General features: G+C 42.0%; 1 protein-coding gene across 1 annotated transcript; it reads right to left on the reverse strand.

Moving 5' to 3' along the window:
- Positions 1–17,665: 17,665 nt before the first annotated feature.
- On the reverse strand, positions 17,666–42,838 carry HPGD (15-hydroxyprostaglandin dehydrogenase). The gene is made up of 7 exons (XM_035113123.2): positions 42,618–42,838; positions 38,496–38,619; positions 29,559–29,665; positions 22,923–23,019; positions 19,994–20,070; positions 19,149–19,312; positions 17,666–17,913 (listed from the first exon to the last, which is right to left on the reverse strand). Exons 1-7 carry the CDS (start codon positions 42,708–42,710, stop codon positions 17,769–17,771), a joined length of 807 nt encoding a protein of 268 aa, XP_034969014.1. The 5' UTR covers positions 42,711–42,838; the 3' UTR covers positions 17,666–17,768.
- Positions 42,839–72,089: the final 29,251 nt, after the last annotated feature.

A 72,089-nucleotide genomic window follows, 5' to 3' on the forward strand; every position in this document is an offset into this window, starting at 1 on the left:
AATGGTTCCCCCGGCATGCTTAGCAGCAGGGCCGTCTCAAGCAGGTCGGGCGCCCTGGCGCGGAGATCACTCTGGCGCCCCTGTCCTAGTGGGCGGGCGCAGCGCGCAGCACACATCTGCCAGCCTGGCGCCCTGGTGCCCCACGCCACCGAGACTACCCCTAGAGCCAGACCTGCTTAGCAGGGGAACCATTCCAAAAGGCTATCAGTTCTTTGGGAATGGGATTAGAAGTTGAAGCACATTCAGGCCAGGCCAGGCCAGGGGGTACTTATAATGTGGCAAGGTGGCCAAGGGTTAAAATACATTAAAATGTCACACATTAAAAACTTCCCTAAACAGGGCTGCCTTCAGATGTCTTCTAAATGTCAGGTAGTTGTTTATCTCTTTGACCTCTGATGGGAGGGCGTTCCACAGGGCGGGTGCCACTACCGAGAAGGCCCTCTGCCTGGTTCCCTGTAGCTTTGCTTCTTGCAGTGAGGGAACTGCCAGAAGGCCCTCGGCACTGGACCTCAGTGTCTGGGCAAAACGATGGAGGTGGAGATGCTCCTTCAGGTATACAGGACCGAGGCCTAAATAATAATGTTGTTATGTTCTTTTACCTTAAAATAAAGCTGAAAGTCCACTTGACTTCATTTTAAGTTAAATAAAGTGTTGTGTAGTGGTTAGAGTGTCCGACTAGGGTTCAAATCCCCAATTCAGCCATGATGCTCACTGGGTAAACTTGAGCCAGTCACAGCCTCACAACATAACCTACCTCACAGGATTGTTGTGGGGATTAACAAAGAGGGAGAACCATGTATGCTGCCTTGAGCTCTTTGGAGGAAAAGGTGGGACAGAAATGCAATAAAATAGATAGATGATAGAGATAGATGATAGATAGAGAGATAGATACCGGTAGATAGATACCATTGGCTACTTCTTGAAGTGATTACTATCACCTAAAAGTGCCTGACCTTTATACATTCCTTCATGAAAATCACCTTCACAGGGGACAAATGTTTCCCTATAGGTGGTGTAGGGAATTCTGACCAACCCGTAGTCTTATCTTAAGAACAGTTCTCTTTTCCATGGAATTAAAACCGCAGGCATACGCACCAGATAAAGGCACTATTGTTTAGAAATGCATTTGGTGTGGGTGGATATGAAGTGGTTTGAGTAAGCTCTGCTTCTATTTATCTTCTCTTGACTGCATCTGTTGTCTAACTGGTTGGTTTTGATTGAGTTTGTTCAGCGCTATCACTCTATTGGCTGTTCAGCGATTAGAATACCTTTTTCGCAATGGTTGTCGGCTGCATTGAATACTTGATCAGCTTGGAAAAGGGAGTAAAAATGCTTTAATTAATAAATAAAGTAACCCCCTGGTTTAAAGGAATGTTTGTGTGTAGTGGTTTTTTGTTATTCCCTGTCTCCCACAAATGATCAAAATAGCATACAAAGCAATACATATCATAAAACCAGTACCGATATCTAAAGCAACCCCCACATATTGAAATCACCGTAGCTTCAAATGACAATTAAATAGATAAAAGAGGGCATGAAGTCACATCCTGGAAATCAGGCTGAAGCAAAAAGGCTTTGCAAAAGGTTTCCCACTCCTATCCAAATGCTTGCAGTGGCAGGTTTGACAGCAGAGCCTATTCCATAACACTGGCACTATTGTTGGGAATCTGGCAGCCCATCACTTCCTTTGAAACTGGGCCAGAGTCTTCACAGCTACCTTGAATTAAATGGTTTGATAAGAGCAGGGGAACCTTGGTTTCAAATATCCAGACAACCTTGAAACTCACGGAATGACTTTGGGCCAGTCACTATCTGTCAGCCTAACCTACCCAGTGTTGTTGGAAAGATAACATGGGAAGCAGGGCAGGGACCACACACAATATTTGCAACACACCTTGGAAGAAAGGTGAGAGATCAGTGTGATAAATAAAGGATTCAGAATTAACAGATTAAAACCAAGCACTGTGAGCTGCTATCAAAAGCCATCTTCTGTTCCAGCACAATGCTTGCTCAAAAGTTAAGCCAACTGGGTTGAATAGGACTTCCTCACAGGAAGGTACACATAGGATTTTAGCTGGAGTCTGACTTGTAACCAATTAACTACAGTTGTATTGTTTAGTCGTTTAGTCGTGTCCGGTTAAACTCATGTTCGTAGCTTCGAGAACACTGTCCAACCATCTTGTCCTCTGTCGTCCCCTTCTCCTAGTGCCCTCAATCTTTCCCAACATCAGGGTCTTTTCCAAGGATTCTTCTCTTCTCATGAGGTGGCCAAAGTATTGGAGCCTCAGCTTCACGATCTGTCCTTCCAGGGAGCACTCAGGGCTGATTTCCTTAAGAATGGATAGGTTTGATCTTCTAGCAGTCCATGGGACTCTCAAGAGTCTCCTCCAGCACCATAATTCAAAAGCATCAATTCTTCGGCGATCAGCCTTCTTTATGGTCCAGCTCTCACTTCCATACATCACTACTGGGAAAACCATAGCTTTAACTATACGGACCTTTGTCGGCAAGGTGATGTCTCTGCTTTTTAAGATGCTGTCTAGGTTTGTCATTGCTTTTCTCCCAAGAAGCAGGCGTCTTTTAATTTCGTGACTGCTGTCACCATCTGCAGTGATCAAGGAGCCCAAGAAAGTAAAATCTCTCACTGCCTCCATTTCTTCCCCTTCTATTTGCCAGGAGGTGATGGGACCAGTGGCCATGATCTTGGTTTTTTTGATGTTGAGCTTCAGACCATATTTTGCGCTCTCCTCTTTCACCCTCATTAAAAGGTTCTTTAATTCCTCCTCGCTTTCTGCCATCAAGGTTGTGTCATCTGCATATCTGAGGTTGTTGATATTTCTTCCGGCAATCTTAATTCCGGCTTGGGATTCATCTAGTCCAGCCTTTCGCATGATGAATTCTGCATATAAGTTAAATAAGCAGGGAGACAATATACAACCTTGTCGTACTCCTTTCCCAATTTTGAACCAATCAGTTGTTCCATATCCAGTTCTAACTGTAGCTTCTTGTCCCACATAGAGATTTCTCAGGAGACAGATGAGGTGATCAGGCACTCCCATTTCTTTAAGAACTTGCCATAGTTTGCTGTGGTCGACACAGTCAAAGGCTTTTGCATAGTCAATGAAGCAGAAGTAGACGTTTTTCTGGAACTCTCTAGCTTTCTCCATAATCCAGCGCATGTTTGCTATTTGGTCTCTGGTTCCTCTGCCTTTTCGAAATCCAGCTTGCACTTCTGGGAGTTCTCGGTCCACATACTGCCTAAGCCTGCCTTCTAGAATTTTAAGCATAACCATATATACAGTTGTATATATGGTGTCTAAAGTAGGTCTTCAGCATGCAACCACGGCCGTCTTTACCCGGGGGTGCAAGGGGTGTGGGGCACCCGGGTGCTGAATTATGCAGGCGCCCACCGCTGAAGCTGCCTAAGCTGTTAACTATCTACCTGTCATGAAATAGTAAATAATTTTGATCAAGCTAGAAAAACAAAATATATGTATACCTAGGTCTTACCAAAATGTATACCTACTGTTTCACTAAAGGACTTTCGACTTTGTGCACTCTTTTACCAAAAATGCGCCATGCCAACAGCACATTTTAATTCCATCACTTACAGTTCTAATTCATTTAGAGAAATTGTTTTTAAAAATGTTGATTTTCGCTAATTGTTGGCATTTCCTTTGACTAACTACTTAGTACCGGTACTTAGGGCTCTACTACACATGCGTTTCAGCACGCGGTTTTAGTTTTTTGGGGCGCTGGGTGGATCTTTGCACCCCGGTGACACATATGCTAAATATGGCCCTGCATGCAACAGAACCTACACAGTGAAGATGTAGGGAGGGAATGCTGCAAATTAGGAGTTGCCACACAGAATGCTCTCCCCTAGGAAACAGATGAAGGTCAAGCACTATTTGTTTTGAGTCCCATCTTGCTTGCTTAACGTTTAAAAGGAACACTTCTATTGGGCCAAAGCAAGAGCACATGTGCAGTTGTTGCATTAGAACAGGCATGCCCAAACTTCGGCCCTCCAGATGTTTTGGACTACAATTCCCATCATCCCTGACCACTGGTCCTGTTAGCTAGGGATCATGGGAGTTGTAGGCCAAAACATCTGGAGGGCCGCAGGTTGGGCATGCCTGCATTAGAACACTGAGTTCCCAGCAGTCTTGCCCAGGGGTTCATCATGACAAGATAAGGAATTGTGCTTCTTGAATAACAGCTTGCTACTCCACTATCACTTTCCTCTAGTAATGCACAGGTGAGTATTGGGTGTGGTCTACAGTGCAGTCAGCTCATCTGGCCTGGCCTGGAAGAATTAAGTAATCCCCTGAGAGCATGCCTTTGCAATGCAGACACATACCCAAGACCAGGGGTCAGCAAACGTTTTCAGCAGGGGGCTGTCCCTCAGACCTTGTGGGGGGGCCGGACTATAGTATGAAAAAAAATATTAAACGAATTCCTATGCCCCACAAATAACCCAGAGATGCTGTTAGGGCAAAATTCTGGGTGCGAGAATGCTCAGCCACCCAGCTCATCAGGCAAGGGCCTGTGGTCGTTGCGGAGTATAAAAGGAAGGAGTCCAGCCACGATCCGGAGCAAACAGCACGGTTTATTACTGCGCAGCAGGTTCAATGCCAGACTGAACACCGTGAACAGGGCTGCAAGAACTTTTAAAACTTCCCACCACCATCCCATAATGCACATCGAAAGCATCATACATACATCACTTGTGACAGGGTAAAACGTCAGAAAAGGGGAAGGTGCAAGGGGCATTAGCATACAGGTAAACAGGAGGTAAGCAGGATTAGCATAAGGATGTCCCAGGACATTGTTAAGCAAGTACCAGTAAGTATCTGGGAGGGGATCCTTGAGTACCTGGCGGGGGGGGGGGGAACAATGGGTCCAGTTGTGTGTATTGCCTCCGGCTTCGGAGGGTTGGGAATGGCAGGAGATGGTACCTGAATGGATTATGGATATGCAGAGGAGCACCACCCTGGCTACCTGACCTCTTGCTTAAGGGATTATGGCTGTTCCCTGCATCCCTGAGAGCCCTTGGCCAGAGTCGCAAAAAGGAGGTTTCATTTAGAAATAAAGATACACTGTATTCATTCATAAAGAAATATGGTTACATAGAGTCTCAGCCAACAGAGAAAGGGTAGGAAAGGGAGCCTTTATTACTCAGGGCTTGATCTTGAGGGGTTCGTGTTGGTGCGATACTAGAGTGGTGTTGTAGGATCAAATGGGGTCCCCTTGAGGGCATTAGTGCCAATCTTGATTCCCAAATGAAGCCTCGTTTGGGTGCCCCCCCCTATAAAATTCCCTAACAGATGCATTTTAAATAAAAGGACACATTCTACTCATGTAAAAACATGCTGATTCCCAGACCATCCGCGGGCAGGATTTAGAAGAAACAAATAAGCATGATTGGTCTGCAGGAAAAGATGCAGAAGGCTATAGGAGCTGTATACCAACAACAGAAGGCGAGACTGATAATAAACGGAGGAGTGACAGAGTCTTTTTGGATAGAGAAAGGTACTAGACAAGGCTGTCCTCTCTCTCCCCTGCTGTATATTTTAGTGTTAGAAGTGCTATTAAACAAAATTAGAAGCGAAAAAGAGATAAAAGGAATAACGGTTGGAAAAAGAGAATATAAAATTCGTGCCTTCGCGGACGATATAGTAGTAACAGCGCAAGACCCAAAAGAAACTATCCCAAGAGTGTTAAAAACCATAAAAGAATATGGGAAGGTGGCGGGACTGAAGATAAACTACAAAAAAACTACTTTGCTAACTAAAAATTTGGATAAAAAGGAAAGGGAAGAGTTAAATCAATTGACAGGTCTGGAACTAAAAAAGAAGGTTAGGTACCTAGGTATCTGGATAACAGCAAAAAGCCTAAATCTTTATGAGGATAACTACAAAAAAGTGTGGAGTGAGATCAAAAGGGAAATGGAACAGTGGAGTAAACTACGTCTCTCCCTCTGGGGCAGAGTCTCAATAGTGAAAATGAATATACTCCCGAAATTGATATACCTGTTTCAGGCAATACCAATTTTGGGAGGAATAAAATGTTTCGCCGAGTGGAAAAAAGACCTCACCAAATTTGTGTGGAATAACAAAAGACCGAGGATCAAATATCAGTTATTAACAGACAGGAAAGAAAGAGGGGGATTCTCCCTCCCCAACCTAGAGCTGTACCATGCAGCAGCCGGACTGGTCTGGTTAAAAGACTGGATAACCCTGGAGAGGCCAGAGGTCCTAGACCTGGAGGGGGTAGGAAATAGATTTGGATGGCACTCCTACCTGTTACATGAGAAAGTCAAGTCACATAAGGGGTTCTTAAACCATCTAATAAAGAAATCTCTGTACTTGATATGGGTGAAATACAGAGGCATATTAGAACCCAAGATACCCTTGTGGAAATCACCGATAAATGTAATTACAGTTAAAAAAGTAAATATGGAAGAAAAGGTTGTCACATATCACGAGTTATTGGAAAATATACAGAATGAACCAACATTAAAAAGGTATGAGGAAATTAAGAACCATCTTTCGGTCTGGCTGCAATATTTCCAGATTAATCAGGGCCTAATAGAGGATAAAAAACTGGGAATTGCGAAGGAGAGGTCTAAATTTGAAAAAGAGTTAATACATAATGATAAAAAATTAATCTCACGCATGTATGATCTGTTACTGGAATGGGAGCTAAAAGAGGAGCAGACTAAACCTTCCATGATAAAATGGGCCCAGGACCTTGGTCATAACATTCTTATAGAACAATGGGAAAGGCTGTGGAGAAAAGATATAAAATTTACCGCCTGCTATGATTTGCGGGAAAATATTTTTAAGATGATGTACAGGTGGTATCAGACCCCTGAAAAACTCGCCAAGATGTATAAGAACAAGTCACCAAACTGTTGGAGATGTGAGAAGGAAATAGGAACACAAATGCACATGTGGTGGAAATGTGCTGAGATAAGCAAATATTGGAATAACATCTACGAAGAATTAAAGAAAATGTTGAAATGCAAGATTATAAAAAAAACCAGAAATGTTCCTATTAAATATAATACCAGAAGAAATAAAAAGTGCAAATAGAATATCACTTATGTATGGTATTGTAGCTGCGAGGGTCCTAATCGCTAGAAACTGGAAAAATAAGAACACACCCAACATATCAGATTGGCAAACTTTAATGAAGGAGTATTCACAGCTAGCCAGGGTCACTGGGAGAATTAGAGGACAATCAAAACAAAAAATAAAGGAGGAATGGAGGATTTTTGATGATTATATATCAATGAGTAAAGCAACATGATTATGAAAGCAGATTGGAACTGAACCTATTGGAAAATAAAAGGAAAAATAGAGGTGAACCTTTTGTATATAATAAGATGGATTAATGTAAATTGTATAGGACATGATTGGAAGACCGTTGTTTTTTTTTTCTACTTATGTATTTTTTATTCATTTTTTGTGTATGTTTCCCCCCCCCCCCTATATTCAGGTTGTGTAGAGAAGATAACTTGTGTATAGACTAGGACATGGTATGCTAAATACAACCACTTTTTCTTTTTCTTAATTTTCCCTCCCTTTTCTTTTTCTTTTTTCTTCTTCATTGTTTGTTCATTCTTTTGTATGGTTTTAAAGATTGAAATAAATAAAAAACATTAAAAAAAAGAAGGTGATTGGGCCGCATCCGGCCCCCGGGCCTTAGTTTGGGGTCCCCTGCCCAAGACAGATGTATTGGGTCTCAGCAAAGAACTTGGTGTACAAAGTGTTTCCTGCCATTAGAGGCTTTGAAAGCTGTTGCTTTAGAAAAGCACTTGAGAAGCAATGGGACTGAAGCATGGTGATGGAATTGGCATGATGTGAACCATTAATATACATTTAAACCAATTTCAAAGCTACTTGACTACATCAAACAAAGATATAGAATCTTGATGACCTCAAAGTCCAAATGTTATTCGGGACAAGTGCCCATACCATTATATAACTCTGGGACTTTAACCAGTGCCCACTCTCAGCAAAAGAAGCAGGAAGTTCCCCAATGCAATGGGTCTGGCTGAGCATATTTTGGAATTAAGGAAGTGATACACCCTTCCTCTCATTGGACCATTAAGTCCAGAGTCTGAAATATCCTAATTGCAACACTGATGGCAAGCAAAAAAAAGTCTCATTTTTAATATAAAGTGTGGTATGTTTAATTAGGCTAAGAGAGCACCTTCCCCTCTAAAAACTGCACATACAGAGGGCAACAACCAGAGAATACACCTTTGATAGGTTTTCACACAAGTCTTCTGGTATTACAAATCAGCAGAGCACCATCCAGTTTTTTATTATTTTAAGATTTGTATAAACCTTCAAATTGAAATTGACTTCCAAAGGAATGTAGCTATATTAGTCTGTTTTAGCGAAAATGATAATCTTGTAACATCTTGAAAACTAAGATTTATTGTAGCATAATCTTTCCAGGACTGGAGTAATTTCATGTACTTTAGTCCTCAAAAGCTTATGTTACAATAAATTCATTGGTTTAAGTTGCTACAAAACACTGTTGTTTTTGTGGTGTGTGTGTGTGTGTGTGTGTGTGTGTGTGTGTGTGTGTGTGTGTGTGTGTGTATTTTAAAAATCCCATGTAAATTATTGTGTTCTGCCCTCACCACAAATAAAGGAATTCCTTTGCAATTATTAGGAATTATTCATCTGAACTTGATGCCCTCATCTCTTATTAAATTTGATCCCTAGGAAAAGTTGACTTGGCATTACAAACTGACTAGTCATCACTTTTGATATTTCACTTCTCTCTAAATATGTTTTCCTCCGTCAAGGTCATGCTGATCATAGCCTCATATGACTTTCTTACTTGTACAAACTGGGTTACAAGCAGCATAGTTATCCCATAACAGAAAGCATGAGGAGGGGTAATTAGGAAGCTTGAGAAATAAACCTGACAACTGGTTGGTGGGAAGCTATGGGGAATAGAATTTGAGGGTTTCTTCCATAAATTGCAATCCATGGCCTGATGCCATGATTAGTAATTGTAGTAAAATAATAGTGCTAACTTTATTCATTCTAGTAGTCTCACACATTACTCCAATGCACATAGCATCAAATATAAATAAAAGAAAATGAGGAAAAGGATGATTTTCCTAGACTTTGGAACTCCCTCCCTATAGAACAGGGGTCAGCAAACTTTTTCAGCAGGGGGCCGGTCCACTGTCCCTCAGACCTTGTGGGGGGCCAGACTATATTTTGGAGGGGAAAAAATGGAACAAATTCCTATGCCCCACAAATAACCCAGAGATGCATTTTAAATAAAAGGACACATTCTATTCATGTAAAAACATGCTGATTCCCGGACTGTCCGCGGGCCGGATTTAGAAGGCGATTGGGCCGCATCTGGCCCCCGGGCCTTAGTTTGAGGACCCCTGCTATAGAAGCTAGACTGGCTCCCTCCTTGTTGACCTTCTGCCAGCAGGTGAATAGTTTCTTGTTCCAACAGGCTTGGGGAACTGACTGCTTATAATGAAAGGGCTGGTGCCATGCTGTTTTATTGTAAATATTTGTATGTTTTTAATAGAATATTATATATATATATATATATTCTCTCTATATAAATTCTCCCCTCTATATATTCTCTCTCTCTCCTATCAATGTTTGATCTTAATGATTGTCCCCCCCCCCATGTTTTTAGAGGTTCTTATTTTTATATGTAAAAAAAGGCCTTGTCAGGGAAAAAGGTGGTGTATGAATATATACCATAATAATATATAAAAATATATGGTACCTAAGTAGATATTATGAAAATAATTCATATAGCATTCCACATAATTGCCCACTAAGAAACAAATTTGCTTCTACTCCCAGTTTTTGAGCCTATGAGCTGGATATAAAGTTTCCTTCCTCTGATCCAGTTCAAGAAATGCAAAAGTACTGGGATGTCTGAGAAGCCTCTAGGCTGTTGGCACTAATGGTTAATGTTATCAAAATGCTTATTATATTAACATTCAATAAATTCACAGGGGCTTACTCCCAGGTAAGTGAGATAGAAACACATGAAACTATCTGTGCTGGACCATTGGTCTGGAGCTGATGTAGTAAAAAAAAAGAATGACTCTGTGCCCAAATGCCCACACCTTCCGCTCTGGTTGGTGTGAGTGGCAAGGCTTCATATGCATTGGTGGCTCTGCCTGGAACTTTTTAGAGACTGAAACATAACAGAGCCATAGCAGCTCGACCTGAGGCTCCCACATTTCTGAGTTTATTATAGAACAGTGTTGCATAAACTAAGTTTATGACAAACGAGCTTTGGATTCTAGCTCCTTTGGCTGTAATCAGCATATTTTTCCACTCCGACTTCACAGACTTACAACAGCAACAAATACCCCTCAGATTTAAGCCATCATTTCTTTTCTTTCATCTATCCAGATACAACTCCTTGAGTCCACCACCTGCTAAAAAGTGAAGAGAATATTTTAGCTGAATTGCAAAACAGATCTTCCTAAACCCCGAGGGGCAGCCATGCTAGTCGGTTTTAGCAAATGCAACAAGCCATTATTATCACATTTTAAATGTGCAATTTGGATGTGATCCAGGAGATCCCCGATTATCACTGATTGGTGGCGGTGAGAGTGTGAATTCTCCCTTCATGCTGTTTTGGCCTTTGCCCCCTACCCACTGCTATTTGCACTGCAGGGGAAAAATGATCTCTCATAGCATCTCTACTTGCATCCGATAACACAATCTTCCTTCTGTTATTGCCAGTGACTACAGCTGTGATTGCTCATTTTACTTCTCTTGCCTATGTCTGAGCTTTGTATAGATCAGGGTGCCTGAGATGACAAGTCCTTATATCCTATAAATCTGATATGCCTGAGGTCTATATATCTATATGCCTGAGAGGACAAGTCCTTATATCTGTGGATGAAGATCTGCTGATGGTGACACAGGTCCCTGTGGTGATGTAGGTTGTGATTTAGCGTTGTGCCCTTACTTCTGTTGAATTCTCTCCACTTAGAAGCGAATCAACCCTAACACTGTTAAGTTTTCAATGTCTGTTTAAACAGACATTGACAACTCTCCCAAAGCTAATCTGTTTTATGGTTGCAAGTTCTAAGTGTTTTTTGTTTTCTTTCACTTTTTTATTAGTTTTTCTTAAAGATTTTCTTTATGTTACAAAACAAATAAACAGGGGAAAGTACACATAACATCTCCATTTTTGATTCATAAAGTATTTTCCATAGTTTGCTAATACTTGGTATGAGAGAGACACTATTGTCATAGACATCGTGTGTAGTGGTGTGGGGGGAAGAGAGAGGAGAGAGGAAGGGAGAGAGGTGGGGGTATTGTTGGTTTTCTATGTTTAATAACTGTTTTAATGATCTGTATTAAATTTTACACTCTGTTTCTGCACACTGCTCAGGTATTCTCTGAATACTAAACAGGTTATAAACTCTTAGACAAATTAGATAAATAAAGGCCTTTCTCTACACACCCATATGCTAACTGAGGGCAATACTTAAATGCAGTGTGATGAAGTGATTATGCAGTGGCATTCAATACAAGTTTCCTCAGTATAACTTATTCAGTGAGGGTTAGTCTCTTGTATGTGTGCTAGGATTGCAGCCTTAGTCCATGAACACTTGTGCCACAATAAATTCATTAGCCATTAAAGGGCCACAGTATTCTTTTTCCTTGTTTTTATCATTAAAGGTAGAACTGAAATGTTATCCGTCAAGCAAGAAGAGCTTAATTCCAAGCAAACAGCTATCCCTCAGTCTGCCTCTTTGATTCCTCACAGGATAACTGCAGGCAGAAGGAAACTCATGCAATGCAAATTCCTTTCCTTTCCTTTCTTTTCTTTTGAATAGTACAGAGGAAATGAGGACAGGCAGGTAAGCTGAAATGTGGAGCAAGCTCCAACTTGCAACGGAAGGCAAAGTATTAGGAAAGAGATTGAAAAAATAAGACAGCAAGCAAGCGTCATCATCATGTCATTATTGATTTCAGTGGGTCTGTTCTGAGTAAGAGTAACGCCACTGGCTATTACTATTACCCAAAGTAGCATCTATGCAAGGTGATGGTTCAAGAAATCACTACTGAAAGGCTCAAGGGCTGTTGTTTTGGTAATTTTGGTAGCGCTTTGTGAAAGACTGCATAACTGCTCAGCAAGTGGCCACTAATGGGATATTTCTGAAAGGGCTGGGAAGCCTTGGGGAAATGGTGGAGTGATAATCCACTTTCAAGCGATCAGGCTCAATGGAAAATGGTTTGGTTTTCTTTATTGATAGCTCAGGTGGTTTCCACCAATCCAATAATGTGATAGGACAGGCCAATCTCCTGCAAGATAGAATGATTCTGTAGTCATAGTTGTACTTTCAAGAGATGGAAACCGGCCTGGCTGCAATAGACTCCACCTCTCCGTCAGCAATTCAACATAGCTGCCAAGTTATCCCTTTTTTTAAGGGATTTTCCCTTATGCTGAATAGGCTTCCTCGCGAGAAAAGGGAAAACTTGGCAGCTATGAATTCAAGCTCTGTGAAAATACTTCACATGCACACTGGATTGATGATTTGAAGCTGAACAAATCAATATTATGCCAGCAAGCCCAGAACTAAATGCTCTCACACCTTTAAAACTAACCAAAAGGCTTTTTCTTTAAAACAACAACAACAACAACAAGTAGGTAGATTTGCATATCCACTAACGTATTTAGAAAACCTTAAAACCCTGCCAAAAATATAACCAGGCATGTCCTAGTCTGACTTTATGATTCAAGAGACTTGGCAGCTGTTCCATAAACAAAGCTACTGAATCAGGTGGTTAGTTGCATTTCAGAGCTGTTTGCTTAGCTCCTTTACATGCATGATTTTTTGAGAATTGCTAGAGAGTATAGAAAAAGAGAGAGGGGGCAATGACCAGACTATAGACAGTAGAGTAACTTTCAACACACATTGCTGTATTGTTTCTCTGCCCCCCTCCCCCCTCTACCCACTGTCATTGTTGTTGTTTAGTCGTTTAGTCGTGTCCGACTCTTCGTGACCCCATGGACCATAGCACGCCAGGCACTCCTGTCTTGCACTGCCTCCCATAGTTTGGTCAAACTCATGTTCGTAGCTTCGAGAACACTGTCCAACCATCTTGTCCTCTGTCGTCCCCTTCTCCTAGTGCCCTCAATCTTTCCCAACATCAGAGTCTTTTCCAAGGATTCTTCTCTTCTCATGAGGTGGCCAAAGTATTGGAGCCTCAGCTTCACGATCTGTCCTTCCAGGGAGCACTCAGGGCTGATTTCCTTAAGAATTGATAGGTTTGATCTTCTAGCAGTCCATGGGACTCTCAAGAGTCTCCTCCAGCACCATAATTCAAAAGCATCAATTCTTCGGCGATCAGCCTTCTTTATGGTCCAGCTCTCACTTCCATACATCACTACTGGGAAAACCATAGCTTTAACTATACGGACCTTTGTCGGCAAGGTGATGTCTCTGCTTTTTAAGATGTTGTCTAGGTTTGTCATTGCTTTTCTCCCAAGAAGCAGGCGTCTTTTAATTTCGCGACTGCTGTCACCATCTGCAGTGATCAAGGAGCCCAAGAAAGTAAAATCTCTCACTGCCTCCATTTCTTCCCCTTCTATTTGCCAGGAGGTGATGGGACCAGTGGCCATGATCTTGGTTTTTTTGATGTTGAGCTTCAGACCATATTTTGCGCTCTCCTCTTTCACCCTCATTAAAAGGTTCTTTAATTCCTCCTCACTTTCTGCCATCAAGGTTGTGTCATCTGCATATCTGAGGTTGTTGATATTTCTTCCGGCAATCTTAATTCCTGCTTGGGATTCATCTAGTCCAGCCTTTCGCATGATGAATTCTGCATATAAGTTAAATAAGCAGGGAGACAATATACAACCTTGTCGTACTCCTTTCCCAATTTTGAACCAATCAGTTGTTCCATATCCATGGACCCACTGTCATAGCTGCCAAGTTTTCCCTTTTCTCGCAAGGAAGCCTATTCAGCATAAGGGAAAATCCCTTAAAAAAAGGGATAACTTGGCAGCTATGCCCACTGTACACACAAACAAAGCCACTTCTGCTTTCAACTTCCCCCAATGTGCTATTCATTTTGTTAACCTTTGAAAACAGGTTTTCTGAGCCTTCTTTAAGAATTGTCAGAAAAAGGTGAATCTTTCCATTTTTCCAAGCCCAGAGAAATCCAAGCCCAGGGAAGCTTCTCCCTGTTAACTTCCTGCAAGGGTCATGGAGATCCTATTGCCTCTGTTTAATAAATTGAGTCAAAACAAAAACAGACAAAAAACAAAAGCAAAAAACCCCTGCAACATTTCTATCAGTAAGCATGCCCTTTTGTTTTGCTGATGCTGACCATAAACGGTCAGAAAAGTTGGGACATAAATATTCCCACGTCTGCCCATTCTTAATGTAAGCCATGTCAAAGCTATATACAGATAGAAGTATGTTGTTGCATGTTTGTACTTTTATAAATCAAATTCAGTAAATCTGATCTTAAATAACTTTCAGGATATATTCAGTTTACAAGCTATGTGCTTATCTATCGTTTTTTGTGTGGATATGAGATACTGCATTTCTGGGGCTTTGGGAAATCTGTAAGAAAACCTAGTTCTTCTTGGTTAAACTATGTTATACCAGACAGCAACTGCAGACAGCCCTTTCTAATAAATTGGTAGTAGTGGTGAATCTCTCCTGACATGCAACAAAGCACAAAAGAATAGGTTGCTTCGGGACTTGCTTCTGGTGTTCAAACTCTGATTATTAGCTGAAACATGACAACCACTGCCCCATGGCTACCCACATCGCTAAGTACTTAGCAGGAAAAGAAGCAATCATGAATTATTAGGCAAAGATACTTCACACTTTAACATATTTTCCCATACACAAACAGCACTAGGCAATGTTTGCTCTAGTTCCTATGTATTCAGATTATTCTCCAAGGCTGTGGGAAACTATTCACAGTAAGCTCCAGCAATAATCAAATTTCAGAAAAGGAGCCATAGTTTAAAGTAATAATTATACTGAGAATGAATAGCCATAATTTAGCACTGTGTGTTTCATAGGATGACATAAATCGTATTGCAGATTCAGAGAATAAAGAGGCACTATATATTTTCCAAGGAGAAAAATAGCACAGCTTAAGTCAGAGAACAGTACTGATTATGCCAACTAATATGCAAGTTATTTTGGATGTGGTTGCACCAGAAGATCAGCAAATCTGAGAGTGTTGGGTGGAGGCTGTAAAAAAAATTGTGCGTCACTTTGTACGTTGTCATATACGTATACTGCTTTGTTCAGAAAACAAATATATTTATTTTGTGGTCCAAAAGCCACAGATACCGTAGCAGCTTACTCTGAAAATAGCACAGCAAAGCAAAGAGGGTGACTCTGGTCTGAGGTGCTAGTTAGGGTGATGGAACATTCTGAATCCATGCATAATTGCAGATTTAACCAATTTCTCACAGTTCTTTGGATCTAGATCATGTTTATATAAAACAGAATCTTGTTTAGGTAAACCATTTTCAATTTATGTCAATGCAATCTTGTTTTTTTTAATAAAAAAAAATGTGTCATTGACTTTTTGCAAAGGTGCCTTTCTGCCAGTCACAAGTGGTTAGTGAAAGAGCACTGTGTGAGAAGGCCACTTACTTGCTGGCTGCAGGGGAGCAACAGTTGAGATCTGGTAGGGTGATCTTCTGGCTTCAGCACAGCCAGGGGAGGACGTTACTTCCTCCGGCATTGGCTGCACTGACTGCTGGGACTTGCAGTGGTCTAGGGAGCTGGCCAGAGGGAAAACCTCTTCGCTCTGGTCTGCTCCCGGGGTGTAAAAGCTGGCTGAACACAGGCCTCAGCCTCAGTTGATGATGAATTCACCACCTACCCCAAGCTTTATGTGTAGGACTACCTGGGGGTAAGTGGACAGGCCCTGTGTAAGACCTCGCTATGGAAGTCTTTGGTCACCATATTCAGGGCCAGGCAGGAGATAAATTGGGTTCATCTGGGGTTTTTGCTTCCCTCATAGCAATTGTCACAACTTGATGGCAGATAAGGCATTGGGTTGGATCCTTAGTCTAGGTGGATGGGGGGTTGGGAGTCCCCTGGCTGGGTCCAAGGAATCAGGGTATCTCATTAAAGGGATCCAGGGGGAGGTGTTTCTGTCCGGATGCCCAGATGGGGGCTGATGGGACATAGCATCCCCAAAAGGGTGCTCCTGATTCGATATATGTCATAGGATAATCCTTAACCTTGGTTAATTCTGCCAAATAATCAAGCAGCAGACTGGAACGCATCCAATGTCTGTGCCAAAACCTGACATAAGTAATCAATAAAGTTGTGGCCAGTTTAAATCCCAAGCAGTTGTCCTGTGTTTACTGTAACATCACCTTGCCTTGGCCCCACTGCCCACGGCTTCACTGTGCTTGGACCCGCAAAGGTCGTCTCAAATTCAAGTGAAGTCCTCCTGTTTGGTATTTTAGATGAAATACGTAAGGAAAGTTTTAAAACGTTAACATTGCTTGCATATTTGAACATTTTAAGTATTTTGCATCTACTATGTAGCTTTTTGAAATGTAGTAGTCAAAAATACAGCTTTTTAAGAGGAAAAAAGCAGTACAGGGATATTATTTCCTACTGAAAGTGAAAATGAACTGAAGTCATTTCATTAAGTACAGTATTAATAAATTACAATTGCTTCCCTTTGTATAACAAAAATATCTTTTTCACAAACATGTACCTGAGTTAAAAAAAATTAAATGCCCATTACAGAATAACCAAATTGATTTTAAAGTTTATTTTCTTTGCAGTAACTACACAGGCCACATACAACGTTTCTAAACCACCAAATTCAGTAATATGATCCTTAAGTAGTTATTGATATTAACCCTATACAAGCTTTCTTTAAAGAGAGAGTAACTTACAAAATGTCCTTTTTAATTTTAAAATAATAGGTAGTAGCAGCCTTGGCCCTAGCATTGGTCAGGAATTCTAAGATCGTCAGTGCAGCTTTGAAATCAGTGGTTAAAATCAGTGCAGTTCAGAAAGGTTCAGTCTACCATATTGATTCAAAATGGCATCCAATTGTACCCAAACACAGATGAGGACCTGTTACTTGATCTCAGGAAACATCGTGCAATATATCTTAAGATATTTTCAAATGCATAACAAACAGATAAACTGTCCCAAATATATGGTTTAATTCTGTATTTCACACCATGGCTTGAATCCACAGATGACCTGTGTTTTGCTTTGTATCAAATTAACTTTGATAACTACTTCCCCACCCTTTCCACATACGGGTGCTCCTGTTTTCCCCATGATTCACCCCTCAGTATGTCAAATTACCATCCAAGAGTTCACTGTGTGAGCAAAACTCCTGTGATTTTTCTGTTTTCCAGGGCTGCAAATTGATTATTTTCCCTGGAAGCAATTAACATGGGGATGAGTGCTAAACTACATTCCACTAGATTTCTAGAAGTGGCTTTGTGAAAGATCCACACGTTGTGTGAAAGATCCAGTGAAATCTGGAAATTATCAGGGAAGGAAACATCAGGAGAATCGAATGAACTGCCGTCTGGATGCAGCCTCAGATTGTTAAGAACTAAACTTCTAAAGTTAAATATTTAATATCAAAAATCATGTTTGTTTTGTATCTAATCCCTCACACAAGGAATATTGGCGGCAATATTTAGAACTCAGGTGTACCATTAGCATTGCTTTACAACTCAAAACAATTTCATTTCAGGAATGAAAACCGTCACAAATTAGAATTCCCTGTTTCAATGGGTGCTGTGTTGTATTCATGAAAATGAATTCCTCGCGTCGTTGTTATCTTCATAACTTGTCCATTTAATGAATCATCTTCAAGGATTTGTATCAATCCTTTGGCAATTAGTGTTGGTCTAAAAATGAATTTAAGTGATAAGAATCAGATACTCTGCCAGAATAGGTCCTCTGCCTGCTGTTAACTAGGTCTATTCTTTAAATACATTCTGCCTCACAAGCGCATGTGAGCTTACAGAATGATGATGACAGTTCAGTAAAAGAGAACACGGGATGGGAGAGAGGAGAAAGGGTCTAACCCCCACTCCCGGCCCAGACTGTAGTAGTAGTAGTAGTAGTAGTAGTAGTAGTAGTAGTAATAATAATAATAATAATAATTTATTTATACCCCGCCCATCTGGCTGGGCTTCCCCAGCCACTCTGGGCGGCTTCCGACAGAAAATAATAATAATAATCGATTAAACATTAAAAGCCTCCCTAAACAGGGCTGCCTTCAGATGTCTTCTAAAAATCTGGTAGCTGTTTTTCTCTTTGACATCTGATGGGAGGGCGTTCCACAGGGCGGGTGCCACTACCGAGAAGGCCCTCTGCCTGGTTCCCTGCAACTTGGCTTCTCGCCACGAGGGAACCGCCAGAAGGCCCTCGGTACTGGATCTCAGTGTCCAGGCAGAACGATGGGGGTGGAGATGCTCCTTCATGTATACTGGACAGAGGCCATTTAGGGCTTTAAAGGTCAGCACCAACACTGTACTCTTAATAGCTGGCATGTTGTAGAATTTAAGTAAAGTTGAGACCTGTCTGGTATGACGTACTGCTGGTTTTTTGTCTGTTTGTTTTCTTTCTCTAAAACTTTGCTGAAGTGTTTCGATTACAGGAAAACAGGAATATAGCTCTCTCCAATATTATTAAATAATTTCTATTAGGCTGAATCGGGATCTGTCTACCTCAAAAGACCACGGAGTTTGCCTCTAGTGGCGAAGTAAAACAGCTGGAGAACCACAGCACCTGCTGTGGCTGCAGCTTCCTGTGTTGGTTCCTGCTACTTCCTGTGTTGTTTCTGCTGCATTAAGCAGCAGCTCCATGACCTCCCCAGGGTGCAAGCCTGGGCAGTGTGTATGGAGGTCCTGGGCTGCCCAGACGACAAGACCCCCCTCTCGCCCTCGCTGATGTGGCCCAAGGGAAAGCAGAGCTTGGCCGCAGTTGCCAGAAGGAAGCGTACAAGACGCCATCCAACCACTTTAGGAACTCCACACTGGATTTGTGTAGGGTTTACTCCTTAGTCTTTTCTTCTCCCGAAGTTGTCCTGCAAGGCAGTGGGTAATCTGACAAATACCACTGTGCCTACTTTACTTACTCCAATACGCCGTAGACTTCCATCATATCTTTAATCTTGTCGATGTATGCAACATATTGACCCATGTTTTCCTCCTTGTCTATTGATTGAAGAATTGGTGTGTTGACAAAAGCAGGACAGATGGTATTTATTCGTACGCCATAGTTTGCTGCCTCAGAAGCCATCTGTGGGAAAATGGCAGACATGTTAAGCGTTGGTGGTGTTGGGGAAACCATATTGCAGCTGACTTGAGGATGAAAAGAAAATGAAAAGAAAGGCACAGCTCCACTCCTTGCACCTTCTTGCTCACAGGGCCAACACATCATTGGGGTCTAGAGTTTCCAGTTATTAGTACATGGATGGAGATAAAAGAGTGGGGGGGGGGGAGGAAGATAGATTTGGCCCATTGTCTCTCTGCTTTGTGGTCAATTGACCAATCCAGTTGCTAATCACTTATAATAATAATTATCAGAGACTAGGAAACATTTGCAATACATATTTAAGGCAAGCAGGTGTTGTATGATAGTATTTATGTAACACTCAAATAAGCTGACTACTGTCACAAAATATGTTTCTTGGAACTAGAACTAACCCATCCTTTGTGGCCTTAGGTTTTCCCCAATTCAGATGCTTCTCTATTCAGCATAAGGGTATTTCCCTTAAAAAAAGGGAGAACTTGACAGCTATGATTCAGAAATCCTGACAACCAGATTCTGAAGAAGGAAGATTAATTTTTATTTATAAAGCATAGTTACTTTGAATAGCTAAGATAATGCAGTTATATTGTATAGATGAGAGGAGGGAAAATAGCAAGGTAAGTTTGTCATGGGGAAAATTATAAGAGTTCTTCAGCTGCCCATACTCACGGCTATCGAACGTGTAAATCCAATTACCCCATGCTTTGAAGCACTGTACACTGGCTGGAATGCAACAGGCATAAGTCCTTTAACAATGGAAAGAAAAACAGTTACAGTGGAACCTCGGTTTATGAACACCTCAGTTTACGAATTTTTGGTTTACGAATGCCGTGGACCCATCTGGAACGGATTAATTCACTTTCCATTACTTTCAATGGGAAAGTTCGCTTCAGTTTATAAACGCTTCAGTTTATGAACAGACTTCCGGAACCAATTGTGTTCATAAACCGAGGTACCACTGTACAAATATTTATTAAAATGAGCATCACTCCTGATTAATACTGAATGAAACTAAAAAGAACTGAGCCTGCATAAGTAAACATTTCTGTTTTTATATGTTTTTACTGCAGGAGAAGGTGGGAAAGATCGGCTATTATTTTTCATACAACTTATTAATTGCTTTTCCAATTCATGTGATATTCAAAGCAACACACAGAATAGTTTGAAAATGAACACTTCAGAAGTGACTCAAGTGATATTAGGGCAGATATAAGGGCTGCTTTCCATCACAAACACAAGTCATGAATTTTTCACAAAGTGGCTCATTCCACAGTGTCCTCGGCTTGTGGCAAACAATTCACCATGGGGAGGGATCTGAAGGTCTAATTAGAGTCTGATTAAGACAAAAAAATTGAGGCTAATCCACATGCATAAAGTGAGCCTTGTAAGATCCCATGTATCAGCAAAGTTTTTCCATGGGATCCCTCCTGCACCTTGGGATTCCTACAGTGGGCTTGCTCCATGACGATGCTCCATTGATCAACTGGGCAGCTAGCACTTTAACATAAGGTTACTTGGGAGAATTGTGGGGAACTTTAGATGGCATGCAGCCACCCCTGTCTCTGAGGATGGAGGTCCTGTGAAACTTGCCTTCCCTCTTAGCGGTGTAACTGGCGCTGACATTGTTATCATTTTGGCACCAGATCAAGACTTAATTATTTTCTCAGGCATTTTAAGGGTTTTGCTGTTTGACTCTGGCGCTGTTGTTTTGCTTTCAGCAGCCTCTGTTTATTTTTATATAGGATTTTTATTGTTTTAGCATTTTATTGTATGGTTTGTTTAAACTATGAACTAGACTCCACCTTGGTAGGTGAAGGGCAGCTTATAAATATTTCAATAAAATAAAGTAAAATGGATATAATCTGTTTCTAAACATATGTATTTGCATATGCTACAGTTAGTATTTTTGGACATCAGAAAGTAAGACATTAGACTTTAGCTATACTTTGAAGGTATTTACAAATGGTTAAGTTCTGCCAGAGTCCTTCATTAAGTTCATGGATGTTAAGAAAATAAAAATGAGAAGTTTATTGTTCTTATGTGTTTGGCTGGAGCAAGAGCTATTCACTTCTCTGTGCTCTGTTACAGTTTCGGCGGGTTTTGTTTTGTGTTTTGCTGGTATAACTTCCCATGTTTACTTGAACTGGAAATAATAATGTTAATGAACACATACTCATAGCACCCTCTACAAGAGACAGGAAGTTCATAGATAAGACAGATTACAAGTCCTTAACTTCTCATTGTTAGCACTGCTATTATACTGGATATTGAAAAGTACAATTATTATTTAATTTGTTAGTAGCCCAAATCCATGAGTCTGTGGGTGACTTGCAAAAAAAAATTAAAATGTAAAAAGTTTAAAACAGCATCCATAAACAAATGACATTTTAAAATACAGTGATCTACTGTGTTTTGATCTCTCTCCTCTTATTTGGTTGATGGATGACACTAATTCTTTGACTTGGCAAATGCCACAACAGAATATTGGAGAGCCGAAGGCACATTTTCATGTGGAGAAATGCATTATTTATTTAGTTCATAAAATTTATACACTGTTTGATTTTTTTTAAAAAAAAAACCCTCTCAAAGTGATTTAGAAAAAGATAAATCATTAAAATCGAGGAAAAAAATCACAACCATACTTTAAAGGCTTTAGTTTCAAAACTTCCCTGTGCCTTTCTTAACATCCCTGATGCATCAAGTAAAACCTTTCTTCATAGCTGCCAAGTTATCCCTTTTTTTAAGGGATTTTCCCTTATGCTGAATAGGCTTCCTCGCGAGAAAAGGGAAAACTTGGCAGCTATGCCTTTCTTTCACCCCAAGGATTTGGTGGTCCTTTAGTAGTGCTGGTTTTATTTTTTTCTGATGTGACGCTGGTGTCAGTGAACTGGTGCAATGTTTCAGTTGTTGCTTATATCATGAATTCTGCTCATATTGATCCAGAGCAGATTCCAAGGTGTAGTTAGCAGAGAGAAAAAACTTAAACACATTGCAGGATTCCCAAAATATAGACCAGAGGCAATATTTCATCCAGCAGAGCTTTACTGCTACTGAAGGCAAATGAGCATAATGGTCACAAATCCAATACATTCAGGATTGGCACAGTCCACAGCAGACTTAACCTAAACTTACAATACTGTAACTTAGCATACTATATACAGAACACCACACCAGAATGAAAGAGAGATAGAAAGTGAAAACTAGGCTCCTTCTGGCCTATTATTGTAGTCAGTATGACTATATGAATGAAAGAGTATGAGTGAAAGAGATAACAGAACCAGTTTAAACCAGCTGTTCAGCTTCTCTGAAGGAATAACCCAAACATCAGGAACCTTCCACTTGTTTCTGGGCGGAATAGAAACTTACGTGTCAGCTAGAAACTCCCAGCTTGCACCACTTTGTATCACACTGAGAAGCTTCCAGAACCTTCGTGAGTCAATTAGAATAGGAAAGATCTCTACACTTTAAAACAATACTTTTCGTACCAAGAAATGCAAACTGACAGTTTTTAAGAAATTAATATAATCTCACTGGACTTCAGCCTAATGGAAATGCAGAAAGTAGCCTTAAAAAAACCAAAACCATATAATCTTCTTACCTGCTAGTGATGCTACATTAACAATAACTCCTCCATTATGTCCATTTTGAGTTTTCATGTGTTCTAAGCCGATATATGTTCCTCTGATCACTGAAATCTGGTACAGAAAACACAAAGGAGGTACCACACTTAAGTCTCTTCTCATTCTGACATTAGTCTGTTATAATCAGACTTTCAGTAAATATATTCAACAAGTTTAGAATCACTGTGGTTGCTTCTTTTTGTATTCCTCAAACATCTAATTTATCTAGAAATAGATTATTCAGATGCCAATACTTATATCTGCCTCCTTTTTTACAATGTCCCTTATCTTCAGTTCTTACAAGTGGTCTTCTAGATTTCCTAGAAATTCTGATTAACGGGAGATGGACCTAGAGTCCTTCTGGGTGCCTGACAAATTAACTGTAAAACAGCTTCACCCATGTCAAGGTACCATATCTATGAAGTCTGAAATCCTAAAAAAGGGAAGGGGGATTAGATCTGGCCAGAGAACCAGTTCCAAAAGTGACCAACCCTCCATAAGTTGACAGGCTTGGTCATCATGAATTGGCACCTTTGTCAGAATGCAGGATGACAGAAAAAGGCACCAGGTTCTAAAAGTGCCACATTCTGCCTGCAAAGGAAGAATTGGGAGTGTATTTAAATTACATTCCTGAATCTTCATTTGCAGCAGCCATGGCTTGAACTTTTCCACATCTGAGGATGGCTTAGCAAAAAAGCCCTATGGACCTAATTAGGCCTGAAAGCCCAAGAATCTTCAAAACTTATCATTTTCACTTCTGTGGAGAAGACACCTCTCCGCGCTTGCTGTGAGAGTGGAAGGAATTTTTCACCTAACACTGCTGCACACTGTTCTTCCAGCAAGAGGTTGTGCATTGTGTGCAAAGGCTGCAAAAAGCAGAGCTCGCAAGCTTCCCCACCACCCACTTTGCAGTTTTGAAACTCCTTGTCAGCTTCCCCCCTACAGTGAAGGGGCTTCTCCAATACTGTCACGGTTTCACTTTAAGCGAGAACTGTAGAAAGTACAACAGCTTGTTTAAAGGGTTATCTAGCCCAGAGGTTCCCAAACTATAGTTTACAGCCCACTGGTGGTCTGCAGGCTTCATTAAGATGGTCCGTGTAGTCTGAAATGCAAAGGAATCTAGAGAACCCCCTTACTATACAGGCAAAACTAATGGAAGGGTTTCAAATTTCCCAGAATCACATAACTATTGTGAACAACCTTTGCAGAACCAGGGCAGGAGCGGGGAGAAAGTTTGTAAATTTCACCATTACTCTTTACAATCTTTGATTGGTCGGTCAATGACATATATAATTAGTGCTGATTGTCCCATGCCTGGCAGTTGGATGGGGAAACTGTTGTGCGAGGGAGAAGTAAACGCACACATATATACACCTGTATGCATGAACAGGTGTTTGGAAACTCCACTGCCACACAAGACATTTCACAGAATTTCCACTGCTATTCTGCACCATAAGAATGTAAGACCAAGCTAGTAGACCATCTAATCCAACATCCTGTTCTCACAATAGCTATCCAGCTTCCTCCAACAGTGCAGCCAGGTATTGATATCCTCCATGAATTTGTCCAATCCTCTTTCAAAGCCAACCACTGCCTCTTGTGGGACTGAATTCCAATGGGTACTTTATTTTGTCTGTCCTGAAGGTTCGAACAGTCAGCATCAGTGGATGCCCACGAGTTCTAGTGTTATGATACACTTGAGTTAGCTAAGACACGGGTATGCAGTACTGGTTAAAAAGTAATCATAATGTTATGCACAGCATGTCTTCTCTCTGATGTCTGTTCTGGGCACTCATTTGCTTTGAGCATTCTGAAGAACTAGTGACAGGAAGAATAATAAGTGACTCGGATTTCCTTGTTCATCACATCTCGATTGTCTACATGCCCTGCCCCGTGGCCCTCGATCTTGTACTCATCCTGAACAAGTCTTTCAGATGCTCCCCACTTCTTAACCAGGACATAACTGACTTCCCCAATAGCTCTTTTCAGTTGCATAATTATTATTTTTTTCTGGCAGCTTCTAGTCCTGCAAGTATGAATATGACTATCCCATTTACCACCAGGCCTGTCTCACTCATCATGACGCAAGCAAAATTATGAAGAAGAAGAAGAAGAAAGGCATCATGTTAACTTCCTCTTACGTCATCCAGTATTGAAGAGGAAAATCTAGAGATGTGGGTAACCTTCATCAGTTCTAGAACTCAAGTAAATACCCTCTGTCTCAACGTCACTCTCTGGGCTCACCTCCCATTAATGGATTTTTCTTCCATACCCTTTCATTTGTCAAGCATATTGCTACCATCTTTCTTCATTATGAACATCTGCACACTTTTCAACACAAAAGTTTGTTCAAAGCCTTAGTAGCTTTTGCTAATTTTGTATGTAGTAGCATTTAGGCACCAGCTTATTCTATATGTCATTTGCCTGATAGTTCTACAACAAACAGCACACATTTGCCAGGTGGCGCTGTGGGCTAAACCACTGAGCCTAGGGCTTGCTGATCAGAAGGTCGGCGGTTCGAATCCATGTGATGGGGTGAGCTCCTGTTGCTTGGTCCCAGCTCCTGCCAACCTAGCAGTTCGAAAGCACGTCAAAATGCAAGTAGATAAATAGGAACTGCTACAGCGGGAAGGTAAACGGTGTTTCCATGTGCTGCTCTGGTTTGCCAGAAGCGGCTTTGTCATGCTGGCCACATGAGCTGGAAGCTATACGCCGGCTCCCTCGGCCAATAATGCAAGAAGAGCGCGCAACCCCAGAGTTGGTCACGACTGGACCTAATATGGTCAGGGGTCCCTTAACCTTACCTTTACACTAGTAATACCCAGTGATCAATTCACAACTAAGGGTAGATGCATTTAAACTGAAGTATTTTCAACTTTCCTTCATTTCAGTAGAAAATATTTGAGTAAAGTTCCCACTGAAGGTCAAGATCCCCCCCCCCATTAATTTGTAATAGAACCTGGAATTTAAAAATCAGTGGTTTTCTTATTGATTTTTTATATATTTTAATATAGCTTTAATATCAATTAATATCACAATGAAGCTATATAAACCAAGATGGGGTCATGCAGCAGCAAAGTCCATTTAAAAGGCAATATTTTGCTCTCTCTTACCAACTTTATTTTAAATCCTGCATGAGAAAGTTCTATGTCAGGATGATTTTTGTGAGGTGCGACAATATGTCTTGTTAGCCACTTTTTGCCTTTAGTATGTGTGTGTAAGGAGTTTACATAAGGGAACTAATAGATGTATAAAAGGGAACAATTATTGTTTTGGTCTACCAGTTAATTGAATAAAAACGTGCCTGAACAAACCACATGCAATCAAAATTTGCCTTCTTAAAATGCCTTTGGGCATTTCCATTTCTTACTGACAGCAGATTTGGCTTATGCATTGCTTTTTAAAAAATGCATTCAGTTGCATAAAGCAGGCATAGGCAAACTCAGCCCTCCAGATGTTTTGGGACTACAACTCCCATCATCCCTGACCACTGGTCCTGTTAGCTAGGGATGATGGGAGTTGTAGTCCCAAAACATCTGGAGGGCCGAGTTTGCCTATGCCTGGCATAGAGATTCCGCAAAAAACAGGAATACATTAAAAGCTGTGAAAATCACTGCCTTGATCCTGAAAAGAGCAGACATATAATTATCACTGCAAAGTGTAAATCACTTTACTGATTAGCTGTTACTAACTAACTGCTCATATAAGGTTTACTTTGTCTGGGGTGTTAGGGTTGTACCTCTGGTGGGGGGCACATGCTCCTTCTTGGCTTCTAGAAGCTGTCAGCATGTGACAGTGGCCATACCTGGGAAATGGCTTTGACTGGCTGGCTAAACCAGGTGAGGGTAGCTGATGGGTCTCAAACCCTTGGTTAGTTATGGGCTTCTGGCAGATTGAGTGGACTAGACCAATAGTTGGTCCAATGGTCAAGAAGGCTGTTTCAGCACACACTTTAGAGGAATATGAGGGGCAGATGGGGCTCGTTACCCTAGGAAAGTAGCTCATTAAGGATAAGGAATACTCTGATCCATAATCTCTGATGCCTTGCAGCTATGCTGTTTCCTGATAAGGGCTTTGGGAGTAAACCCCAGGGAAAATCTGTACCTGCTGCCTTGCAGGATATCTTTGGGAAAAGAAAAGCTAAGGAGTAGAACCTACACAAATCTGGAATGGAGCCCTAAGGCAGTTGATGGTGCCTTGTACACCTCTTTCTGACAACACCTGCAGCCAAGCTGGTGCCAAACATAGTGCTCTGCTTTCCTTTGGACCACATTAGCAAGGGGGAGGGTCATCTGGGCAGCCCAGGACCTTCATACTGCCCCGGCTTGTGCCCTGGGGAGCTCACTTTGGTGCTGCTTATGCAGTGGTTTGACTTCACCACTGGAGGTGCTGATTCGTGAGACAGATGGCTACCACTACCACCACCAACAATACTGTATACTGAGCTGCCTTATGCTGAGACAAACCACTAGTCCATCTGAACTAGAACTAACTTGACCAGCAACAGCTCTCCAAGGTACCAGACAGAGGTGTTTACTAGACCTTTAAGACTGAATCTGTTTGTGTGTTCTATGTGCCATGAATCTATGACCTTTTCCAATCTTTTGGGCTATTAAGCTACTTCATTATGAGATTTAAGAATAGAATCCTAACCATGCTTACTACGGACTTACTTTTCACACCTTAAATGAGAAATCAGATATATGTAAGACTTTCTAGTGTAAGCCTGTTTCCCTGATAGGACATTCTAAAGCCAATTATATAGGGTGAGTCTTTTAAAAGAGGCCAGGTGGAACATGTGTACTCTGTATCCACGGGGCTTCTCTTAAAGGACTCACCCTATATAAGGTGTGTTCACAAGTTACATTCAATGAATGTAAAATCTGTGTACACAAATAGATGAGCTCCACACTCACAGTTATTCACATGTAACATTTGAATGGGTACACAGTAGTTGAGCTGTACAAGTGTACACTCATTCACACAAACACTTGTACGTGTGTAGAGACAGCTTATACGTGTGTACAGTGCAACATGTGAACAAGCCTGCACTAACACTGTTGCTGTTATGAAATATGCACAAATGAAGCTCTGGATCATTTTGAGCAATCTGCTTTCATATGTTTTGTTTTATTCTGCATTTTCTTGTACTACCCTAGGAGACATTAAAACACCATTCTTTGTTACCTTTCCCCTTCTTTTCAAAAGCTCATTCTGCTCTTAAGGCCGACACCCTCTCCTTTATTTGTTTTAGTTTATTTCTTCATCACTATACCTAGCCACTGAGATGCAATTTAGTTTGTCATACTAAAATAGCAATTTGCAAGGAACGACTACAAGTAAATGAAACTGCAATTTAGCTTGTCTTGTAAAAAATGTAGCTTACTAAAAGACAGAATTTAGCATTGTATTATTGCTTCAGGTGCACTTTTACATAGTTATTGGACCACTAAGCCAAGTGTGAAGTGCCACTGGAATTACGTAAACATGAACACTATGCAGAAGTAAACATGTTCCCTATGATGCGAGCCGAGCCAGGGCTGCCTGCCCCCGCTGCCGCCACCGCCTCTGCTACAGCATCCTCACTGTAACACAGGTTCTATACAGTACGATCATCTCCATAGTATTTCAAATCCCACTGTGTTCAGTGGGACTTAGTCCAGAGTAACTGCGTACAGGGCAACAATCTTAAAACTGTTAGTGGCCATTGATCCTATGTGTTCTCATATGAATAGTGATATAGAAGAGATTAGCTTCCATGTGGCTTGCATTTCCTAGCCTGAAAGGCAAGGAACATCTGACCCCATCACAATTTGATTTTGACATGGTATGAGGAATTCAAATACTCTAGCAGTACCAAAAAATAAGTATATTGTATTGGTAAACTAAAACCATTTTAAAAAACCTTGTAATCTGATAATACAATTGTCATATGTAAATGTCTGCATAAAGAATGAATGAATGACAACACCAGCAATTTCTGGTGCATACTAGATCTCTTCCTATATATTCTCCAACCATGGATTAGAGTATCAAAGATTAATGCATGCCAATAGTCATAGTCTGGTTCAGAGAAAACTGAACATGATGATATGGGATGATATAGCCAGCTTTGGTTTAGGATTGAAGAATAGATAGAGGACAAGTAGAATCTGATACACAGGTACTCAGTACTGCTTGTGTCTAGGGACCAATAAACACTAGGGAAGCAAAATCTGACTTTTCCCTCCTCAAGGGCCATATTAAAAGCTACAGTTCTAGAATAATCTAAAATTAGACAGATATGTGAGAATTAGGAAAGCTTGACTTGGATTCTTGTTCAGGGGGACACGCAGGAATATACATTGATGTTTATTTAAGTAAGAGCCTTAACCTGGGTTCAAGGAAAGTTAGCAGTTCTAAGTAATGTATTTTATAAATGCTACACATGCTTGGCTGGCAGTATGTCCTGTTGACTCCAGGACTTACTTCTATGTTAAGATGTATAGGATCAACATGTATAGTTAGTCATTATGCATTTTAAAAAATATATTCCTAAATACAGATCATATTCTTCAGGGAGGTTTTACATTTTTTTAAAAAATGTAAATATTTAATGTATGAATTAAACTTACCAAGTTAACTTGAACTGTGATTTCCCAGTTTTTTTCATTATTGACTCCAGCGTTGTTAACCACAATATCCAGCTTTCCGAAATGTTCAAATGCCTTTTTAAAAGCATCTACAAGTAAATTGGGGTAGAGTGCAAAGAGAATTTTTTCATTATTGCCATACAATTCATCATTCTAGAATGATGGCAATGACATAATCTAAAGTATGAATTTTGCTTAAATGTGAATACAATGAATTATACTCATCTATAGCACTTCCTTAATTCTTCATAAAATATATTTGTATCGTATGATAGCATTTTATCAATTGAATGGATAAAATTGATTCAGCCACTCAACATTGGTATGTTAGTCCTGCCTGTCCCTTGGTAACATAGAAGTTTTTGTGGGGCTGTTTAGGTAGGGGTCGGAGGAATGGCCACCCTGAATCTGGCTTTGTGTTTTGTTTCAGAGCAAAGCATTAGGTAACCTTAGTGCAGGCATCCCCAAATTGTAGCCCTCCAGAAGTTTTAGCCTACAACTCCCATGATCCCTAGCTAACAGGACCAGTGGTCAGGGATGGGAATTGTAGTCCAAAACATCTGGAGGGGCCGAAGTTTGGGGATGCCTGCCCTAGTGTCTGTAAAGATGAAAAACTGAATTAGCGAAGGGGTTCCTGGTGCTTGTGATAAGATTTGTTTCCATGTGAACAGTAGGAACCTCATGCAGATTCCATTGTGTTTAAGTAAATATGAGTACAGAATTATCATCAGAGGATGGCAATTATACAGGTTAATCCTTTCAGAACAAAATGATATGATTTGGTTTTTTTAATGTATAGACATAATCTGTAATACAATCACAGACTAAGGAAATAAATTACTTCTTTATTTAATCAAGCAAAAATTGACTGGTTGTTGATATCTCCTTTCTAAAGCTGTTACAAAAGATCTATTCCCCCCCCCCAGTCATAGTTCTCTAGGGTCCATGATAATTAATAGACAAATATTTGCACAAACTGCTTCATTCCTAGATATTGTCAACTCATTCTCTTAAGTCCCGTAACCTAGAAATGATTTAGCTTTACCACCAACCGCAGTTGTGCAATCCTGCCAGGCTGACAATGTACGCGTCTGTATTTTTTTAATCTTGCCTTTAGAGATAGCTCTCTCTATTAGGAAGTGTCCCCCCCCCCCAAGCACTGCATTCAAGCTACTTTGTGTGGATTCAGTTATTTTACTTTAAATGGATTATAACTGGGGCAATGAATGACTGCTACTAGACACAGGAGCCATCTGCTGGATCAGGCCAATGGCCTATCTAGTCCAGCATCCTGTTCTCACAGTGGCTAATCGGTTGCCAATGGGAAGTCCAAAAGCAGAACCTGAGCAGAACTACGCTCTCCCAACCTGTGATTTCCAGCAAATTGCATTAGTGAGCATACTGTCTCTAACAGTGGTGGCAGAACATAGCAAACATGGCCATTAGCTGTTGATAACTTTATCCTCTATTCTTTTTTTAAAGCCATCCAAGTTAGTGGCCATCTACTTTTTATGGGAGCAATTTCCATAGTTTTAACCTATGCACTTTATGAACAAGCACTTTCTTACAAGAAAGTGTGACTATATCAAAACCCTCCCATTAACTGAAAAGAATCCTGCTATTCTAGTATTTTGATGAATATCCTATTTTGTGTATGTGCCAATGGCAGTTTTTTCCTTCCAATTTAATTTTCATTCAATAAAAACACAACAAATTTAAATCATTATTCATATAGGGCAAATTATAAACCGTATGGTTTTTTATTAGACCAATATTACAACTTATAAGTCCTTACAAACCATCTCCCACCAAATCTTTCTGCTCTATTGTTTTTCTGAGGTAAGTACCTGTTTTCCTTTATATATAAAAAGTGGTGATCCCATAATCACACATTCCTGTTAAGAAAATGGTATCAGGAAGAATAATACAGCTATTTTTTTTTTGTTATAACATAAAACAAAATTCATAAAAAAATCTTTCATGAAAAGCCTCTTGGTCCAAGTGTTTAAGGGCTTCTGTGTTACTTATTTGGACTGCTGAACAAATGTGTGAAATAACAACTTGTATTAAATGCTATCAGTTGCTGAAATGTTTTCTGCACTGAGCAAAGTCCCATTGTAGCCATTTAGAAGTCAGCTTCCTTCTATGTAAATATGTATAAGATTACAGCACACAACTCTCAACTTCCAACAAGTCTCAATTCCTCCAGACACTAATAGCAACCTTGCAATGTGCACTGCAAATTGCTTTTTAAATTTGGGGACACTAAAATAATGCTGTTGTTTAGTCGTTTAGTCGTGTCCGACTCTTCGTGACCCCATGGACCATAGCACGCCAGGCACTCCTGTCTTGCACTGCCTCCCGCAGTTTGGTCAAACTCAAAATAATGCTAATTGTGCATAAATGGGAGAGGAAGTGCTACCTTTAATCAGCAGTGTAGCTAGCCGCTGGGGCACCCGGAGCGGCAACCTGCTCCATACGGCGCATGCACAGTGCCATTCCATATGGCACATGTGCCATACGGAGTGGGTTGCCGCTGCCGGTGCTCCAGCACCGGCAGGATCGAGCCGCCGGCAAACCGTGAGCAAGCCGTGGAGCAAGGTTTCTTAAATAGCCTTGTTCTGCAGCCTGCTCGCTCACCTGCACGGTGTGTGCTTTGCTTCTTCCTGCTGGGGTAGAGGCACCACTGACACCCCTATCTGGTTCGCCCCTCGCCTCCACCCCAGCAGGAAGAAGCAAAGCATGCCAGCTGAGCAAGTGAGAGAGCAGCCAGCCGCCGAGTGAGGCTTTTTACCAGGTGGCGGCTGGCTGCTCGCTTGCGGGTGTGTGTGTGCTGAGTGTCATGTGAGGAGTAACAAGTAACCAAGGGGTTAACTGTGTACTGTCCACCTGACCACTGAGGAAGATCATGTTACAGAATGTACCAGAAGTGTTTCTGTGTGTATCAGTTGGTTTCGTTTTTGCCTGGGAGACGGTCGCAAGATGTCTGCGAGCTCACCAGGTTGTTTGTTATTTTCTCTTTAAAATAAACTCCAGTAGTTATTAGAACACCTTGGACTCTGTGTGTTCTTAAGAGGCTTTTTATCCAACGGCTATACAAGCTTTCGCTGTGTGAGAGAAGAAGAAGGCTCTGCTGTGTGTTTTACTGCCAGCCCGGGTCTACGGAGCAGAGGCGCGAGAGAAAGCGTGCCGGGCGATAATCAGTGGCTCCTAATTGAGTCATAAACAACTCAAAGGAGTCCTATACCCGTCACAGGTTATGGATCATAGGTCATGGGCCACCTGTCACAAGTTCTGGGTGACAGGTTCTGGGAGATAAGAGGTCCTGAACCTAATCAATCACCAAAGCAATAAAAGGTGATTGCAGCTGTAAAAGCCTTGGAGAAAGCCGGAGTAAAGAGCTAGCTGGGAGAAACCTGTTTTTTGCAGTCGGCAATTAATAGATGCACTCGCTAGCAGAAAGACCCTGGACTAGAGGCTGGGATCTGCAGTCTACCCGGAGGAACAACGTCAGCTATTCTGAGTGAGTACAGTGCTGGACACGGAGCCCGGGGGTGGACAAGATGGCGGAGCAGCTACAGGAGTCATTTGTCGTGCCGTTCCAGAGGTTGAATGGCGACAACTATGCAGAGTGGAGAGAAAGGGCCAGAATGTGGTTGCTGGGAAAGGATTTATGGACTTGTGTGTTAAATCCTCCAACCCCTGTCGCTGATAATTCAGCAGCTGAAGCACAGAGGTTTGCAGCAGAAACCAGGAAAGACAATAAGGCTTTATGTGCCATTGCCATGAGCTGTGATGCTACGCAGCTGCCCTATGTGCAAAATGCTGAAAATGCCAAGCAAGCCTGGGACAGTTTTGAAAGGGTCCATCAGAGAAAAACAGCTGGAGCTAAGCTGCATGCTATGAGGCATCTCTTTGAGTTGAGACTGAGACCAGGGCAACCCATTAAGGAGCACATTGCCAATGTGATTGATGCATTCCATAAGCTGCAGCGGCATGAGCTTGTGTTCAAAGAGAAGGAAAAAGTTTATATTCTGCTGTCTAGTTTGGGAAACGCCTATGAGCATTTGTGCTTAACGTTTGAGGCCATGCCTGAAGCTGAACTCACGATTGCTTACGTTTCTGGGCGTTTGGCGGATGGGGAACGGAGACGCCAGAAAGAATCGGCTGAGAAGGGGGGCCGTGGGCGCAGAGAAGCCAGTGGGGGTGCAGGAAAAAGCACTGAGGAATCCACTGTGAGTGCGTGCGCAACAAGGCTTTGTTTTCGGTGCCAGGAGCCGGGGCACGTAGCGAGATTCTGCCCAGCTCCGGAAGCAGCCAAGGTCACTCAGCCAGGTGCCAGGCAACCCAGCGGACGTGGTCGTGGGACCAGCCAGCAGCGCCGAGGCAGAGGACGTGGGAAAACTACAGATAAGCCTGTCAGCCATCTTTCTGCTGCCTTAGCAACGGTTAGAAACAGAGGACAGGACAGTTTCACTTTTATTATCGACTCAGGCAGCACCCATCATCTTGTACCGCCTTCAGGACAGATCCTGAACTGCAGGCCACTTGAAGATGAAAAAAGCCTGCATCTTGCTGATGGTTCTTCTGGAACAATTAAAAGCAAGGGTGTTTTTTATATGCAATGCTTAGACACTAACCTTGATGTTTATGTTGTACCAGGCATGGAAAATGGTCTTTTAAGTGTGTCTTCCTTATTGCGTGAGGGCTTTGAAATAAGTTTTGCCAATGGTGTTTGCAAAATTGCCAGAGATGGGGCTGAGCTGGTAAGTGTTACTGTTGGGTCTGATGGTCTGTTTGTCCTAGATGGGAGGGGGCAAGCAGGTGGAAGTAACACTGGTGATGCTCAGGCTAAAAGTGCAAATACCCCAAAGGGCACAGAGGGCGCCATCCATAAGGATTGTATTCATGCTTGGCACCGTAAATTTTGTCACATGTCTTTTCCTTATGTGAAAAAAGCCCCTGATTTTGTCAAAGGTTGCAGGTTCAAGCCATGTCAAAAACACCTGCAATGCCGCGCATGTGCGAAAGCGAAGACGAAGAGATGCTCTTATCCTAGGTCTGAGAGGAAGAGCACAAAGCCATTTCAGTTAGTGCACTTGGATATTTCTGGGCCTATGTCAACGTCAAGTTTAGGTGGTTCAAAATATGTTTTGTGTCTTTTGGATGATTTCAGCCATTTTTCCTGGGTCATAACACTGAAAGAGAAGGGGGAGGCTGCCAGAGTGATACAGGAGTGGGTAGCCGAAGTAGAACTGCAGTTCTCCGTCACTGTCCAGTGTTTTCAGAGTGACAGGGCGGGAGAGTTTTTGAGTGCAGAACTACAAGGGTTTTTCCGCAGCAAGGGAATTAGGCACAGAAAAACCGCCCCTTTTAGTCCACAAGGGAATGGTTTAGCTGAAAGAAAATTTAGAACGCTGTCTGAACTGGTAGAGGCAACGTTGTTTGATGCAGGATTACCCCAGAAGTTTTGGGGGGAATGTTATAAATTTGTGAATTATTGTTCAAACCGCGCTTTTAATTCAGTTGTGGAAAACACACCCTACTACATGTTGTATGGCAAAGTTCCGAAGGTGCACTATTTCAGAACTTTTGGGTGTGAGGCTTGGGTTCTAATTCCAAAGCAGAAGCGCAGAAAGGGTGGATCAAGATCCAGGAAAATGATCTTCTGTGGTTACGAACCAAACTCAAAGGCTTGGAGGTTTGTACCAGCAGAGGGGGACCAAACCCGCGTTCACATTAGCAGGAGTGCTACGTTCTGTGAACAAGAGGGCTGGAGACGCATTCATGCTAACCCCGAAGTTCTTCTTGACTGGTCTTCAGGTTTTGACCAGGAAGAGGAAACTCAGGTGGCTGATGCTGGAGTTCCAGGTGCTGCAGGACCAGATCCAGGTCAGGCAGCTGGTCCAAGTGGTGTAGCTCCTAGGGAAGTGAAGCAAGTAGTCAGAAGCGCACCGACTTCACCCCAGGTCAAGCCTGGGAAGTACAGCAAACGTGGTAGGTCACCCACTTCACCCAAAGCAAGCCCAGAGGGGGCTGCAAAGCGTAGTAGGTCTCTTGACAGTGCTGCTAGTCCGAGAGAGCCACAGTCAGAGACAAGCAGTTCGGATTTAGAGGGGGAAGATGTGGGACCAAGGTGTTCAAAACGCACCACGAAAGGTAAACCACCTGAAAGGTTTTCAGCTGTCAGTGTATGGGCGAACCTAGCAGTGTGTGAGCCTGAAAGTTTTGAAGAGGTGCAACAGTTGTCAGTAGAGGAAGCTGGTAAGTGGAAAGTTGCAATGGAGAAAGAGTTGAACTCCATGCAATCTCTTGGTGTGTATAGCCTAACACAGCTGCCAGAAGGCAAGAAAGCAGTCAGTTGTAGGTGGGTCTACAGGCTGAAACCCACAGTGACTGGAGAGCCTCAGTACAAGGCTAGATTAGTGGCTAGAGGTTTTACTCAGAAGAAAGGAATCCACTACACAGATGTCTTTAGTCCGACTTCGAGAGCGGAATCTTTCAGGATGCTTTTAGCGACTGCAGCGCAGAGAGGCCTAGTGGTCAACCATTTTGATGTGGACACCGCTTATTTGAACTCTGACCTCCAGGAGGAGTTGTACATGTTGCCTCCTCCAGGGTTTGAGAGTGACGTGCCAGGTCAGGTGTGGAAGCTGCACAAGTCGATCTACGGTCTGAAGCAATCCGCTAAAAATTGGAATTCATGTCTTGATTCTGTTTTGAAGAGCCTAGGTTTCAGGAAGAGTCTAGCTGACAGTTGTCTGTATCTCAGAGGTGAAGGAGAACAGCAAGAACTGTTGCTTGTCTATGTTGATGACCTGATTTGCTTAGCAAAGAGCCAGATGCAAGTGCAGAAGTTTGAAAAGGAGCTAGGCAAGAGGTTCAAACTCAAGAATCTAGGTGCAGTGAATGTTTATCTAGGTGTGCAGATAGACAGAACTGAGGATGGAAGTTTTTTGCTCAGTCAGAAAGGCAAGATTGAACATTTGCTTGAGAAGTTCAGAATGTCTGATTGTAAAGGGGTCAGAACACCCATGGAGACAAACTTAGTGAAAGAGTCACAAGTGAAGGACAAAGTAGCGTTTGAGAGTCCTGAAGTGTTTCAGTCAGCGCTAGGGAGTCTGTTGTATTTGTCACAATGGAGCAGACCAGATATTGCTTTTGCAGTCAATTTGCTCAGTAGAGAAGCATCGAAACCTAGCGTGCATGCTTGGAATGGCATTAAGAGAGTGCTTAGGTATTTGCAGGAGACCAAAGAGTATTGTTTGGAGATGTCAGCGCAAGGTGAGCCACAACTCACTTGTTTTGCAGATGCTGATTGGGCCAATCAGGAGGACAGGAAGTCAGTGACTGGTTTGGTAGTCAAGTTTGGAAATGCCCTGATTGGTTGGCGGTCGCGCAGGCAAAGCCGAATTCTGTGCGTTGTCTGCGACATGCACTGAGTTGGAGTACTACAGATGTTTGGTCCAGGAAATCTGGGGTGATTGTAGCCAGCCCATCACTGTTTGGGGCGACAACCAACCATCTTTGAGACTGGCGGAGTCTGGACAGTTCAAGGCCAGAACCAAACACTTAGACATCCGCTTCCGAAACGTATGTCAGAGCATACAGGTAGGCTTGGTAAAGTTGAGGTATTGTCCAAGTCAAGAGAACCTAGCAGATGGGTTCACAAAACCCTTGAGTTTCCAACGGCATGGGGAATTCTGTGAAGGGTTGGTTTTGGGGTAAGTTTGGATACCCGCTATCCCCAGTGTTCAGGTGAGAGGGGGTGTGAGGAGTAACAAGTAACCAAGGGGTTAACTGTGTACTGTCCACCTGACCACTGAGGAAGATCATGTTACAGAATGTACCAGAAGTGTTTCTGTGTGTATCAGTTGGTTTCGTTTTTGCCTGGGAGACGGTCGCAAGATGTCTGCGAGCTCACCAGGTTGTTTGTTATTTTCTCTTTAAAATAAACTCCAGTAGTTATTAGAACACCTTGGACTCTGTGTGTTCTTAAGAGGCTTTTTATCCAACGGCTATACAAGCTTTCGCTGTGTGAGAGAAGAAGAAGGCTCTGCTGTGTGTTTTACTGCCAGCCCGGGTCTACGGAGCAGAGGCGCGAGAGAAAGCGTGCCAGGCGATAATCAGTGGCTCCTAATTGAGTCATAAACAACTCAAAGGAGTCCTATACCCGTCACACCCGTGTTTCCTAGATTGAATTAGATCTAGGAATCTAATTCAATCTAGAGGCACCACTGACACCCCTATCTGGTTCGCCCCTCGCCTCCACCCCAGCAGGAAGAAGCAAAGCATGGCAGCTGAGCAAGTGAGAGAGCAGCCAGCCACCGAGTGAGGCTTTTTACCAGGTGGCGGCTGGCTGCTCGCTTGCGGGGGTGTGTGTGCTGAGTGTCACCCCCCCTCCAGGGTGGCACCCGGGACAGAGCGCCCCCTACACCCCCTTGCTACGCCACTGCCTTTAATGTTAAACCATACTATTGGGTTTATTTCAATACCAAGTAGCTAATTGGCTTTCGATGTCATTTTTTTATCATGCTTATTTCAATATCTAATGTCGTGGACTAGGTGGGAATGTTTTGTATTAAAGTTTAAGAATAAAACAAAACACAGTACTGTACTTGTAAAACAGTTTTTCACATATTGGGTTCATACAAACATCACAAAATATCCTGTAATTTATTTTTCTTTGTAATATGCCAACTAATTCAATCTAGGAAACACATTGCTGCTGCTTCACATTTATAGATTTCCTACACATTTATAAATCCTGGTTGGATATTGGCTTTCTTCACCAAAGCCTAACCTGCACAGATTTTATATCTATAACACATTTTCTTCCCCTGACTCTGACAGGATTAACAGCAGGACACACACACACACACACACACACACACACACACACACACATTTCTTCTTTACCTTTTAGTTTTTCTTCACTTGAAACATCACAAGAAATAAATATCGTCCTCTGTGCTTCAAACTGCTTGTCAAAGGCATCTTTGCTTGCTTTTCCTTGTTCCACATTCTGATCCACAAGTGCTACCTGAGTGAAAAGGATAATGACAATAAGATTATAAGAGATAAAAAAGAATGATTATGTTCTTCATAGGGAGAATGGAAGATCTGTTTTAGAGGGTGATAAGAAGACTGAATAGGGACACGGGTGGCGCTGTGGGTTAAACCACAGAGCCTAGGGCTTGCCGATCAGAAGGTCAGCAGTTTGAATCCCCATGACGGGGTGAGCTCCTGTTGCTCGGTCCCAGCTCCTGCCCACCTAGCACTTCGAAAGCACAAAGTGCAAGTAGATTAATAGGTACTGCTCCGGCAGGAAGGTAGACGGCATTTCTGTGCACTGCTATGGTTCGCCAGAAGTGGCTTAGTCATGCTGGCCACACGACCTGGAAGCTGTGTGCAGACAAACACTGGCTCCCTCGGCCAGTAAAGTGAGATGAGCGCCGCAACCCCAGAGTCGTCCGCAACTGGACCTAACGGTCAGGGGTCCCTTTACCTTTAAGAAGACTGAATATCTAGGCAGCACCAGATTTTGGGTGATACTTTTTTTGAGGAAAAAAAGTTATAAGACGGTGTCTTAAAAAGGGGGAAACACGGTACAGGTGGTAACGCTGCACAGGGGGCGCTAAGCTGAGGAGGTGCCAAATTGAGATGATCCATAATTGAGAAGACCCACTTGGGGTGCCAAATTTTGGCCTTGCAGAGTGTGCCACATTACGAAAAATGACCAAAGTCTGCCCCTTAGCATTACATAAGATAATGTGTGAAGAAATTATGTTTACAGGATATTCAGTATACAATGTATATACTAGACATACACTGCACATAAAGTTCATGCATGATCCAGCTAACTTAAGCACTTTTATGTCCCGTTCAAAGGGAAGATTAAGTTTCTGCTTCCATCGTTCCTAATTAAGTTAATAGGCATTTAAAGTGTTTAATATTTGCCGGATGTTTCATATGTCTAACTGTGCAATACAATGGATGTTTGCTCAGAAATAAATGGCACTATGTCAGATGGGACTCACTTCCTAGTAAGCATCTTTGAGTGAATGTGCAAAATAACTTGCCAGGTAGTAAGGCACCTTCTGTTTCAACTTTTAAACACCAGCTGAAAACTTTATTATTATTATTATTGTATCAGGCTTATGCAGGCAATTAAGACTCTTATTTTTTTCACAATAGATAGCTGGCTTCTGATTTTAATTTAGATTTTCATTAAATAGTTTTTAATGCAGAATTGCTGTAAACTACTGTATGGGAAATGCACCCACAAGATAAAATGTATGGAGAGGAGTTAGTGATCTGACACGGTTAACGTTCCTGCCTCTGTTCCTTCCCCCTCCCTTGATCGAATTAAGTTTTTTGATGGTGTGAGAACAGTCTTTAATGTCCTGAGAGCTGTTGGGAGGAGGTGAAGCGCCACACAGCTGCCTTAATCAGGTGTGGAGGATAGTGCTGGGAACCTTCTTTGATGTTGGACATGGTTTGAGAAAGTGAGGCATTGGAAGGGGGTGGCTAATGGATGATCTGCACATAGCCAGTCTGGCAATGCTATCTACCGTGTTTCCCCTTTTTTAATACGTAGTCAAAAAGTAAGGCATGGCAGGGTTTTTAATCATTTGAGAAATGTAAGACATACCCCGAAAATAAGCCATACTTGTGCGATGTGAGGAGCAAGACCACCGAGCGCCCCAGCCAGCTAGCGGGACCCAGCACGGTGGCCGCAACAGGAGGAGGAAGCCTGCCGGGTTGGGTCAGTGCTCGGAAGCGGCGGCGGCTGCTGCAGTGCCGATAAAGCATGCAGCAGTGCCGCACGGAGCACTGAGGGCACAAGCCAGCAGGACCCAGCTCCTGCAATGCCGGCCGTGGCAGGAGGAGGAAGCCTGCCAGGTCGCGTTGGCGTTCAGAAGCGGCGGCGGCTACAGCGCTGACAAAGCGCGAAGCAGCGCCGCACTCTCTGTATGTGCATGTCCGTCCCTTTCTCTGTGCGCGTGCGCGTCTCTCTCTCTCTCTCTCTCTCCCCGTGTGCGCGCCTGTCTCTCTGTATTTTTGTGATCACGTCTCTCTCTCTCTCCCCCCCCCCCGACAGAGAAAGGGTGCCGCGCAGGTTCCTCTTTGGCTCGTCATCCAGCTGCCCCGGCCTCCTCGCCGAGAGCTGATGCCGCTCCTCTCCCCCTCCTTCCCTTTCCCCCTCCCTTCCCTTCCTTCTGTCAGTCTGTCAGTTGGGGTTGCGCGCGCCAGAGGCGCAGGCCCAAGCCTCGTCCCCCTCGCGCTTCCCTCACGAGCGTCTCGGAGCAGGACGGGTCCCGGCCTCCCTCCTCATTCCCCGGCCAGCGTGAGAGAGCCTGGGGAGCAGCCTCTATACCTCCGCGCGCACACACACCCAGCCGCCGCCGCCTTCAAAGCCATGGGAAATGAGCAGCCTCCCAGTGCTCCCACCCAACCGCAAGTGCTTCGACTGCGACCAGCGCAGTCCCACCTACACTGACATGACAGTGGGCAGCTTCATGTATACCTCCTGCTCCGGCATCCTACGAGGTTTAAATCCACCTCACAGAGTGAGGTGTCTGTCTCCTAGGCAGGTGGCCATCCAGCCTCTGCTTAGAAGCCTCCAAGGAAGGAGAGCCCTTGATTCAGGATGGGGAGGAGGGGAAACGGAGAGAATAGAAGAGGCAGGAAATGTGCGCGGAAGAGAGCGCCAAGCGTCCTGAGCCAGTGGGACCCAGTTGTACCGGCACTTAAAAAAAAAGACACCCCCTGAAAATAAGCCACCGTGTGTTTTTTTGAGGAAAAAAAGTTGTAAGACGGTGTCTTAAAAAAGGGGAAACACGGTATAAAATCGGATGGTTTGGGCAGAGTTTCTTTGAAGCTGGTGCAGGGACTGATTGGCCGCAGGGCCCTGCAAACTGAGGCTACCTGGGAGAGTCTCTTCCAAGTGGCAGATTGAACTGCTTGCTTGGTATGTATACATTGCTTGCTGTTTTAGAATAAAATCTTTAACCTTCTCACTGACTTGCATATTTTGTATTGCTTCTGAGTCTCATTTTAAAAGAACCACCTTGCCTCTGGGAATAATAATAATAATAATAATAATAATAATAATAATAATAATAATAATAATAATAATTTATTTATACCCCACCCATCTGGCTGTGTTTACCCAGCCACTCTGGGCGGCTTCCAGCAAAATATTAAAATACAAGAATTCATCAAATATTAAAAGCTTCCCTGGCAAGACAGCTACTCTGATTCTTTTTAATGAATAGCAGTGTATCATGTTTTATAACTAAAGAATAAAAAACAAAAACAAAATAAGGCCCGTTGAATTCAAAGGGACTTCTTTCTGAGTTACCCTGTTTCTCATATTTTAAGACATACCCATAAAATAAGCCATAGCAGGATTTTTAAGCATTCAAGGAATATAAGCCATACCCCGAAAACAAGACATAGTGATAGGCGCAGCAGCAATGCCGGCCGCGGCAAGAGGAGGAGGAAAAAAAAAGACATCCCTTGAAAATAAGCCATAGTGTGTTTTTTTGAGGAAAAAATAAATATAAGACGTGTCTTATAATATGAGAAACACGGTACTAGGAATAGAGCTGACCTTTGAGTGTATATATGGCTAAGGTTTTGTCTCTATAGCGACGGCTAAGCAAACGCATACATACGTGTATGCCAAAAGAGATGCACACGTATACTGCGTAAGTAACACGTGTCTGTAGTATTTGTAAGTATCATTTTGAATACAGACACAGTGGATACATTTGAGCACGTGAATGTATGCATTTTACACATACGCAGCATACTTTGAAACACACACACTCACTCTCTCTCTCTCTCTCTCACACACACACACACACACGAGCTTCGCAGCCCACACAGCAAACGCGAGAGGAAGACCAATAGCTTCGCGGGAGCCGCGGCGCGCACGCAGAGGAGGAGCCGGGTTGGTCGCTGCGTCCTCGGAGGCGACGCGGAGAAGGCGCGGGCCGAGATGCCGCGGACCCTCGCCCACCACTTCCTTACCTTGCAGCCCTTCTCCAGCAAGGCTCGGGCGAAGGCGTTCCCGATGCCCTGCGCTGCCCCCGTGACCAGAGCCACTTTGTCTTTCAGGTGCATTCCGACGGCCCGCGGGAGCGCTCTCCACCAGTGCCCTGCCTCTGTCTCCGGCCGCCCTTCCTCAGGCAACTGGGGATTGATTTATTACTCGCTCCTCGTTTTTAATCTCCCCACAGCCTCGAGGGTTCCCCCCCCTCTTCTTCTCCCCCCCCTTCCCCTCCCTCCCTCCCTCCCTCCTCTCTCTTCTTTTTTCGAAGGAGGCGGGAACGAGGGAAGTGCCTGAAGTCGGAGACACAAATACGCACGAGCGCGCCGAATGAGCCCAACTTGGTTGTCACCTGCGCCGGAGTTGCCACCCGCCCTTTGTCCCTCCCCTCCTCCACCTCCAGCCGCCGCTGGCGCTTCCCCTTCGGGAGGGACTGTCGGCGGCGCGGACGGGAGCCGTCGGCTGTTCATTCCCTGGGTCTGGTTTTGGACGCCTCGGGGAGCCCTGGAGATAAAGGGCGAAACGAGCTGCTCTGCCCAAAGAAACGAACCCCCCCCCCTCACCTCCCACCCCGCCGCATCTCGTGCGTTCTTACCGCCTCTTCTTGATAAGCAATTTATAGATATATATATTTATTTTTCCAGGCTAGGGAGCTGTCTTCATTTCTGCTCCACAGCCTCCCGCGAAAACAAGCAACTTCTCTCTGGAGAGGGACTTTCCCTCCCTCCCTCCTCCTCCTCTCTTTCTTTCTTTCTTTCTTTGGCAACCCCTGAAGGCAGGCACGTTTTCCTTGTCCCAATTTGCACGATAAGGGCAGGGCGAAGAATTGAAACTACTGTACTGGGGAAACAAAAGATCCTCGATCGGGATAGGGAGGAGTGGCAGGGCAGCTTTTCCTCAGAGACTATCAGTATGGGTGGGTGTGCCCCTGTGTAAACAAATGTTATTGCTGCCATAGCTTTCTTCACCTTTGCAAGCCTTGGCCTACAGGGGAGGGTATCCAGCACCCTCTGCTTCCCTTGTAGGTGTCTGATCGTTTCATTTTCAACAAAAGAACACACACACCCCAATTTGTGGGGCGATAATCAATCAATCAATGATAGAGTTGAAAGGGACCCTGAGGGTCATCTAGTCCAACCCCGTGCAATGCAGGAATCTTTTGCCCAGTGTGGGGTACCAACTGTGCTATCCCAGTTTATAATTTCTAACATTGTACCTATGACTTCACTAGATGCAATGCTTATGCTGGGGTGAAATTAGGCTTCATGGGGCTTTATTATCATTTAAAACCTTTGTTTCCAAATAGATTTCTATATGTGGGATATATCTATCCATTATTTCTGAGAGCAGTTCTTGTCTAGCAAGCCAATCAGAGAATGTAACAGTTGTGATTAAGGTTTTTAAGGGTTAAAACTCTCACTATGGTTTGAGCTCAGATGCATAGCCATTGTAGTGGATAGGTAAAGGAAAAGGACCCTTGGACGGATAAGTCCAGTCAAAGGCAACTATGAGGTTGTGGTGTTCATCTCGCTTTCAAGCCAAGGGAGCCGGTGTTTGTCCACAGGCAGCTTTTCGGGTCATGTGGCCAGAATGACTAAACCGCTTTTGGCACAATGGGACACTGTGATGGAAGCCAGAGTGCATGGAAACACCCTTTATTTTCCTGTCACAGCAATACCTATTTATCTACTTGCACTGGCATGCTTTCGAACTGCTAGGTTGGCAGCAACTGGAACAAAGCAAAGGGAGCTCACCCTATTGCGGGGATTTGAGCCACCAACCTTCTGATCGGCAATCCCAAGAGACTCAGTTGTTTAGACCACAGTGCCACTGGTAGTAGATACAGAATAGGTGTTGTAGGCACAGACCTCCTTGCATCTTGAAGCCTTTATAAAGAGTACATTTTGCTTTACAGCTGTTCCAGGGCCTAGATGACAGCACAGCAGGTAACACAATGAAAGAAACCAAGTATGCATCTCTTTTTTAAAAAGCCATAAATGCAGCAGTTCTGAAGACAATATTCACATGAGGACTGCAAATATATAGATGCACACAATATAGATGCACATCTAGGGTTGCTTATGAGCTTAATAACACAAATGAAAAAAATATTTCAGGATTCAACTTTTGCAAGGCAGGACATTTGAGTTTCTCCAATTTCTCCGACCCAATGCTGTCTGCCCCCTCCCTCCAAAAAATTCCTCAAAACTGCTCCTGAGGGTTGTGGGGACACCTCTGGAACAATATGGGATGTGACAATAGAGGGCTGTAATGGGTGGATGTTTGGATTGGATTCCTCACCTTGTGCTAGCAGGAAAGGTTATGCTAGTTCAAATCCACCATGTGATACAACTTTATAATCTGCCGTGATAAATGTGGAGAATAAGAACACATGTTTCGTAAGCAATAGTTGCATCTAATAATGGAATACTTAAATATAAACGTTTGTAACTGGACAAAGCAATGAGGCCAGAGCTGAACTGTATTGCAGGAGGCACATAAAGTGTGCAGAGCATTAACCCAGAAAAAAATGACCATGACCAGAAAAAAAATATTAAAATGTTGAATTCCTCATGTTGTCAAAGCAACATGAAATGTTACAGATTCTTTTTACAGTCTTTGAATTTTCACTGGCTTTGGCCTGTTTCATTATATATTCACGGAGTAAACAAGTCCAATAGGATGCAAATGAAAGGAAATTGAGAAAAGAGAAAATTGGGTTTCCAGATTGTATACTTTTAGGGGGGGGGGAATAGGAGCACCTATATGATATTAAACTGCCTGCCCTCAAAAGAAAAGCAGGATTTCATTAACCCCCCTTCTTTCAATTTTCAAGTTTATAAATCAACTGTTGAATTCTTTTATTAATAATTGTTGTTGCTGCATTTGTATTCTACCTTTTCCTCTAAAGAGCTCAAGATGGTTTACATGGTTCTCCTGCTCCTCCTTATTTAATCCTCACAACATCCCTGTGAGGTAGGGTAGGTTGAGAGGTAGTGACTAGCTCAAAGTCACCTAGTGAGTTTATCCTGGTCCTCCTCCTGCTGCACTGCCCAGAGCTGTCATGGTTTGGCCAGGTCAATAATTGTGTTTTAACGTGATGTAAAAGATTTTGATCTCCTCAGGCTGTGCTGAAAAAGGAGGAGAGCTTGAGGCTTATTTTTGTAACAGTAAACCATGTGTTACACCTGAAAGTGTTTATTTTTGTAACAGTAAACCATTTGTTACATCTAAAAAGGCCAATGTTTCATTTTTCCTTGAAAAGATGCTGGGAAACAGATCTTTCTTTGTGGATGACCACCAGATCCCCCATCTTTAGAAATACCATTTGTTGTTGTTGAATGGCTGCAATAAGAAATACAATGGTTTTCTTAAGAAATAGGTTTATTTTCACGCCTTGGTCTACTGACACAACTACAGAAAAAGGTTGAACAAAAGTTAGGAACATTTTTAAAGTGAAGCATATTACAGTATGATGAATTAGCGCAAGCAAGAGGAATCCTATACTCAAACCCCGTTTATTGATGTTCAACAAAAGAGCATGCCCAATGTGTTTGTGCTGAATTGATTTAGAAGCTGCAGGAGCAAAAAGTTACCTTTAGGGAAAGCATTTCTTCCTGGACAGATTAGCTGCAAAATATGGCATCAAACTTCAGAAAGTATGAGTATAAGGCAGACAGAAAAGCGACTCTGTTTGAGAGGCTGAAAATTATACTCCTAAGGCCTATTATGGACAAAGTAATGTGTGGGAGTCTGCTGCTGGAGAACCTGTGGAGTTTAAATGCAATCAAATTTTGTCTGCGGGATATGAATTAAAATTTGAAGATAAACTGGGAAACACATAAAAGTGCTTGAACAAAGTAATTTTGCAATCAGATAACTCAGAATAGGTGTGTAGTGTAGTTGCAGATGTGCACAGGGTTCATATCAGGAAATTTTTGTACAGGTATCTATCTGTGTAGCTGTGCTGTCTTCTTTTTTAAAAAACGGGGTCAGTGGAAAGGAAAAATGTCCTCATGCGCCCTACTGCCAATTTGACCAAATGTTCTGTATTTCTTCGGAAATGTGGAATTGCAGCTTCAAAGGCCCACATTAGTTGGAGAATTGCAGAGCACGGGGAACACTTTGCCTATGGAAAGCAATTTCAACGCAAACATATTTAGAAATGGTAGAGTAGGTTGATGTGATGCTAAATGTTGCTTCCATGCTTGGTTGCAAAAACATGTTATAAATAAGTCCACACGTAGGGTGTGGAAATGATAAACAAATACCTTCCTGTGGCAGAGCCAAAGACACAGCTGCCAACAATACCATATGTACAGCCAAGCACAAATTCTCCTTCCAGCCAACTTTGCAGTGCAAATGGAAGTGTATTTGTGAGAGTGCAGAGTGCCAGCAGCTCATCTCGGTGAATTTTGACAAATTCTCCAGACATGTCACTTGGATCAGAAAACAGGGGAGAGAATGCAAAAAAGAATCTAAACAACATAGTAACAGATTACAGCAAGAGCTCTGCAGGGACACACTTAATGGAGAAGCCCAGCACAGGGGGTGGTGTTGATTGTTATGAAGCACTTTGACATTTCAGATGTTGCTACATGTACCGTAGATGCTCTTGTGGTAAAGAATTATTATAATACCACAAGCAATTCCTGCCAGTATGTAAGGCAGGGAAAGGGAAACAAAGACAAGCTGATTACAGAAATACAATTGAGTATTTGCACATCCCCTCTTCTCAGCGATTTTTCTCCCTCCATTGATCAAAATACTCAGATAATCATTCCAGTTTTTCCAGCTTTAAGGATAGTTGTAACTTGCACGTGCCCTATCTACCATGCAAAGAATGTCAAAGTAAGTAGATGTGATAAATCAATTTGTTGTGCAGTACTTACCTGCTCCTTTGTAAACATAGCAAATAAACTCCCAAATAGAATTGTTTAGTAGCCAATGGATAAGTGGAAGAAGACAAAATCAGTGGGCAGAAATATCCCAATGCAATAATACAGTAATAAAATACTAGAGACGCTCCCTAAAAGTGGCTGCAAAGATGAGTAAAAAAACTAGAGAAGTAGATTTCTGCTATGAAAAGGTGCACTGCACCTTAGGAAACAACTGGGCAGGGAAATTTTCATGAAGATCTGAAAATCTATGAAGTGTAAATGCCCAAATAGTTTTTTGTCCATCTTTTTTGTCCATATTTCTGGGCAAGAGCTGTGGAGATGATGACAAAGTCCCCTATATGGGAAACATTCTTCATGTTTTGGGAATGTAACTTCGGCATCCATGTTGCCCCTACTGTCCAAAGGATAGCTCCGTCAGTAGAACATGAGACTCTTAATCTCAGGGTTGTGGGTTCAATCCCCATGTTGGGCAAAAGATTCCTGCCTTGCAGGAGGCTGGACTAAATGACCCTTGTGACCCATTGCAACTCTATGATTCTATGAATAATTCCTAAGAGGACAAGTGTGCTTTCTTTGGATCCTAGAAACCCTTTTTTAAATTGATAGGTCTGCATCAGTGTTAGAAATATGAAAGCTAGGAGCTAAATAGCACCTTAAACCTAGGTTATGTGTGCAACAAGAGAATGTATAGGCATGCTTTTTTAAATAACAAGAATGCAAAACTGAAAATGAACGAACTGCAGCTAAAATATTATGTTTATTTTTCACATGGTCTAGTCCACCCCCTGCCCACCCATCTAATATTCTTAAGAGGGTCTCTTCTCCAATCTTCAGAGAGTAGCTGGAAGTGAGGAGGCAGAAAAAGGCCCTCCTTTCCTTCTGCTCTGCAGTTTTAATCTGAAATCTTAGGTGCAGTACTGCACCCAGAGCTCAGAAACTGCTTGCGCTAGTGAAATTCCCTGTCACAAAATGCGCCTAGATCAATGGGAGTTTCAAACACTGCCCTACATGACATCATGGATATCACTGAATGAAGCAGCTCTGCGTGCTCATTTCAGATTGTTAAACATTCTCTCCTTCTAGCAGGGCAATTGGTCATGAATCAGGAAAGATTCAGAGGAAGACAACCAAATGAACTTCCCTCAACTGTATGGGTGTTATTTCAGCTGCAGCTGGTATTCTTCCTTAACAGGCTATTTTTTAGGCCAGCTGTGCTGTGAGAATGAAAAGAGGGAAAGCTAAGCAAACAGAATCCCTGACATGATTTCATGTTGCTGTTCTAGGTGAAAACAAACCAATCCCCAACATGATGGGGACTAGCTATCATTAGGTTTTCATTAGGCTTTTCAGAGTTTAGCTACATGGGTGCTAGTGCAGTTTTTAAAATTTTATTTCTATTATTATTATTATTATTATTATTATTATTATTATTATTATTATTATCTCTTAGGGCTGTTTTAAGCACTGAGTGGTGGGAAGATCTTACACATGTGGTGGTGGAATTAGTACACATCCCCCCCATTACTTCTTTACAGAGGTGCCAACTTGCATAAAATATTGGGGGGCCCAAGTAAGCCCTACCCCACATAACTGATCACATGACGCAGTGCACAGAGACCATTTCAATGTCAACACCCATCACCTTGGGAGCAGTGGCCCTCTCAAATATTTTATTGGGGAGGCCAAAGGACCCTCGGCCCTTAGGAGTTGGCTCCTATGACTGGGAAAGGCACCCACCCACCTCACATACAGGATGTTTGGAAAGATCCTGTGTATGTGATATAAAACTTCTTTTAAACTATGCAATGGATAGGCATAAACTTGTTTAATTTATATTATTTGCAGTGAAATCTTACAATTGGTTATTTCTATGTGCTCACTGGAAGGACAGACCCTGAAGCTGAGGCTTCAATACTTTGGCCACCTCATGAGAAGAGGAGACTCCCTGGAAAACACCCTGATGTTGGGAAAGATTGAGGGCACTAGGAGAAGGGGACGACAGAGGATGAGATGGTTGGACAGTGTTCTCGAAGCTACCAACATGAGTTTGACCAAACTGCGGGAGGCAATGGAAGACAGGAGTGCCTGGCGTGCTCTGGTCCATGGGGTCACGAAGAGTCGGACACGACTAAATGACTAAACAACAACAACAACAACAACAACAGCATGGGTTCCTTTAAGCTAAAATTAAGTTTTGGTCAAGTAATCTCTGTTGCATACCTCAAAATGAAGATTGATCGATCTTGTGTTTAAGTATCCCTGAAACCAATTCAGAAACACGTTATGTACTATTCAATTGACGTAAATGGCACTGTCTTTGAAGTAAACGATCTTAGAATGTGGATGTAACTTTCTGATACAGCTTATGCAACTATTTACCATCACTTCAGTACTCTCTTTGCACTCACACTGTCTACAGTAGCATGCAGTAAGACAATTCTTTGGGGTACAAGACTGAACTTGCTCATTATATGTAAAATGTGTCTAAGAGAGGAATTCAGAATAGCCCTAGCATCTCTCCAAAGAAAAGGATCATTTTCCTGCTTGTTCTGAAATACGAATATCATCACAAGCATTTTAAGCATACTTTCATGAGAAAGGAATAGGACATCTCCAATGCTTTCCTGTGGCATGTTTGTAAATATGCAGAACCTACATATGAAATTTAAACTTTTAAGGTGTTGTTAATTATAAATTATGGGATGCGGGTGGTGCTGTGGGTTAAACCACAGAGCCTAGGGCTTGCTGATCAGATGGTCAGCAGTTCGAATCCCTGCGACGGGGTGAGCTCCCGTTGTTTGGGCCCTGCTCCTGCCAATCTAGCAGTTCGAAAGTATGAAGTGCAAGTAGATAAATAGGTACCACTCTGGTGGGAAGCTAAATGGCATTTCCGTGCGCTATTTTGGTTTGCCAAAAGTGGCTTAGTCATGCTGGCCACATGACCTGGAAGCTGTCCCTTGGCCAGTAAAACAAGATGAGCATCGCAAGCTCAGAGTCATCCGCAACTGGACCTAATGACCAGGGGTATTTTTACCTTTACCTTTAATTATAAATTACCAGTTACATATGCTATTAGTAGAAATCAAATTCATCAGAAGGCTGGTTTCTGTTGAAGTAATGTTTAAAGGTTGTTTGATTGCGAGCAGGAAGAGAGAAGTAGATTGGGGATTCATTGTGGAATTCCCCCCCCCCCGCCTTTTGTGTTTGATTTAGTTGGAGTAACAAATGTCTGTTTTAAAAACTTGTAATGTGTTATCCTCAACTCTAAGCACATTTTCCTCAGTATTTTATTAATCTGTCTGCCTTTGTGGTTAGCTCCCAAGTAGCTAGGTCATCAACAGGCTGATAGGGAACTTCATTTAAAAAATAATAATATCAGTGCTCCTTAGCTGACAATTCTGCCTGCAGGGAAAACCTTATCTGAGGTTTTCCCACAGTGGATATAGTCATGTTGCTCACTCTGGTCTCCCCTGAACCAAAAGGCTAAATCTGGCCAGTTTGAGAAGGTGCTCTGACTCATAAAGTTAGCTAATGAAAACATCCAGCCTCAGCGAGTAGATTATGTTAACGTTTCCATTTGTTGGTAGAGCATTATTGCTGAATAGGTTCTTTGGAGAGAGAAGTAAAGTGAGCCGAATTTCCCTAGTGGGAAAGTAGAAGTATAAAAATAGAACTGTACATATAATGAAAAAGCAGCTGATGTTTCACGTAGTCCAAACTCCCTGCCCTTATAGTATAGCTAAAGCAATTTTACCCTTAAAAACTTCAAAACAGGTGATTTCTCAGCTCATTCATTTATTGTACTTAAAAAAACAAACCAAAAAAACCCCACTTAACTCTCTGATAGTCCTTGTGAAAAACAACAGCACTGTTTCTTATCCTGTCTGAGGTTCAGTGCTATCTCCTGGGCTACACTGGTTTTTGTGATTCATGATGGAAAGAGTTTTAGTGATAACATTTTGGTTTAGTTATTATTTGCATTGCATAATGGTAGTTTGTAGCTTTAAAACAAAAAACAAAACAAACTAGATTGGGTGGGATATTGACCGGCTCAAGTAATAGGCCTGATTTTACACTTTGGATTTCAGACAAAACTTTGAAGGGCCGATAATATAGATACCTTTATTCATAACCGCTTGCTTTAATACAACACTTGCATTATTATGAGTTTTCTGTCTCCAAGTACAAGTTTTATTTAATCCAAAGAGTTCAGGGTTTAGACCATTGTTCTGATCTAGGACAGAACAATGGAGAAATACTGTGAAGACAATTGGGAAGACCTCTAGCCAAGAAAGCTTTATTGAGCGTGTGTACTCTTTGACTTAAAGAACACGGGGGTTACAGTGACATGTACAATAACATAAGCAGTTCGCCATAAATTGCTGCTTAAATGTAGGAATATGCTATCCTATTTACAGTGCAGGTTTACTCAGAAGTGAACTGTGTTCAGTGAGGCTTATTCTCAGGAAAGGTTGGTGCCAGGCTTCAGGCGGCCCTTGGCATTGTGCCACCAATATGCCCCCACCTCAAACACATGATCCACCCCAAGACAGCAGTGGCTTTCTTCTGCTGCTGCTATTAACACAGCATAATGATGACGATAAATTTTATTTATATGCCACTCATCCAACTGGGTTGCCCCAGTCACTCTGGAAAGCTCCCAACAAAATATTAAAAATGCTTAGACATAAAAGCAGTTGATTTAAAACAAGTTAAGTCCAATTAAAGCTAAATTAAAACTGTGTTATCTGGGAGATCTGGGACTGGCTGCATAGTTCAACACCTTATTATTATTATTATTATTATTATTGGTAATACCTCGCCCATCTGGCTGGGTTTCCCCAGCCATTCTGGGTGGCTTCCAACCGAATATTAAAAACACAATACAGCATTAAACATTAAAAAAATTCCCTATACAGGGCTGCCTTCAGATGCCTTTTAAAAGTAAGATAGTTGCTTATTTCCTTGACATCTGGTGGGAGGGCATTCCACAGGGTGGGAGCCACTACCAAGAAGGCCCTCTGCCTGGTTCCCTGTAATGTCACTTCTTGGAGGGAGGGAACCACCAGAAAGCTCTCAGAGCTGGACCTTGGTGTCTGGGCTGAACGATGGGGGTGGAGATGCTCCTGGGCTAAGGCCGTTTAGGGCTTTAAAAAGCAGCACCAACACTTTGAATTGTGCTCGGAAATGTACTGGAAGCCAATGCATGTCTTAAAAACACAATAAAACATAGAAAATGAAAACAAAAAATACAAATACAGATAAAAAGGTAAAGGACCCCTGACGGTTAAGTCCAGTCGCAAACGACTCTGGGGTTGTGGCACTAATCTCGCTTTACTGGCCAAGGGAGCCGATGTTTGTCCGCCGACAATTTTTCCGGGTTATGTGGCCAGCATGACTAAGCCACTTCTGGCGAAACCAGAGCAGCACACGGAAACGTTGTTTACCTTCCCACTGGAGCGGCACCTATTTATCTACTTGCACTTGGACGTGCTTTCAAACTGCTAGGTTGGCAGGAGTTGGGACCGAGCAACAGGAGCTCATCCTGTCGTGGGGATTCAAACCGCCAACCTTCCGATTGGCAAGCCCTAGGATCAGTGGTTTAGACCACAGCGCCACCCATGTCCCACAAATACAGATACAAAATACAAATTAACATGTACCATTTAATAATAATCCCCCCCCAAACCCCCCCAATTTGCTACCTTCCATGCTCAGTTTCTGGGCTGTAACTGAGCATCAGAGAGGAAATCATGCCACTTTTGAGCAGGAACCAAGCTCGGATCCCCTCTTCAAAGACCAGCTGCCATTTTAATTAACTCAAAATGCAAGGCCGTAGCCCACACGTATTTGAAATGATGTCCTAGATCTGTGAGCTGGGAGCATTTCCTTTGGGGTAAAGGAAAATGGCTGGTGTCCCCTGTGAATGGGGCCAGGGAACCTACCCTTGTCAGATGGGTGAAAGGCTCTTCTGAACCACTGGAGACCCTGGCCAATGCCCAACCTTGTTAGCCACTGGCCCCGGGGAGAGGACATTAAGTAAGGTTGTGTATGCTATAAATTGTATGACAAATTTGGTATAAACAAGTGAAACTGACAACACCATGTTGCAGCATGGATTCCTGCTCAGGGTTGTATCCTCTACATCCCTTCCTGCCCCACAGTGATATAGTATTCTATTGCCACAGAGCCTGCTCAGTCCTCATTGAGCAGTCTTATTTCTCTACTCACCCTTTTAGGGTGTGGGCTTCCGCAAGCCTGCTGTTACTTCTCTGTTGTGGGTGGGGCTGTTTTGGCTACATACGCAACAACACAGATGCATAACCACTGGAAATAGAAGAGCTGCTTTCTCATACGGTAACTAGCAGTATGAATATATCACCCGAAACCCAGAACTATCACACTTGCCACTTGCTTGAAAATCCTGCCCTATGCAACAGTATTCAAGGCAGTTTGACATTAATTACTAAACATTCCTGACAGACAAGTCAGAAAAGTGCCTGAAGAAAAATACAGACTAACTTGTTCTTTTGGATGTTGAGTCAATACAGGCACTAGAAGGAAATGTATCTGGTTGGGGATGAATAACTTCCTAGAATAACAAGGCAATCTAGAAAGTTATAGGAGGACAGTTCTATGACAAGAGACTCCTTTATTTTTGTCACAGGATTCCCAATGAGTGGGAAAAATACCCCACCCATCTGCCTCAGTTTCCCCAGCCACTCTGGGTTGCTTCCAACTAAATATTAAAAATACAATAAAACACCAGACATTAAAAACATTCTTAAACATTTGTTGCTGTTTTTGTGCTTTTGTTTTCAATTATTTTTGGTGTAAATTGCCTGGAGACAGTGGATTAGAATGAAATTAATAAATTAATTGTAACAACAACAATGTTTCATTGTTTAAAAGTTCATCTCACTTATCGAACTGAGTATATATGCTTTAGCTTTATTTTTATGCTATCTTCTTATGCCATACCATGGAATTGCTGGGTCCAATGCCAGCCCAGTTCCAGTAAAAGAGCCTGACATTGGGTCCTCTGCTGTGCCAGACTGGAACTGGTTCAGCTAACTCCCCAGAAAAACCACATCTACCACCTTGACTGGTAGGGGTTCAGATCCTTTGGTGGTTCTGCTGCTCTGTTTGACCCTCAGTTGAGTTAGGATTGCTCTGCCCCTGTCTATCTGTTTGAAATATACTCGGAGTCCTGTAGTGACTTCATGCTCTTTATTGCAGCTTGTAAAACAGTGAATGAAATGCCCCCCAAACCTCAGGCTTTTATATACATTAGTTACACAATGAGTCCTGTCTGATTGGCTGATTCTGCTTCTCCCCTGGGGCCTGATTGGTCTTCTCTTGCAGGCCAATCAGTTGTTGCATTCTACAATCCTACCAGCCTAATAGGCTGATTAACTTCTTCGTGGAGCCTGATTGGTCTTTTCCTGCAAGCCAATCAGTTGCTGCATTCTAGGATCCTACTTGCCTATTGTTCTAGGATCCAAGCTTAGTACATAACACTGTTACAGTATGTTCCCTCTCCTGTGGATAGCACATAAAGTGGTTTGTACCCAAACATCTCCACCAGCAGCATTCTCAGTGAAACCACCAAGGAAGGAGGCACCATGATGCTGTTTGTTAATTGAAATTCTATTACAGTTTGTTGCACAACTATCAGCCAGGAACACATCACAGAGTGTCACTTCTTTTATACTCAGTAATTCTATTCACGTGAATTGGCATATTGAGCAACTCAAGTCTGATGGCTTTTGATTTGTGGATGCATGTAGAAGATGGAGCAAAACTTGGCATATTAAACCCCTCTTGGCAAGATGTACAGAAAAATGTCTAAAGATAATTGTGCATTTCCAAGAATGGTTAGGCAAGAGATGAGTGATGGTGAGAAGTGTTTTCCAAATGCAGGTGAGGTAACAGTTGATGGTTAACTTTTATTCCAGTCTTTTCACCACATGGCAGCAAAAATGGATTTATTCACATATACAACCTTATATCACAGCAGATTCATATATTGGCCAGCTGATGGACAGGAGAAGGTACAGAGTATTTACTTTTCAAACTACAGATCACATTAGCTCCTTGAGATGTTTCAGAAGACTGCTATGGAAAACCACTGAGAGATCGAAGAGAATGACCTGGGTCACACTCCCTGAACCTCTCTCCTATTAAATGCCATTAATCAGGGTGACCAAAGCAGTTTCCGTGTTGTGACTAGGCCTGAAGTCAGACAGTAATGTCTCCAAGTACAGGTGACTTTCAATTTACGTGGGGGTTTTGTTCCAGGGATGGCATGTAAAGTCAAAATTGCGTATAGTCAAAGTTTTAAAACAGGTGTTCTAAATTCTAGCCTTTTTTTCTGGCCACAGTGACCACAGTTCAAAGTGCTTATGGAGAATTTATTCTTTTCATGGTCGTTTCTGAGGTAAAACTTTGTTTTGAGGAAATGTAAAGGGCTAACTCTATGTCAGCTCTCTATGCTTTATACTAAGAGGTGTTTAAATACATGGTATCAGAATGTGCAGGTGGCTAACTGACATAATAATAATAATAATAATAATAATAATAATAATAATAATAATTTATTATTTATACCCCGCCCATCTGGCCGAGTTCCCCCAGCCACTCTGGGCGGCTTCCAACAAAATATTAAAATACAGAAATCCATCAAACATTAAAAGCTTCCCTAAACAGGGCTGCCTTGAGATGCCTTCTAAAGGTCTGGTAAATGTTGTTCTCTTTGACCTCTGGTGGGAGGGCATTCCACAGGGTGGGTGCCACTACCGAGAAGGCCCTGGATGGGTGGATGGATAGACAGACAGACAGACAGATAGATAGATAGATAGATGGTGATGATGATAGATAGAGGATAGATAAAAAAATTCTTTCAGTAGCACCTTAAAGACCAACTAAGTTTTTATTTTGGTATGAGCTTTCGTGTGCATGCACACTTCTTCAGATACCTGAAGAATCTGCATGCACACGAAAGCTCATACCAAAATAAAAACTTAGTTGGTCTTTAAGGTGCTACTGAAAGAATTTTTTTATTTTACTTCGACCCAGACCAACACGGCTACCTACCTGTAACCAGAGGATAGATAGATGATGATAGATAGATGATAGATAGATTTGAGTGCAAGTCCCTCAAAAACAAAGCATTGAAAATGGCAGGCTTTGAGTGGTTCAGTTAGTGGACATTCTGCCTCATCCCAGTGAATCACAGAAGTGCCCTAAGGGAAATTTCCACCCAAATTTGAAGGGATTGGCTACAGAGAAGCCCTGGTGGGAAAATAAAAGGTAAGTCACAAGCCAGAGTCTAGGTCTGTCATTGTGAAGAAGGTCAGTTCCAGTGAAGATGACAGCCAGCATGAGGAGAAGCAGAAGCAGAAGTGGATAACTGATGGTACGAATAGGGAAATCAATAGGTCTCATTCATCCTATGTCTCCCCTGAGAGCGACCAAAAGCCAATTCACTCAACGGGTCTAGATTGGGCTCATCTACATGTATCTGCCATTGTGCCACCACCACCTACTCCAAAAATCCTTCCAGCAGAAGGGAATTTGTGTCTGGGCAGTAGTTGTTAAATATAATTGGGTCTAGGGTGGTTTTTGTTTTAGGAGTGAGTGCCCTACTACACCCTTCAAGGTGGCAGGCACCACCGAAACATAATGACACATTTAGCACATCCTGAATCCACCCTGTCACTTTGACAGGGCAAGGGCAAGAAGGGCAAGAAGGGCAAGGGTTGAGAAGGCAAGAAGGTAGTCATATTGATGCACACATCTCTTCCACAGCATCAAAGCCATTAACTAAAACTGATTCCCAAAGCCAAGCTTGATGGTGCAATGGACTGTCAAAACCATGGTATCAAGACTGCTGAGGGGGGGAGGGGAATGTTAGCATCAAAGTGCCTAGCAAAACAGCTACCATGGGCCTCCACAGGATCCACGGCCCTATTTAACAAGTCAGTATTAACAAACCTCAAACCACTGTTCCCTATTTGCGGTTCATGGTCTCTCAAAAAGATATTTTGTGGAATATGTTTCTCCAAGTGTTAAAAACAACAACCAAGCAGCTGAAACCATAATTAAACATACTTTATATTAACCCACTGTTTCACTCCACAGCCTGGATTTTGCCTGGAAATATATCTTGCGGAAGAATGCATGTGTGATTATTCACGGTTGCCTGTAAACCAAGATAAGCTGCTTCTGTGGAAGCCAGACATGAGTTTGGAAAACATGAATTGTGAATATAGAGTACAGTAGATATATAAAGCAGTCTGCTGTACACCTTTCCATGAAGTTATTTGCTTGCAAAAGCATATGTCTTAAGAAAGGACAAAGAAAAGCCATATGACCTCTGTTGAACTGGTTCAGTTGTTCATGAAAAACAGGATCTAAATTCCATAAGGATGTCATACATCTGCAGATACGTACTACTCTCTAATCCCTGATATGAGACATGCTGCCACATGCAATTGAAAGGCAACTGTGTTGACCCGTATTTTCTTTCTAAATCAAAAGCAGCTTTTAAAGGCAAATGTTTCAATATAAGAAGTGGACTGAGGAGAAGGAGGCTGCTTTATGCTATCTATTTCAGCCATTTTTTGCTCAACCCCCATGGCAGCCTGCTCTTTATCACACAAGAGTAAATAGTCATCTCCTCTTTTGTGACTGGGTAAAAAAATAGCTTGAGGGGAGGTAGATTCTGAGCAGAAAACAGTTGGAAGGGAAAGGGTTAAGCAGCTCATCCCACATCTGTTTCTTTGGTGAAACTCACAAGTTTTGGTTTTAAAGGTTTAAGAAAATGTCAGAGAAAAGGCATAAGCTTAGCTCATTGTCCTTTTGAGTGCAATAAGTTCAACAGGGCAAGATGTTCCTATAGGAGCAATTGTACTTTTGCATTCTTCATCAGTGGGCCTATCCAAGTCATGTAGCTTTTTGTAAATGAGTCACAAAAGCATGTAGGAATATATCTGCTGTAAAAAACAACAGCTCTACTTTCGTTAGGCATTATTTTTGCTTGTCAGCGCATGACATCCATCTCTTTGCATCGGAGGCTGAAATAAGAAGCTGACACCAGTAGCTGCATTGAACTAACCGCCACTTTAAACCTGCAGGTGTATCTGGTATATAATACCTAGGGCTTTTTTCACTTGGAACTTGCCGGAACTCAGTTTCAGCACCTCTCAGGTGGACGCCATTGCCATTCTAAGGGGACAAGGGAGGTTTTTCATAGTGAGTTCCAGCTCCTCTTTTTCTAGAAAAATAGCACCAATAGTACCCAATAATCTTTTTAGTTATCTACAAAGTTTCTACCCAAAAGAGATGCGAGCAATCCCTTCAAAATATGTACAATATCTGATCCCAGAGCCTGATATCTCCAAATTTGTCTTCTCGGAAATTATAGCTTTGTTTCAGATACAGCTGTTGCGCTCGTGTCCTGCCTGTAAGCTCCCCTTGCTGGCCGCTCTGTGAGAACAGGATCCTGGCCTACATGGCCTTTGACCTGTTGCAGCAGGCTGTTCTTTTGTTGCTGTTGTTATTATCACTGATTTATTAATTGCCTTCTAAGACTAGCCTATCAAGGTGACTTACCCGTAATTAAAAACAGTTATAAAAAACAACAACAGCAAGAACATTTCAAACAAGACTAAAACCATAACAAATGGCAAATACCTATTTATCCAGCTGGGAAAATCTGTCAGAACAAAAAATGTCTTCAGTTGTTTCTGGAAAGTGGGAGCCTTTGGTAGTATTACACCAATGAACAGAATCTTATAAACATTTCCCATAAGGAGAATAGTTATAGGAGTGTTAATTACCACAGTGCTGCCCCTCTGATTTTCTGGCTGTGCCAAGTTGTGGTGTACCAAGAATCTAGGCAGCCACAGCTGGGTGAGATCCATTTTACCCAGCTCACCCACAAGGTTTCAGCAATGCAACCTCAGGTCGGCTTTATCATCCATGATCAAAGTTTGATGATGATGATAAAATTTATACCCCACCCATCTGGCTGGCTTTCCCAGCCACTCTGGGCAGCTCCCAACAGAATATTAAAACAGAATAAAAACATCAAACATTAAAAACTTCCCTAAACAGGGCTGCCTTCAGATGTCTTCTAAAAGTCAGACTGTAAGCTATGCTAGTGCATTACGGAAGGCCTCAGGTTCATTGCCTAGCAATCCAGTTATAAAAGGACTGGGTGGCAAATGAGAGAAAGACCTTTGACTGAGATCTTGAAGAGAAACAGGAACCTACATAGGTTGTCTTATGCCAAGTCAGACCTGGAGATGCCAGGACTTGAACCCAAGACCTCACCCATTGATTTGTGCTCCTTTCCCAGTGTGAGAGCTCATACCAGTTAGAGTTAATACTGGGTAGATGAACATATAATCTGACCTTGTATAAGGCAGCTTCCATTTTCCTAAAGGTGATAGCCTGAAATCCTTCTGTTTACCCTTACAATTGTCCTGGGTTGTTCGTTTTACTTAAAAGCATTTTTTTTCAAAGTGAAGTACCCCTGAATAATTCTGAGGGCAAACAGATAGTGACTTTTAGACTATCACCTCTAGCAATTGATGTATTTTCCATGGTGTATTCTAATAACTTATAACATAGCCTGAAGTTTGGTGTAAGGAAAGGCTGTTTCTTGTTCTAGATTTTTAAATGTGACAGGCATATGTGAGGAAGAGATACAGAAAAGAAGTGAATTGGTACACAGTGTACAAAAACAATCATGCAGCCTCTGCCTGCAGGCATGCATGTAAAGGATTTCAATCCAATTGCCAATCATTAGCAGCAAAAGACATATGCAATATATCAGTAGAAAAGGAAGGATTTTCTAAGAATTAAAGCACTTTAAGTCCCCCTCCTGTAGTTTGCTAGCTATTTATGGAAAGCAATTTGTGTGTCCTTTCAATGTGAGATTCATTTATTTATTTCACCTTTAAGGAGCTCCAAGGTGATGTAAATGGCTCAGGACCGCAATATCTCGAGGACTGCCTCTCCCCGTATGAACCAACCTGGATTGTGTGAGCCTCATCTGGGCCCTCTTTTGTGCACAGTCTCCACAAGATGTTTGGAGGGCAGAAACACAAGAGCAGGCCTTTTCTGTGGTGGCTCCCTGCTTGTGGAATGCCTTCTCCAGGGAGCCTTCGTTACATATCTTTAGGTGCCAGATAAAAACATCCCTCTTTCCCCATGCCTTTGGCCTTTTAAACGGGTGTAATTGTTTCTGTTTGTAATGTATTTTTGTGTTTTTATATTGTAAACTTCCCTGTGATCCTCAGATGAAGGGCGGTATAGAAATTTAATTCATTTATAATAATGTCCTCCTCCTCATATAATCTGCACAACAACCCTGTGAGGTAGGTTAGGCTGAGAGGCAATAATTGCCCCAAGGTCACCCAGTGAGCTTTGTGGTTGAGTGGGGATTTGAACCCTGATCTCCCACGTCCTAGTCTGGCACTCTAACCACTATACCACTAGTACTGGCACTATTACTGTGGGAGTTTGCTGCTAAGGCTGATTATGCCCAATGTGCTAAGGAAGAGCAATTTAAATTGTTGTAAAACCTGCTGAGAGAGACTTGCCTATTTGCATCATGGGCATTTTCTGGGCTATGGAGCAAAGGTAGATTTCTCCATGGTGTTTTCATTAATGGCAGCTGCCAACAGATACTGTAGGTGTGTTGATAAAATGTTTGCTTTTTACAGGCGTAGTCACAAGGAACACATTAACCTGCCTAATAAATCTAAAGTAGCATAGAAAATCTAAAAAGTGCAAATGTTTACATTATTATTTTAGGAGAGGCTTATTGGTTCAAAACAGTCAACGCCCACACTCATAAATTTGTATGGTTCATCTTATAATATTTTGTGAACCTTTCATTTGTGTTTGTGTTAACATTCGGAAAAAAATTCTGAAGGAGGAGGGCTGATAGTCTAAATTAAAAGCAATAGACCAAACTTTGTTCAACTTGCACACTTCCTGCAACACACACACACACACACACACACACACACACACACACACACAATAAATAATTGCATGTGTGCCTAGTATGGGGTGGGGGTAAAAATGGCGCAGGAGTGACTGCAGAGAGGGACAGAAACACAGCCCGGTTGCATTCTGTCCAGGGCTCCCCACTGGTGCGGATAGCAAGCTGCAGAACAGCAAATCGGCATCCAGGCAGAATTTGTAAAAACTCATTCACCAATCATGCACACATGAATGACTTTTGTTTGGACTCGTTCACCCTGCCCTACTTCCTCAGAGTAAGGCATAGGAATGGGGCAGGCACTCTGCAGAGAACCAAGTGGTTGCAATATCTTTGCTGGGTGAGTAGCTGGGGGTGACATCAGTGGTGGATGACGAGGCACGTTCATTCACTGCTAAGAGAAGTGCTTTCATTGCATCCTCAATGTGTCTGAAGACCGTGTTCTCTAGGAATGAGACTACACGTTAAAACATTGAAACCATTTCCGAGATATGAATGTTTTCATCGATGGTCCAGTCTCCCATTCTGCGTTTGGTGTGTTTTCGAAAGCCTAAGGAAGAGAAAAGGATTACTGTTCTATGTCAGCACTCTGAAGAAGAGTTCATTACCAAAGCAGCCTGAGAAAGTGATATGAGTCAGGCTCCCAGCTCTAACTAGTCTTATCAGTGCTCCCATTTGCAAGATTTCCAAAGTAAACGAAAGTTAGGAACAAACAAGATTACATCCATACTAGCTAGAATACATTGAAGGAGCAATTCCTCAGGAGCTTTTCTAGGAGTGAATAGTTGAGGCCTGCCTTTAAAATAGTTATCTGATAAAGGGGATGCATTCTCAGTTCAGTTTGTTATGAATGAAAATAGCATTGTTTAGCAAATGTCAATATGGTAGTGTAATCAGGCCTGAAACAAATATTTCACTACATTGCGGGTGGGGTGGGGGTGGTATGCCAAAATTAAAGTTGTCTAATATTTCATTTTAGACTTGAAAAGCCTTATTAATGACTGTTATTACAAATTTCAGCAAAGGTTGCTTTGGTGAAACTTACGTTAGCTGATTGAATTTGACAGAGCAGGTTTGTTGCTGTTTAGGGATGAAATATTCTTATTTTATGTGCAGATATGTGCAACTGTCCTAACTTATTTAAGATACAAGATGCAAGACCAGAGCTTTATGGCTGATATCGGTGGTGTGAGCTCCCAGAAATCCTTGATCCTGCCTCTGTATAAATAGGTGCTTTTGCCAGACTATTTTGATTTGTGGAACAAGAAGAAATACAGATGTGATTCATTCATTCATTGTTTTTGTTGAGGAATTTAAAAGCTTCACATCAAAATGACATGATTCAGAACTGTGGAATGCCATAGAGAAATGTTTTATTTCTGTGAGGAATTCAGAATATTAGGTTACTTCTGACATTTTGTCCCTAAGTGCTTCTGAAATTAATTCTTAGAAGTCCCAAGGAACAAAATGCCATAAATAGTCATAATATCCATAGTAGGGAAGAATGAATCTTTCAGTTTTGTTTCATTACTTTTCTCATTTTTCCAACCTTAAATTCTGTTTTCCACATTTCTGCAGTAATCTGCAATTTCTATTTTTTTAAAGAAATCCTCATGAAAATATGTCAGCATTTTAGTACAACTTACTCCTAATATTTGTATGCAGTTTTGAGTTTTTAGAAGAATTTTCCTCATGTATAACATGTTTATGTATTTTATGCACATTCTCCCCTAATACATACCGTATCTTTTGTACCTATTGTGTGGATAGAGAACTGTATTGCAAAATTCAGAATTTCGAAGAATAGCTGTGTTTTCATTCACATGTTAGTTCATGAAGTGTGAATTAGGTAGTTTCTCATTAAATGCAAACAAAATAATTTTTCTCCTCCATCCCCATAGTATATGCAAAAACAATATATTTATTTAATTTGATAATTCAAGAACAGTTTCCTGTCCGACATTGAATGTACCTCACTTATTTGCCTTCTGCTTGGTTTCTTTCTTTCTTTCTTTCTTTCTTTCTTTCTTTCTTTCTTTCTTTCTTTCTTTCTTTCTTTCTTTCTTTCTTTCTTTCTTTCTTTCTTTCTTGATAACATTAGCTTGATAACATGTAGCAGTAGCTACAAAGTGGCCTGCTATATATATATACTGTATAAGCAAAGTATGATAATGAAGCTTGAGCCAAAGCTAGGGCCTGTACCAGATTCAGAGAAACACCTGGAATTTGAAGAGTCACAGACAAAAAGTGAATAGAAAAGTCAATAGTACTTGTGCAATTTCTCACCAATCCAAAGGCTTCATGCAGCCTTCATTTTGGCCTGTGCAATGCCAGGCAATGTTGCACACCCTGTTCTCTTCTGAAGCCTGAGCACACACAGTTCTGAATCACAGTGCCATCCTAATCACACCTATTCAAAAATAAGTCCTCTTGAACTCAATGGAGTTTACTCCTGAGGTAAGTTGGGTATGATTGCAGCTCTAGCCTCATTACAAGTGGGTCTTTCCTTAATGCTGCGAGGTTCTTGGTCTCTATGTCTCTCACCTGGGATGAGTATGAGAAAGGTGGTTATCTAGATTTGATGATGCAGATGTTGTGCCCAAAGTGGCTCACAACATATGAAGTGAACAATTAAGTACAACAGTTTTCTCTCTCTCTCACACACACACATTTGAAACAATTAAAAATAATTATCTATAAATACATACCCCCACCTCATGAGAAGAGAAGAATCCTTGGAAAAGACCCTGATGTTGGGAAAGATTGAGGGCACTAGGAGAAGGGGACGTCAGAAGACAAGATGGTTGGACAGTGTTCTCAAAGCTACAAAAATGAGTTTGACCAAACTGCGAGAGGCAGTGGAAGACAGGAGTGCCTGGCGTGCTCTGGTCCATGGGGTCACGAAGAGTCGGACACGACTAAACGACTAAACAACAACAACACATACCCCCAAATATATCAATCCACACAAGTTTTTATAGAACAATACAAATAAACCAGTCTCACTTAACAATTTAAAACTAAACAGGAGAGCGAATCTGGACTGAGCTTCAGTTTGTTGACTCTCACCCATTATTGAAGCAAGACATCGGTCCAGCATATCCCCTACCACACCTGCAGATGTGAAGGAGATGTGGAGCTAGGTGTCAACAGCATATTGCTGACAACACAACTCCTAAACTGGAAACAATCATTCAAGTACGACCAGAACCACTACAAAGCAGTGCCGCCCACCCCCAACTCTGACAATTACTCCAGAAGGATACTATAGTTGACCAAAAGCTACTGAGAGGCCGAGGAGAATTAGCAGGGACACATTTTCCTTGTCTCTCTCCTGACAGAGGTTGTCATACAGGGCGACCCAAGCAATTTCCGTGCCAAAACAGGGCCTTAACTGTGATAGAAATGTATCTAGAAAACTGAAATGTATCTAGCCAACTGTCCCCTCTGCTAGTTTTTTTTTATATCAGCCACGAAGGACTGATGATACAAATGAAATACTGATTTTTGTACTTTGCTCAGCACTTCTGAGAAATGTTGAGAAATGATTTGGAACTTTCCAGTCAATGCTCTTTGCTTGATTATTAGGTTTTTTTATTTTTAATAAAATATTGGAGGGATATTTATGTGTGCACTGGCATTTTTTACATTTCAGAAGACTCATGAGACTCTTTTGTCTGTTTTCATGATGAATTTAGGTAATGAAAGCCAGCACTGGAAAGAAAGCCAGTATTTTTGACCTTACACAACTCCTGCAGTTTCTTTCATACAGATAATATTTGCTGAATCTAGCTAAGAGATAATAGTGTGTATATTGGACTAAATGACTTTAAATCAGTGTAGCCCTAGCAAAGTCCAAATGAAAAATGGAACCAATCACCATAATGAATGAAGTTCATTTGACTTCTTAAACTCATGTTTCCTGTTAATTCTTCTCATTTAATAAGTAACCATTTAACTCGCTCAAAAGGTCTATATTTTGGACAAACGTACCTTTCAAAACAGTATATACCTTTCTTCTCTGCAATGGATTGAATAGACCACATATTGCTAAATGTTAGTACAGATAGCATTACTGTATTTCTTTTTCATTCAGCACCATAACAGCACTGTGAGAATTATTACATTTTAACTGAAGCTGAAAAGAAGCAGCATGTTACTAGCTGCCATTTGAATAATAAAGCTAACAATTATTTGATTCTATTTTTATGTCCTAAGATAGCCAAAAGGCATTACTTCTGCACAGCAGATGGGTGGGGTAGAAATAATAATAATAATAATAATAATAATAATAATAATAATAATAATATCTTTTCTCCATCCATGCATTATTATCTCCCCCTTTACCTTTATCCACCTGCTCTAAAACATTTATTTTTTATTTTATTTTTTATTTTTACCCTACCTTTCCCCTGACATGGAATCAAGGAGGCTTACAGATAAGGTATCTAAAGAAGTGTGCATGCACACGAAAGCTCATACCAATGACAAACTTAGTTGGTCTCTGAGGTGCTACTGATTTTTTTTAATTTTGTTTCGACTATGCCAGACCAACACAGCTACCTACCTGTAGATAAAATAAAAACAGCTTAAAACACAGGGGGAAATCATTTAAAAAACAATTAAACGTTAACAAAATTAAAACACACAGAACCTATTAAAAACATACAATAAAAAGGGGTAAAAACTGAATGTTCAGCCCACAGCGCCCCTGTCACCAAAACTAGTTCTGCAGGTCTGTTTAAATGTGGACAGTTTGTGGCTTGAGGTATGACTGCAGACTTCAATTGCAAACAAGCAAACTACTAGTAAGCAGAGATGTGCAGAACAAAATGATAAAGATGCACAGAAGAGGAAAACAAGTTGCAGGTTGCAACCTGAACGTATTCTGGTGCTGCATATTTTGTGATATCGTTTGAGAAGAGGTCCCTGAAGCTCAGAGGTCAGGTTCTCTTGGAAGACAGACTTGGGAAAGAGATGTCCTTCTTCAATGGACACATTGGTGCTCTGGAAAGAGAAGCCAAGGACAGGATGCATAATCAGCAAATGTAGAGCTTCATGACAAAAGTAGGGAGGCCATTCTATTTATTAGGAGCATCTTCTAATTTGTGCATTTTATAGGCAACAAATAAAAACACCGTGTTCTATATTCAGTTGAGATTGATTGGCGAGACACACGTATAGTAAAAATGAAATAAATGTAACCAAAGGAAATAAAGAAACATTCTAATGCTAAGTACATTATTTGGATAGAGGTTTATTCAAAATAGATATACGGTACTTGTGTGTGATGGTCTTAATCCAGGAACACATGCAGTACCTTAGGATCAACGCATCAAAGCTTTTAAACTTTTGTTAGCCAACAGTACTAATTCTCAAAGCACCAGAAATTAGTTCTGAAACAGAGAGAGGTGTTTTAGAAGACAGTTCTCGATGCACTGTTGGGAAGGCTGCGTTGTGGAAAGGCAGTAAAAGAGACAGTCGCCCTTCAGAGACCCGTCTATCAAATATATAGATTGACATAGGCTGCAATCCATAAAGCTGCACAGCTTCAGTTCATTTCAGTAAGGCATTAGTGATGCACGCCTCACAATAATTAGTAAGTATGAGCAGTAAGACAATGCTTGATGGATTGCAGCTGTATTTTCTTTAACAATCAAAACAGCCCAGAAAATGAAAAATTGCATTAAATAAAAGATACTGGGAAGGAAGTTGTTTTGGCTCAAACAATATTCTGGAACGTTTAATGCAGAGCCAGTATTTACATGTCAGCAGTTCTAAATGAACTCCTAATGGTGATATAATTTGAGACATTTGGCACCTATCTGTCCTAAGATGTCAAGGAACTGTTTCCTTTAGTGTGACTTATGCGGGGTGAGGGTGGGGGCCAAAGCACCATAGCACTGATTTTTATGTCTTAAGTGTAACAGTGTCTGTTAAAAAAACATTTAGGGCAAGTTTTAAAGTGTCCTTTAAATTTAAATTTTGATCAGGGATGTTATTCTGGGCTAAGGGGGGAGATGTTAAATCTTCCCATCATGCTCTTTCCACAACATAAATCGTATGCCTGGCCTTGAAGCTATTTCATTTAGCCATTAGCCACAGAGCTGGGTGAGTGAAAGACCACTGCAAGGACCTTTCTTTCTCTTCTCCTTGACAACTAATAGCTTCATGGTGTGTGTGTGTGTGTGTGTGTGTGTGTGTGTGTGTGTGTGTGTGTGTGTTGTGAGGGTAAATGGCTGGTTTAAGTTAATGAATTGGTAGGGGGAAGGGTTAGTTCCTCCCTCCCTCAGTCCAATCACACATCCTCTTCAACTGCTTTCAATGAAGGGGCGTTGGGAGTTGTTGATGATGGATCTACAACTTTCAGGGCAGTCTCGAGCAGGTCGCGCACCCTGGCGCTGAGGGGCGGAGATTGCTCCGGCACCCTCGCAGGGCGCAGCATGGCTTCCGTGCGGCTTTGCTGCGCAGTGCCCTGCCTACCGGCCTGGCGCCCTGGCACCCTGCGCCACCGGGACTCTACCTAGAGCCAGCCCTGCCAACTTTGGATTATTTCCCCCACCATACAGCTGAGAGATATTAGTCATGAAACTGAGCATTTGGGCCAAGCAGGCTAAAGTGAAATAGGCACACTTAAGCCTATTGACTTGTTGGATCACGCCCCACATCTATATAGGTTAATTAATGTTTAAAAGAACTGTTATATAATGAAACTTTCAGAACATTTGTAATACGTTTCCAGAGTTCAATCAGACTAGACAAAATATGAAACACACATCTTTTGGTGGTGTGGGGAAGGGGATTAATACCATTCATGCAACTTCCCCCACAAAAGTTTCCTCCCACAATCTGCTATTTGCCTCAGGAGATAAGCTGCTATTTGTGTTTCAGGTAGAGGTCTAGAATGGCCAGCACCTTGAGGCTTGTTGAATGGAAGGCCCTCCACAACTAGTCCCATGATCAACTGAATTGGTGGGACTGCTTGATGTGGTCCTCTTGGAGTCTTCCAGATGCCAAGTGCTGAGGGGTGGTGGTGGCTGACACCAGTCAGGACACACACCTATGGCTTCACTTTATGGAAATATGGTTCTGCCATCTTTCGTGATAGCTTGGGTGAGGGAGTTGCTCTGGGGTGGTTTTGCAGGAGATTTCCTGCCCGGCAGAACAGGCTGTGCCTCACCACACTTGTGTTTGGCTTCACACAAAATCTTCTATGTTATATTTTAATATTTATAACCTTTAAAAAACCACAAATGTTTATTTATGGATTTTGGAGTTTATAAATCACAGGTAATAGTGCACAGGTAAAGTTTAGGTACACCCAATAGTCAGGACTGGATTAAGCAAAATAAGCACGTGTTTAGGGCATCAAGGGAAGGGGAGCACCACCAAAAAAAATTCCATTGCCAGATTTTTAACATTAATGGTCACAAATTGCTCAGCTGATTGTTCATTCTTCAGTGGAAACATGTTAAAAATCCCAACAGAACAACTATGCAACAAGGCCAGTTGGATACCACATTTCTACTAAGTACTGAAGCAGATGCTTTACATAAGATTAGTTTTGAGGATCTGATCAAAGACTTGGCAATTAGAAAAATCAGGATAAAATTTTCAAATATTAATAAAGTGGTATACCAAAGTAAACTTTATTTTCTATCTTACCGTAGGTTTTGTTTCATTTTGGAAAATAAAACTTTCTTTTATAGTTTATTATTGTTTATACCTTGAATTAGAAATATATGTGGGCATGGAAATCTCTTAATTGCTTAGGGCCCCTAAAGGTGTTAATCCAGCCCTTCCAATAGTTATAACATGTCAGGAATAAAGAACAATATACCTGAAATATGCACTAACTCTGTGGCCCAACATGCTCCCCTGCTTGGCATATATTTTTCTCAAACTATGGTGCATGTAGTCTGTGAAAAGGAAACGTGCTTTCCATTTAGGACTACACAGAAGAAAAGGTATAAATGTTTATAATTGTCTTTTCCCTAGAAAATCAGGCTTTATGCTCCACACTTTGATTCCAGGTGCCTATGTATTTGTGCCTATATACTTTTGTACCAGGCAAATAAACAAGGAACTGGTGTAGGAGGAAAGCGTTGATCCCAGGTCACCCACAATGTAGCCCTAATTTGATCATAGGCTTCTGTAGTTACTTTAAAAAATAATGAAGAATAAGGAGATGGTCTTGTGATAACGCATCCTACATCTCAGAAACTTAGAGCCTGGAATGAAACATATTTGGAGCCAGAGCCACTGGCAATTTGCAATGCAATCATAGACCTGTCTGTTGAGAAGTAACCCCACCTGAGTTCAATGGCACCTATTATCAGTTAAGTGTAGATAGATTTGCAGCCTTAGCCCATCTTTCTTAATAGCTTAAATCACCTTAGAGACAGGGAAACTGTACAGTCTTTGCCTTCCATGTGGTTTGATAAAAATTAAGTAGAAGCATGTGAAATGAATCAGATTCCATTTATTACCCCCAAGACTGAAAAAAACCTAGAGAGATTTGTTTATCTAAAAACATGGCACTAGAAATTTGTCTAGGCAGCTTAATTTTTAATCATTTTATTAGTTGATGTGAAAAATTTGCCTTTCAAATGTGTGAGTTCCCAAAGAGGAGATTGTGGATGCTATGCTTCTCCCTTGTCCTGATGCTTAAGGATAAGCCATTGTTTGGCTCAGTATGTCATCCAAACCTAGGCTTTTGGTTTGTTTCCTCAAGACAAGGCATCCATCTTTTTCTGCTTAGTGGTACCTAACAGGACACAAGTTGAAAGCTGTGCATTGTAGTTCACAGATATGTTGAAGAGGCTGGTATAAAAGTGCAAACCCCAAATACATCCCAAAAATCCGGGGAATTCCAGATTCCTCTGGCATTACTACTTGGAGAGGGTGTGTGTGTGTAAAACTGCAAAGATATTTACCATGAACTCCCTGGAAATGTATCTTTACACGTCTCTTGATTTAATTTTGGACAGCACCCTTTACTATGAGATCTAGCTTTCATTTTGACTTAATTCTCTCTCTCTCTCTCTCTCTCTCTCTCTCTCTCTCTCTCTCTCTCTCTCTCTCACACACACACACACACACAGTGGGGACATTGGTTTCTGGATGGGGTTTTGAACACGGTGTGGATTTGCCAAGCGTGTCTTCCTCTTAGCACATTTCTTCCTTGTGTCCTGAGTTCGAGTGTCTTCAAAGTCCATGACACCTTTGGTAAAGGCTGTTCTCCAACTGGAGCGCTCGCAGGCCAGTGTTTCCCAGTTACCAGTGTTTATACAGTACTACATTTTTTAAGATTTGCCTTGAGACAGTCTTTCAACCTCTTTTGTTGGCCACCAGGATTACACTTTCCATTTTTAGGTTCAGAATAGAGTAGTTGCTTTGGAAGACGATCATCAGGCATCCGCACAACATGACCAGTCCAACGAAGTTGATGTTGAAGAATCATTGCTTCAACACTAAATATAACTCAATTATATTATGACCTTCAAAGGTTGTTGGCAGTCACTTTTGTCCTACACAGTTGCTAAATAAACTTTGCATAAAAACACCATGCCACCTACCTGGCTGGATGCATTGAGAATGAGATACCTGTACTGACTGGTACAGGACCATAGGCCAAAACATCTTGAGGCCACCAGCTCGGCAAAGGCTATTTTATACATATGCATATAAATGGAAGGCCAGTATATAGCTAACTTTATCGTTAATTAATTTGACCTGGTGCAGGGATTGTGAGACATACCCCCAGGTCAGAAAATCAGCAGTTTAGAAGTATACATGTGCCTCTGTGATCTTTTCACATCTCTGATGAACCCAGCATTTGGGCCACAGTGTATGAGTTAAAAATATGTTTTGAATCAGGAGTGGGGAACCTCTGGTCTGTAGGCCAAACTTGACCTGGCAGGCTTCTTCACTTGGCCCATGAGACCTTTTTCCTGAAACCATGTTCACCTGTTCCACATCTGACATCATATGGGACATTAGCAGGCAAACAGGTAAAGATGCAGCTGCAGAAAGGAGGATTAATCCTTTAGCAGATAATTCCACAGGCAGTGTGCCACTACCAAGAAGGCCCTGTCTTGCATCGGCACCCAGTTCACTATGCTCGCTGGTGGGACCATGAGAAGATCTTCCCCAGGCTTGGGCCAGCAGATATTGGCTTTGTATAGACAAGGCCCAACAGCTTCCGTAAAACTGTGCAGCCAATTCCCAACCCACAGACCCACTCCGGGCGGATGCCACTGAGAGATTAGGGAGTTGTTTTTCACCCCTCTCTCTTTCAATAAAGGTCAGGGCAACCAAAGCTGTTTCACTGCTGAAACCAGATCTGAAGACATAGCCCATAGGAAGCTGAGTCAGATAATTGATCTCCCTAGCTCAGGGGTAGGGAACCTTTGGCCCTCTCATCACACCTAGCATGCATGGCCATTGGCCAAAGATGAAGTTGCGAGTTTACTTCGGCAACATCTGGAAGACCAAACGTTTCCCACCTGTGAGCTAGCTCAGTATTACCT

This window comes from Zootoca vivipara, chromosome 9 (genome assembly GCF_963506605.1).
Source record: "Zootoca vivipara chromosome 9, rZooViv1.1, whole genome shotgun sequence".
Lineage (NCBI taxonomy): Eukaryota > Metazoa > Chordata > Lepidosauria > Squamata > Lacertidae > Zootoca > Zootoca vivipara.

Coding starts and splice junctions, on each gene's coding strand:
- HPGD (XM_035113123.2), bottom strand. CDS start 42,710: ATGCACCTGAAAGACAAAGTGGCTCTGGTCACGGGGGCAGCGCAGGGC. Junction 23,020..29,558: donor TCACAGTTCAAGTTAACTTG/GTAAGTTTAATT, acceptor TTTCTGTACCAG/ATTTCAGTGATCAGAGGAAC. Junction 20,071..22,922: donor TAATGTAGCATCACTAGCAG/GTAAGAAGATTA, acceptor CCATTGTTAAAG/GACTTATGCCTGTTGCATTC.